Below are 72,089 nucleotides of genomic sequence, written 5' to 3' on the forward strand. Positions count from 1 at the left end.
ATACGTGATAATGCAATAAAGTGCCCCTTATTATTATCAAATGTTGGAAGATAAAATGTTGTGTACGATCTCAATCGCCGACTGGGACATTCAGGGGTACATACTCTAAACAAAATGTAGAATCAACATAACAATGAATTATTTTATAATGATATATCAAGTCTAAAACCTGTCTCCAAAATTCCGATTTAGCTAGATCAAAATGTTATTGACGCTGATCATAAGAATGAAGTGTTACTGCCCAGTTTACATTTAAATATTAGGGCACAGATTATATTACATTAATGTGAGTTATGTAGGTGACTAGATCTGTAATCTAAATTCCAAATTACTACGAACTAATGAATTGTATAAACAAATTACCGATGATCCAGATTTAAAAAGTTTACATATTCTGTATATGAATGAATCAATTTAATTACCAACACAATTATTAATAAAAGCTGCCAACATTACTCAAACCCTGAACTAGGAACTGTGTCAATGTTGGCTCAACGGTTTGGCTACATTTAGTTTGTAGATGATATTGACAATCAAAGGCCATGGCATTGATAAAGAACTGTTATTATATTTATTCGTAATTTTGTACGGTCAAATGTATCATTTGAACAAAAAACATTTATTAAAAAAAAATAATACCACATCATATTTTAAGATGTTAATTAAATATTTTTATTCAACATTTCTGATTGTTAAAAAAAAAACTTTCTCTTAAACAATAATGGTGAGTAACGTTTTAAAATGAGGAAGTTCAGTATTTTGTATTTGTTTATAGACAATCAAGCTCAAACAATAAATAAATATATACCTTTTATTTTTATTTATATCCCTACAGAGATGAGGTAGATTTTTTTTCAAATTCAGGATTATGGATATTCGAGCGTTTACAGGGCTTATGACCTGTCATTGGCTGAGTTAAGTGGCCACTTTAAGTAGGTACTACAACATTCCCCATTCCGCTTATTAGCGAATATCCACACCGGTAACATTTTTGATTTTTGTATATATGTTACGAATCGAGAAACCATGATTGGGAGAAAATTCAGATTTGTGTGTGTACAAGTACACGTACCAACAATAATGTTATATACCTTTTATGTATCGCATTATCATTGCTATGATTTTTCAAAGGTTTGTAATTTTGAAAATTGCCATCGAAATTTCTAAATTACACCGCCCGCGATGCCACAAGTTCTGGTCGGTAAATGATCAAAACACACATCTGAACAGTGAAACAAAACTGACAAGAAGAAAAGAAAACATGAGCTTAACTGAAGTTTATTATACGAACCGTTGACTTGCAGGCCGCCACATTTTATTATTTTCAATTTCAATTTATTTATTTAATACGTTTATGTACAATACAAATATATTTACAAGACATACATAACACGAGAAAGCAAAATTAGCTATACAATCAAAATAAACTACCTAATGAGCTAAGACACGAAAAACTGAATAAAAAATCCAGAAGTGTCGCAATTAAAAAATATTTCTTAAATCTTTTTGATATTGATAATTATTAATGTAGTTTATATAATATGGTGTTTTATGTTTATTATATAAGAATGTTTTCTTTTTATTTCGGATGTATTAATTTGTATGATATTATGTATCGTCAAAAAAATGATGCACGGTCCCAAATGAGTTTCTTATAACTCCTGGGAGTAAAATATGTAATTTTTGTATCATATGCTTTATTAATAATTAAAAAAAAAAAAAAAAAAAAAATGTGATAAAATTTTGAAATAAAAATAGCTCATTTTAATAAATTAGCTATTTTTATTTTATAGCCAATTGATTCAAATTAATTGGCATAATTAGAAGAAAAGGAAACTATCCTCTCTGAACTTTTTTCCAGTGACACGAAAGATGTCGATATCTGAAGAGACATCGTTTGACATGGTTGTATTAGTTTGTAGTAACAACAAAGATTATGTTTTTATTTCTAAAATTTAATATTTGAACCTCGAACAATTATAAATTTGTGTCTTAGACACGTAAAACGTCAAATAACATAGCTACCCCGGAAACCAGATGTGTATTACCGGTTGCAGTCATTTTTGCCCAAGGTTGGCGCAATAACATAACAACATTATGATTTATTTGCTATTGCAAACGCGTGGTCTCATACGCCCGTAACTTTGCGAAGCAATTCATTTTTATTAAATTTTATTTTATTTTTCATGCATTTTCGAGACACTTTGCCGTATAATCAAATGCTTCAATTTTTACTGCAAGAAACATTTTTTATATCCAATTTCCAGCAGCACTCAACTTCCTCGTTATGATTTTTACTTTCTTTAAATTAAATGTTCATACTGCCAAACATCGACGATTTTATCCATGTTTGAACATCCATATAATATAAGAATTCAATACATGATAAATAACTATTAGTACTTTTATATTCAACCCGGAATTCGTAAAAAATCAAACAATTTTAGCGCAAGTATTCATCACTATTTATTTTATCCGATTCAAATTAATCTCCATTAAAGGCAATACACATATGCTTACGTTTTTTCCAATATTCATAGGACTTCTCGGAGGCCGATTTCAGAATGGCCGTTAGATGCCTAGACTCCCATAATCCCTTCTCGAAAAATGTTTTCCCTCTTTGTTGCAACTAATTTCAATATGAACAACTCCCTAGGGAGAAAATCCAGCCAATCTGCAAGTATTTGGACATACTCAAAACATTGCTGAAAACTTAAAACTACGTCCTTTCCTTTTTTTAACCAGTGTTCAGATATGTAAAGTATGTCCACATGATATTAATTTAAAACATGTTATATGGTTAATGTTTTATTTCTAACGCACTGGACATTCTGGTTTTTTAGATAAGGTACCTAGTTTTTTATTTGTAAATTACGTATGAATATTATTAAATGTAACAATAACAAAAGAAATGGAGAACATTTTAGTTAAATAACCTTAAAAGTTTGGAATTGTGATCTTTTATTGGCTGATATACTTGACCACTTTACACTGAATCTATTTTTTAATTTATCATTTGTTTTTTCATTATTTTTTCTTAAATTCTTCCATATTTTATATTGACTTCATTTTCCCTCTCTGAGTTGGCAACGCCAGGCATATGGCGTATAGCATAATATATTTGGTTGTAATGTTGCAAAAGTACCTCGGCTACTAATTTACTCTAACGTTTTTCGTCCCTGACCCTCTCAACAGACGATTTACTAGGAAAATAATATTCTGACTCACAAACTCTTGGCACGATGCACATATTAAACTGAAGTGTACATACGTCGTCCCTTATACTATATAAATTAATGATATATTAATTTCCCGGTGGGTATAATAACCAACATGCGTTAATTACTCTATAAGAGAGACGTATGTCATACGAGTATTTGTAGAAACTTTGTCTTAATTAAAATGAATGTTACTTCATAAGAATAATTGTTTTATTTTTATTTATAAATAGTATTTTTCACCGCTCTTCCTTGCATTTTTCCATTTTAAATCAGACTTTTCATAATTAATACAAATAAAATATTTTCTTCTTATAAAATTAAATTTGCTGTATTTGAAATTATTATAAATGAAATTATTTATTTAAACTTTTTATAATGACCTGTTTCTGTATTTTATTTACTCGCACTTTGAAATTGCGGATAATATACTACAGCTTTATTTGATTAACCTGAAATTTATTTTTTCATTAATTAATATAGTTACAAAAATGATACATGGATTTTTTTCAATTACAATCTACTTGTAAATATTTTTTTAATGTTAAAACCTTAGAGTATAGATTATATGTATATACTCTAAGGTTATAACTGTAACTTTCCAAAAAAGAGACTAGCTCTTGTGCTTGAACTGTTAAAGTTAAGTAATTTGAAGTTATATAATTTTGAATTAAGGCATATGAGAAAATGAAAATTACACAAAAAGGAAATTAGAAAATAATAATACATAATTACTTATTAAAAAAAAACGCTGATTTTTATGATTATTTTTTTTTTTCAAATTTATTTTGAATTTATTTACTTATTTTTGATTGAATTAAAATTTGGACACAGACATCTTCAAAAATGTTATAAGGTTCTTGAATAGCTTTGACATTTAAAGTATAACTTTTAATAGCTAAGACACGAAAGGTTTTGAGTTCGATTCTCGATAACACCGTTAAAGTGATTTGTAGTGCGGTAAAAATTAGAGCATTAAATTGAACGGTAAAATTTACTGAAAATGTACGAAAAAAGATTTTTTTAAAAATAAATATTAACTGCTTTGAATGACGTCACTGGTTCATACGAATCAATCAATGATATGAGAGATATGGAAGATTTTCAGATTGCTTGCCATGGATGGACCAATGTAAAGAACCGAATGAGAATAAGCGAAAAAGAACCTCTGACGTCACACGCGGAGTAATTTCAGAAATACAAAACATTAAAAAATCGTAGCGCTGATAAAACGACATTAAAAATATTTTTGAAAAATGGCTTAGTTTTATAGTCTATAAACAAAACTTCCTCATTAGGCTTTCTTACCAGTAGTGGTACAAAAAAAAACTAGTGTCACTCACTCACTCGATTATTCAGAATGGTAAAAAGGTAACAACGCATTACCTGTAGTACATAATTATTCTGAGGTAAAATCGTAGTTTCAGAATGTAATCGTACTTAGGTATGCTAAATAATTCATCGTGAATTTTTGAAAACTAAATTGGTCGCCGACAGAAGGAAATCACTTTTGAGAAGGGATATGGAAGTCTAGGCATTTACAGGGCTTACGACCTGTCGTTGGCTGGTTTAAGTAGCCCCTTTACACACTGTGTAACCTTCACCAGTCTGCCTGTGTTTAAACATCCACATTTTGTCAACTCTTACATCTGATGGCTTTTGTGAAGGAAAAAGCTGAAACCTTTATCATGTGGGACATACTCAAAACATTGTTGAATCACCAAACTGGTAAAAGAAGAAGTGTGAGAATTTGAAAATTGTCTTCGGGCGTTGCCCTAGTATATGAAATAATTTAATCAGATGAATCTCTTCACAACGATAAAGGTTTCAGCTCTGAACACTTAAATCAACAGGTGGAAAAGTTGAGGAAATGGGGATGTATAAACATGGGCAGAATGGTGACTGTTGCACAGTGTGTAAAGTGGCTACTTAAACCAGCCAACGACTCGTCATAAGCCCTAGACAAATTTAGATCTTAATAACTCCCTAAGGAGGAAATCTAGCCGGTCTGCAAACATTTGCACATGCTCAAAATATTGTTGAATTAATTATTTTTTTTATATTTATTTACGGGCAAAGCCGATTCGTACGAAATGTATTTTTTTTTATTTTAAGGGAAAAGGGTTTATCTTCTACTACAATAACGCATATAATTATAATATACAGATTTGAAGGAGCGTAGAATCATATTTGAATATATCGAACTGTGTCCAAAAAACTGTCAATCGCTCCCCATTTTGCCCCAATATAACTGCAAACATCCGTGAAGTCACCGCATAATGTTACCAGATCGCGAACAATATTATCATAACACAAATGTTGGATAATTATATTTAAAAAAAAGGAATTTGTTAACTTCTCTAAAATTTTATTGTACACGCGGAAACATTGATTAACACAACAGAGTAGATAAGTAAAGGGTCATTTAATCAGAGAAGTTGAATTTTGAACTTAAAGAATCAAACAAATTTCATTTGACATAAAGCGGATATTTTTATTTTATGTTAAATAAAATTTGATTCCATTATGTTTCAAAGATAATTTCGGTCAAAAGTCTACCACGGCGCGGCGTCGTTTAATCCGAGAGGTCCAATTTTCGTTAGTTCTCTCATTAGATGAGCAAAGTAGCGTAAAAAATTCGACTACCCTGGCAACACTTACAAAATGTCCATTTTGTTGTTTTTGACAATCTGTCAGATGGCAAAATAATTAAATTCTTAAGTAATATGATTTGTGAATTTGCCACTAACAATTGAAATGTGATCCCATCATATATCTTTTTATCCTAGCAGTATTTTTACACTTTAAAACAGAACAATACGGCATTGTTGAATTTAAATCGGAAGTTGCGTACTGAGCGACGTCTACAAAAGAACTAATGGTCTAAACGTAAAACTACTCACTTATGAATAGTTTAATCGCCTTCAGTTTGATGCGCGTATGCCGTTTCTGGATCATTCTAATTCTATGGACTAACGAGCAGGACTGGGAGGCGCGTACCGGTCGCGGGTTGGGCTGAATTGATCCTTCACTGCCGTGGTCTGTAATTGAGGGATGGCGCATATTGAGCCACTGGTGGCGGCCACTAGACGCGACCACTAGTGGCTCAGTCAAACCACTAGATACCACTTGATTAGGACTAGGATGATGCCAGGTTTTGAATAGGTTCAAGCTAGGTTTTCTTCTTGAACACGGTGGCGCTAGAAAAAATACGATTTTACGAAAAATAATTTTATTTTGTTTTTTTTATTTTTTAATTCATAAATTTTAAAATTCCTGAAACGAAATATACGTTTTAATACAAAATGTCTCTTCATACATTCCAAGTTTGAATAGGATATCATTCAACATTAGACTTTAAAAAATTACCGAAATTCCTTTGACAGATAATCAAATTATTTTTAATTTTATAATCACTAATTAATTGAGTGATTCTTTACAATTAAGTACCCTAATATGTTCAATACATAATGATGCAACACACATCAAAGCTTTATGAGGGCTGTCTGTTTCCTGCAAAATTCATATCTTAGGTTGTGTGATCACTCTGAGTTTAAAAATCATTTGCACTCGTCGAATACGTAATTAAATTATTTTTTGTATCATAGAAAAAATGAATGTATATATTAATTATCATTTTTCAAAGTTAAAAATATTCCGACTATAGTATTTGATCATTTACTCTTTTAACAAAAGTGCTATTATCTAAGTTTCACTTTTCTATGGCTGACTGCTTTCTGCATAACTAAGTTCAGGTCATACGCTTCAGGTGCCAGTCTCTGAAATACAAACATTGCAGTGTTAAACCATCATTATCCCTGACAAGAATCAAACCTCGGACCTCAAGCATGGTAAGCAAACGCACCCACCATTTACGAGGCGGACTTATTTCTACTCGATTTCCATTTTCAAGATTTTTACCTATGAATACCCTTCGAGTCGAAAGCACCCGCCCAGAGTTCTGTTTATATTTCACACTCCCAACTTTATTCTTAATCCGCCCGGACACGGAAAATTAATTGTATAAATGAGTTGTACATGCATTAAAACCTATTGATAGGTATAACGTTTAAAGACAAAAATTATATTACTTATCAAACTACCCAAAAACAGACATAAACATACATTTTAGTTTGGAAAATTGTCAACAGATGTCACAAATGTAAAGATACAAGTTAATAAAAGTTTTCTAAAACTTCTTAACAACAAACCTGTAATATAATATTTTGAGTTTGTCCAAATGTTTGTAGACAAAATATTCAGTTTCACCCCCTACGGAGGGAGTTATCAAAATTAAACAAATAACAACAGTTTTTTTTTTTTTTTTTAATTATTTGCTAAATAAGTATACATATTTAATAACAGTAAATATCTAAAATAGCTTAGTATGTTCTAAGATGGAGATTTTTTATGATTTAAAGTAAACTCGTAAGTAGTTGTATGCTAATACATCAATAACAACAAAAAACTAAAACTACTTTATTATAAATGCATAGCTAATTAAATAAAATAATAAAATAATATTTATTATATTTATTTTTTATTTATAAATCATAAAACACAAAGTATTTCACATGTATAATACATTGAAATACATTCCCAGGAGTTACAACAACTCAATTCGGGACATAAATAATATTAACAATAAAAAATACACACATATTGAGAACAACAAAGAAACAAAGCAAGTTTAGTACCTTTATAATTAAATGTAGTACAATATATACGCCAAAAACCCTGTCTTACACAAGCAGAATAAATATATAAAAAACACGCTTTTAAAAATGTAGAAAGTGGTGAAACTACTAAGGGAAATAAGGTCATTAACATCACATGCCACGCAGACGATGCAACCATAGTGATGATGAGAACATATCCATCTTAAATAATGAATATCTGGATGCCTAAGAAATGTCGTATGGTACGTAATCATTATAATACAAATATAAAGTATATATATATATATATATATGTGCTAAGAGTACATGATATTATTTAAGCATAATTTTAAACAAAATGTTATTTAAACAGAAAACATATTGCTAAAAATAAAAATAAAAATATTGAATAATATAATACGTAAGAATGTAAAGATAATGTATACCAATTATACAAGGAATACGTTTATTAGTTCAACAGTGATGGAGAACATTGGGCTTTTTTACTTCACTAAAATCAACAGATGAATGAGTTGAAGAAATGGATGTTAAAACATAGGCAAAATAGTGAATATTACGCAATGTGTAAACTGACCACTTAATCCAGCCAATGACAGGTCGATAGTCTAGAGTCCATATTTCATTAAATTTTAAATTTGAAATAAATTTATAGCAGTTTTGTTAAATGAAATGTGACACTCCTCTCATGTGGGTATGTACCTACTTGTTGATGCTGATTCCGTTTGCTGCTTCAGTGTATTGTTACATTTGCCTTTAAAAAAATTAATTAAAAAAAAAACAAATATATCTGATTTATTTAATAGGTTATTCGACACCAAGTAAATCATATACGAACATATTATTTGAAGATTTTAGAAAAGGCTTAAACTTGCAAAATATAACATCTAAAAGGAATTAAAAATATTTTTTTCGAGTAGTTTTAATTTCAATATTGTCGGCCTCGTAGTGTAAGGGTCAGTGCGTTAGCTTGCCATGCAAGAGGTCTCGGGTTCGATTCCCGACATGGTTGATATTACATATTTATTTAAAAGGGTGTTTTCACACTAGAATATTTCTTAGTCCCTGGACTAGTACCTGAAGCGTAAGACTGATCATCTTACCTTCATATAAATAAAAAAAACAAGATACGCTGCGATTGGTGTACCAATGTAGTGCCCTATGCACCATTAGGTGCGGAAAGGGAATGATGATGATGAGTTTTAAAAACTCCGCCATGTCAATTTATTCAATCCCATTTTTTGTACGCATACTTTATGACACGTCATTAATCTGAACCCTTAATTTGTCACAATTTCGTTTCGTAAGTTTGTTCGTTTTTCATGCATCCATCTCACTTTAACGTGATTAAAATCGTATTTCGCTCTTGTTCCCGCTCATATAATACGAATTAATTTACGAAACGAAGTAGTTACAGAATAAGGGATCTGAGCTTCCTCGTGTATGAAAAAGCTTTTGCGCATGCTCGAAATCCGCCATTTTGTTTATTCCCCAGAAACGTTAGACATTACTGATACGATACGAAAACCTCGGATACTGTACGCTCTTCCCATCGCACGATCTCTTACGTCACGTTTTACATATAAACACATTTGGATTACAACCGCATGACGTTGTTGGTGTTTTCTCGATTACATTCTTATGTTTTAAACATCAAACTAAAATTTTAATTTGTCGGGAAAGTGGAAAATAGTTTAACGTTCCGTTAAATCGGAATATTTTCGTGTTTTAATAATCTTGTATCTCGACACCAGACTTAACCAGTTGTGAAAGACTGATATCGTAAAATCGATATCCCCGAGTGTTATTGTCTCTTTCCAGCGTGGGAGGTAGCGCGCGCGTTCGAGGGAGATACGTATACTCTGGCTTATAACTAGAACGGTATCGACTGAGACCTATATTGTGAACAAATCACTGGAAAACTCAAATAAATTACTAAGGTAGGTGAAATCTTCTTTCATTGTGAACATATAATATAATTATTCATTTTTAACGTTAAGTGAGCATTTAAACTATTTAAAGAATATGCAGAATAGCGTCGACAATTTTAACGATTAATCAGTACAGTTGCTGACAATTCTCCTGTCAGAATCGCATTATAATACTGTTTCATTCATTTCATTCAAGGGTAGGTGAATAAATTATCATATTCTATTTTTAAATTACCCGTTTATAAACATTTGAACTGTTTGATTATTCTCAATCACAACACAAAACATAATAAAATAATAAAATTGTTATCAAATCAAATAATTTAAAAAGTGTTATATTGAACTACTTAAAGATTCAAAATAATAAACCTTTTTTAAAAATAATTTTTACTTTTTTACATATATTTATTATTATTACATCGTTACATGTTAATGAATTTATTTAATTCTAGCTTGGTTATATTAAAAAATCAACGTAGGTATAAACAAAATTATATTTTACTTTTAACCTAAAACCTCGAATAAAAAACATTTTTGAAAAAAGTACTACGAAATAATTGTCGTACAGAAATTTCAAAAAAATATATTTTTCGTGTAGATGACACACTATATGCACACGTTACTTAAGGTATATATTTTATTTGAAATAAATAAAAAAAGCGTTTTCTTTGTTTGTTTTTTTGAAATGTGACAATTTATTTATTTTTTCCTTTTTTTTAATTTTTCATACAAATATAATAAACTATGAGCTAGCATCTGCTACAGTATTTGTAAAGTAACTAAAAACCCACAATTACATTATCCGCATTCTCATATTGCAACGACACGGTGCATAAATCTTATGATTTAATAAAAATTATGTGATTTGAGACCAAAATTTACTGCGAGCTTTTGCCCGCATGCCAATTGCTAGCGAACAGCTGCCGGCAGATACATGGCGTAAGGTCACGTGGGTCGAAACAAGTTACAGATTACATATGAAATTACTGACACGGGAATATTTTTAATTTAATCATAAAAAACAATTAGTTAACAATTTTCAAAATATCTTAACCTATTCGGTTCTAGAATCTTTTACAACATGAATTAAAATATACTACTTAAATAAAATAGGATGTTAACTTTAGAACTTGAATTTAAACAATGAAACAAAAAATTCGAGAGAACGCTAAGGCAATTTAATGAAAATCGTGCTTTCTAGTTTTGAGTTATGAAGAAATTCCTTCTCGTGTTGTTGTCATTTTCCCTGGAAAATATAGTACCAGATCATTCAGGATAAATCGCTCCCTGAAAGCTCCAATTCCGATGTTGAGAGGTTTCACACCGTCGAGGTTATCCAAATGGCTACGATGGAAATGCCACATGTAAGGGTTGAGACTCATTAGATATTCAGATTTCAACTTCTCATTCTTATAAAAAAACAGATGAAATAGTTCCAGGATAAATTTTAATATTACAAAACAATGAAATATTCGATACACATTTATTAAGGTTTTGTTATGAACTACACAATTATTTAGAAAAAAGGATTCAGTGGAAATTCAACTGAATTAATAGGATGCCCTAAGATAATGAATTAAATGATCTTAAATAATTGCAATATTCTTACTCAATATCGTTTCCCCTACGATTGTCGGCCCTGTCCCATTTTTAAGCCCTTTCGTAAAATAATCAAGACAAACAATTTAGAAGCTCAGCAAAATGTACTTTAAAGATGCGTTTGACATAGAAAATATAAAAAAATGTGGTTTCATTGATTATATTAAAATGTGGAACGTTCGACTAGAAAAAGTGACACGTTACAATGTAAATAATATACATATATGATGTTTGTTGAGTTTATAATTGACTAAAAAACTGAACTGACTGAAAAAAGGGGTCTGAATCATTCTATAATTTTTTTTTTTTTGTTTTAAACTAAGAGTAACAATAAATCACAGAATTTCAAATGAACACATATTTCATCGTTATCGACGACGAGTGTGCGAAAAACTCTACATTGTTTTTTTTGTTTTTAATATTTGGTCTTGAAAAGGGTCCAAATTCTAGGTTTGAAAAAATATATAAACGTAACTTACTCAAGTATCAAAGGATATAAATATATATTTTTGCACTTATCAATTTATGACAAAGATTAAAAATATAACTAAAAATCTCTCATGTTAATTTGAAAAAAAAAACATTCGTCTTTGTTCTACGGTCATAACAATTTATTCTAAATAAACAGTGAAGTGTATATCTTTTTTATCAACTCAAACCACTTTCCTTTTTGTGATTGGATACAGTATGGTCGGAAAATGCGTCATAAACAGGCCGACAAATTTCGCCAAAAAAAGATTAAATAAAAGTTTTGCTATTTCGTAAGTTTCGGGTAAACGCAGCTGCAGGATGATCATGACCTTAAATAGATTTATCGAATATACCTCTTTAAAAAAAAGCGTAGTACTCAGGCGATCATTTATAGTTTTATTTAAAGCATTTTTTAATGTTTTGAGTATGTTGAAATCTTTGTTAACATTAGTTCACACATTAGACATTAGTTTACAAAGATTTGGACATACTCTAAACATAAAATATGCTTTACATAACAATACTATAAATGATCAACAGATTAGCACTCATTTTTCAAATAAAGGTTTATTTGATAAATCTGTCTGAGGTTAACCCTTTCAAAATTTCATCTAAAGAGATAGATATCTCTACAGAGACGAAGGGATTAACTTTGGTAGATATGTAACCAATCCAGTATTGGTTGGTTGAAGTGGTCAATTTACCAAACAATATCGGATCGTAACCCCTGTAATGCTTAGGTTTTAACATTCCCCAATAATTCTGTTACATCGGTTGTGACATTTATATCATTGTTATTTCCTTCGTTTCTGTTGAGATATTAGCAATTTTTTAATAATTAAGCATTATACTAAAACTATAAAGCATTTGTAGGCCTCATGATGTTATGGTCAGCGCGTTTGCCTACCGTACAAGAGGTCTCGAGTTTGATTGCCGATAGATATGAAATATTTATTTAAAAGGGTGTTTTTACACTAGAATATTTCAACGTCCCTGGACTGGTACCTAAAACGTACGATTGTTTGTCTTACTTTATAATGAGTATCCCACATTTCATCTTCGGTAACAATAATGTTCAAACCGTTACCCTGATTGTCCCGACAGAAGTCCGAAAAATTCACGGGAAATCTCGACTTGCTGCAGCTTTTAACCCTCTAATGGTTGCAATATGTCTATTATACAAAAAGTATATTTTTTTTGCTCTCGCTCATTCAGCTTTCACGTGACAGCATCGCCCCCCCCATACCTTCCTAAGTCTATATAATACTCCTGTTAATCAGAAATTTGGAATCATACAGCGAGCGCACGACGACCTTTTTAGTGAAATAGTCTGTGAGACACTTTGCGAATATTTTGTGAATTATACCCGTATGCAGAGACAAAACTTAAGGTGAGGAAAGTACATTCTAATTTCAAATGCAGAGAATAACCCAAAAGTGAAGACAATAGAATGTACTCTCCTCACCTTAAGGTTTGTCTCTGCATACGGGTATTAGGGTTTCGATATATTTTTTAATAAAAAAGTATTTTTCATAGAGTGCGTATTTGTGTTTAAAAGTTTTAATTCATATTAAAATAAAAAAAAGGAAGATACATGTAATTTGGTTCTGTAAGACACATGACGATAATTTACATCTTATATATCACCTTGATTACTATATTATTTTTAGGATAGCTAACAAAAAATACCAGACGAAAACATAGAAAGTTTTTGGCAAAAGGTGTCAATTTTGTCACTTCTTCTCTTAGTGCCCTGGCAGGTATCCCCATTGTTGCACGTTGGCAATTACTCAGGCAAAAGTCTCTCTGTCCTGTGCTGCTCGGAAAATCTGCTCCACAGTCCTGAAGCCAGTCCAGTCTCGTATATTTCGCAGTCAGGACATTTGTCTTCTTCCAGCCCCTCTGTAACCCTCAATATTGCCTTTCAGAATTAAATGAAGCAAGTGGTACTTTTTTCCACGCATTATATGCCCCAGATATGAAATTTTACAAACTTTTATGGTGGTTAAGAGTTCTCTGTTTGTTCTAGCTTGACTTAAGACTTCTGAATTTGTTATCAGGTCTGTCCAAGATGTCTTAAGCATTCTGCAATGCAAATACATCCTTAAAGCCTCCAGTCTATTCATAATTCCGTCACTCCCAAACCCAATAAATATGGTATTGAAATATGCTTCCTAGTCGATGTCAAATTATTTTACACTTATAATTTGGAGACAAATCCAAGAATTCAACCAGATAGGCTATAGATTCTTTGAGTAATAAGCCTTTTCATGAAATAGGGAGACTAGTTCCTAGATTAAAAATTAAGGCAAAATATTACAGCAGAAATTTGGTCTTCAGATGTTAATCTGAGAAAAGCTACAAAAATATTATCTTTTACAATAATACAAAATCTGAAGTCGAAATAGTCGATACAATGTGTGCGGCACATAATGCTGTTCAAAATAGTGAGCATTGGCAAGTGGTGACTTTGTTTTCAATATCAATTATGAGCGCTGTAAATTCTGAAATTATTTATATCAGAAATAATAATCAAACAAAAAGCAGGAGGAGTTTTTTTGATAAATATATCGGATAAGAAATTGCTAGAAAATTTACAACGAAGGAGCAATTTAACGAGAAAAATCTCAAAGAGCCTTCAATTGAGATAACGAAATTTTCAACCGATTAAACAAACAAATAATAACGAAAATGATGGTAGTGCTTTAAACGTTTCTTATATTGCGCGTGAAACTAAAAATAAATATTAACGAAAATTAAATAGCATCACTTATTGTGTTTGGGACACTCTATATTTGTTAGCGAAAAGCATTACGGTTAGTTCGAGGTCCCCCTCGAAGTAAAATCGTCGACAAAATACAACTTTTTTTTTCTCTTTTCCTAAAATTACTTTACTTTAGACAGTGTTACTTAAGCTTAAAAATATGATTTAAAAACTGGTGTTAGATATAATAAAATTTTCTGTATTTTCATAAATTTATTTTTAATTTATTTTCTAAAATTATACATTTAACCATAGTAAACAATAACTGTTTGTATTTTTTTTAAATAAATTTATTTCAAGTAAGATGAGAACCGGAATAAAGAGTGTCTCTGAGACCGTTCTCGTCTCGTTTGGTATTGCGACCATCGCCGGGTTAAAGCGGCGCGGCGCGGGCGTAAGCATTATCGGCTCCCAACTTACAAAGACTTTTTACATACTAATATGACGATGTAGAATTCTCAAAATAGACGTAGTTGATATAAACATCATTTTTGCAAGCCGTTTTTTTTTCAACTGGGCGTCCTTCAATACAAGTTTTTCAATTTTTCAAATAAAGTTTAATAAAATGGCCTTAACAGCTTATCCAGGGTGGGAATCGTCTTCAATTGATTTTCTGCCATCTTTGGAAATATAATACCATTTCGAAATAATAAATGCATGAGGACAAACGTCCTCATATTATAGTGCTGACTTTTAAAATGATACGCTGTGTTTTATTCAGTTTAGTGAGAAATTTGATGAGGGTTCGAAACTCAATATCGGTATTTCTTCCGGATTGACTTGGAAACTTATAATTTATTTATGTCAATATGTATATTAGTTATCACTCAAACTATTTATTTACATTCATGTACCTCTTACTCTCCTGGAAACCCTTTAATTACCTACCCTCATATTCGCTATAAGCAATATCTTCCAACTATCCAGACCAACAGACTGGTGTAAGTTCGTCAATATTTGTACTGGCCAATGTTTAAAGATTTTTACTAAATTCAAGTAAATAGGCAGATAAACCATTTGCATTTAAGACGTTTTACTGTGAAATATAAAATTCTTATTTTACATTAGGTAAAGAATGCATCTAATATGAAATCAGAAATTTGGAAGGAAATAGGAAAAAGGATTCAGAACGTAAGAGAAATAAGATGAAATTGGGGTTCAAAAGATAGTCAGTAATGTTTCAGTCATTATTGAAAATGATCAGAGAAAGTACATTTTTTACACATGAAGATTGCTCATTTCAAAATCTCGCACCTTGAAGTAAAAATGAATTACTAAAAAACTATGTGGTTTGTCGAAAAATGGAAAGTGTTAAACGAAATTTTTAACAAGACCTTTTTGTGCACAAAGGTTTTAAAGAATGTCATAAAGTAATAAGCTAGATTTCAGATTTATGCACTAGTAAAAATGAATCCACTTGAGTTCGGCGCAACAGGGTGATACATGGACATATTGATTTAGACTGAAAATAAATCGAATGCTTTGGTTCTGCAGATACTCCAGATAAACATTAGGAGTGTACATGTGTTTATATTTTTTTAACAACTTCGGTTTATAGTCAGATTTCTAAGAATTTAATGGTGAATTATCTCACAAAAGTGTAAGAACCATATTTAAGTAAGGAATCAACGGGGCTTCTGACATGTCTTTGGCTGTTTGTGATTAATCAACGCCTAAACAACTATTCTGTTTAAATATCAGTTATATTACTTCACATAGATCGACAAATAATATAATTGAAAACTGGCGTTTGTTCGAACATAAGGGATAATGTAATCAGAAAATAAAAAATCATATGCCTAGCTTTAAAAAAAATCTCCCTCTTTATTATTATTTTTTAGTCTACAAACATTTAGACGTACTCCAAACATTGTTGATTCCTTCGCTGTTGAAAAAGATATTTCGAACATTTTATTTCGAACAATCTAAATTGATAATGAACGATATTCATATTTCGAGTCATAGGGAGATGAAAGCATTTAGGTATATAGAGACATAATTTATTGCGAGCACAATTCAAAGAATTATTTCCAGATATTATTTTAGACTGATAAAATTATTTACTGTTTGTATCAATTTAAATGCCTTGGCATTAAAGGATGTATTTGCACTTGCTGTTCAAAACTGACTCGGGAGCAATCCATATAATAACAGCAATCAGAAAAACGCGGATTTTCGCTTTACGAAATATTTTTTTCTAAATTGATAATTGATGCATATGAACACTATATTATAACAAGGAATTTACAAGTTAAACAATAGAAAAAGGGCGTGTGGTAAAGAAAATCTATTCTGAGAAAATGCAGCGAGTCGCGAGTGTAAGGAACGTTCTCCCAAATAAGCGTCGGGGATGTAAAGCCGGTGTTGCTAACCGAGCCACGCATCTGTTGTTGCCAGTCGACAGCATTTGCTGATTCTGATCTTCCACAGCATCATCAGCATACAGTCATATAGATTATTTATATTATGTATCTTTTTTGGGTGATACCGTGTATGTTGGATTTGATCCGACGTTTCGGCTACCATTGCAGGAGCCATCTTCAGGGAAAACTGTGTGTTTTATAAAGAAATGTGTGTGTTTAAGTACTAGTAATTTGTACCGTGTCACAGTCAGCAGTAGGCACATTTCTAGTTTTGTAGGAAAGAATAATTATGTTTATGTACTAGTAATTTGTACTGTGTCGCAGCCGGCAGTAGGCACATATCTATTCGTTTTTGTCATATGTAGTGCTGGGAACCATGTTGAATTTAATTTAAGCCCGTCGTCATTGTTTATATTATCTGGATGTCTGTGTATTTCAATTGCCTCTTTTATTATTCGTGCACTATAATTACTAGGTTTGTGTAGAATTTTTGGTTCAATGGCGAAAAAATGTCCTGTGTCTATAAAGTGTTCCGCTATTGCGGATTTGTCTGGATGCCCAAGTTTACACGCTCTTTTGTGTTCGTCAATTCTCTTTTTTGCTGTGCGCCCTGTTTGTCCAATATACACTTTATCACATCCTTGGCAACTTAGTTTGTACACGGCTTCAGTTACACAGTGACCGTGAAAACCTTCGCACCTATATAGATTATTTGTTTAACTCCTTAAATATGTCATTACTATTTAACCAAAAAATATTGGACGACGATGAGACTCTTGTTGGATACCTAATGGAGTTGGTCTATGGAAACCTATTATATTAGTATCCATATGTAATTCATCTTGAAAATAAAAAGGTCACTTCTTGCTCCATAATTCCCATGTTTTAGTTTGTGCGTCAATTTTATCAAATGCCTTTGAAAAATCTGTATATATGACATCGACTTCAATACGTTTATCTATCGAGACATTTAAAGCCTCCGTGAAGCAAGCTAAGTTCGTTTCAACGGTGAGTGCAACAAAGCCGGTTTACTTCACTAAAAATGTTTTGAGATAACGGATTAGTTCATATTAATTATCTTATTTATAACTTTACTTAATATCGACAGCTTGGATATGGGGTATTAATTTTTAACAGAAACTCTATCACCTTTTTCCAGAATAGCAATAATATACGCTTTTTTCCAGATTTCCGTAGCTGTGTCAATAAATTAAATAGGAGGTAATATAAAAGATACGTTTTTATTTATTTAATTTTTCGTACATGGTGTTAATTATACATTGGCAGGCTTATAACCAAAGGCAGTTTCTTCCAACCAACCAATAAAATAAAAGTTTCATTTTCGTAATTTAAGTTTCAATAAAAATATAAAAGCTATAGATTTACAAAAATTGAAATAATTGTATTTACATATAAATTACCTTAAATCAATACTATTATTCAATGGCAAAAAGAATAAAGGAGGAAAGATCGAGGAAGAGAAAGAAGTTTCTTCAGACGTGATTTAAACGGAGATACTGTAGTAACATCTCTGATAGTGGATGGAGATGATTCCACAGTCAAAGTGCGTGGGCACTTGAGTTTGAGAAGAAAGAGGAATTGTGGATGTGTATTAAGAGGGTGCCTTGAGAGTTAGAACGAAGAAGTAAACCATGAACTGATGAGCGTTTATTTTTTTTACGGAGGTATTTACGAGCGTTGTGACTATGAAATACTGTGAGCAGAAGTGAGAGGAAGTGATAGTCTCTCCGCTGTCTAATTTTAAGCCATTTCAGTAGCCTACGACAGTCAAAAATGTGGTCATATTTCCTAAAAATAAAAATAGGCTTAAGCAATAGCACATTCATTTTGAAAGTTAGCTGAGAGTCTGCCAAAGTCTGCACCTTGATCAGTATCTATGTAGATGAAATATTAGTTTATAGTGTCTACAGAAAAGCTGGCAAAGGATAACTTATAATTAATTTTCGGTCCTAGACTAAAATGTCATTGTGGTAAGAATGAAGGCTCATCAGACTCATAAACGCAGTTAAAATATTTTGAAAACAATCCACAAATATCAGATCTATTATAATTTGATTCCTTATTTTTAAAATACGAAGTTATTGATATGTTTAGTTATATTTATTCTTTTTCATACGTACATGTACACTATGTTTGAGATGCAATAAAATATTTTGGAACAATATGATTACGTGTTTATCATATATTATGTATTTAGGTACTAATATACCTGTAAAAAAACATATTCGGGCGAATTTGTGGCCTACACACTTTGTACGTAAACAATTTTTCATTTAGGTAAACCTTTATTGTACAAATACATGCGTTTATTATTATTTTGCTCAATTAATTTTAGTCCATATAAACAATAAATTGTTTCATTTATTGATTAAAAATAACATATAAATACAGAATTACGAATATTATATTCTCAGGAGTTATACAACTTATTTCCGGACAAAAATCTGTGCTGACACGGAAAAAGAGCGTTAGTCTGTGTGGTGTAATTTTACAATATGGCTGTTTTACTCATTGACAGCTAAGGCCTCGGTGATTTTTTATTAATTAAAAATGTATAATTTAAAGTTTCAACTTCAATGCTTGAATATATATAAATATAGGATTTTCTACAAGACGTCATTTTTATTTTTTTTAAATCGCGTATTTATATTTATTTACGACTTGTGTCCTTTTTTCTTGTTTTTTTTCTCCACACTACAATCGATTTGGCACTATGTGCACTTAGGCCTTAATTCAGAGATACATTTTAACTTCGCTATTGCTCAAATAAGTTATATTTCCACTAAACAATCTTAATTTTTTTCAAATTCTACTTATCTTTTCTTTCTCAAGCTCACCTTCAACTATGTAGGAGGTTTAAAGGATATTGATACTTTTTCCTGAGGGTTCTACTATTTGCTGTCTTACTGATATTACTACAACTACAATCACGCCATTTTCCGTAGAGTTAGGCAGAGAGAATAGACCGCCACACACGTCTTTTCTGGCATACATTTCTAGCTTTTTCCACATTGATACATATTGTCATACACGCCCTTCGATTCTGCCTGCTTTTGACATGATAAGACATAAGATTTTGGTTTATCTAAGTCCCACGTTTCCGTTCATTCTCGCAATATATACCTGTTTTACCATTATTTCGTCATCCATTCGTTTTATATGACCAAACCATCTCAGAGATTCTTTCAATTTTATAAATTATACCTGACTCAGATTTACATTCTCCCCTGATTTCATCATTCGTAACCCTGTCATACATTAATTGCTCACACATTCGTCTAAGAGATCGCATTTCGACCGCGTTCACTCCGCTTTCATCATTCCTCTACTCTTACTGATACACTTAAAGATATCATGTATCATTTCTCAATCTCACTGAACATTTACATTTTTTCCTCATGACTTTATTAGGGGGATAATTTTTTTGGCTCTAGACATCTTCGACACGACGTTATCTGGGACTTTTTCTTCTTATAACAGGAAATATGCGGCAACTATCACACTTAGCAGGCGGGCAGTTTAGGTTTGACGTTGACTTTTGATATTGGAAGGACGCCAATAGACCAAAGATAAAATGAGTGCCCTTCTACAGTATTATAGATTAATACTATTGCTTAGCACTGCGCGCGCAAGTCGACTTGTGCCCGTATTTCATGTAACAATTTACAAATATCGACTTGCCCAAATGTACAATTGCCTTTTTATCGCTATGATGAGGAATTTTTTCATTTTCTTTATTTTAATTGTGTATTTGTAAATGGAGAATCAAATTATATAATTAACTCAATTTGGCAAAAAAACCCTACTGTTAAGTAAATAACAGCATTTATCGATACTATTCCTGGCCGATTACCTTTCGTTCCCATCCTTCCTTTGACCCATCCTTATGGTACCTACCTAACATCAAGATAGATATATTTAAAATTAGAAGATTTGGATTTGGAACAAAGACAAAACAACATTTTTGACTTGACATAAAATTGGAAAAAAGGTGGTTGGAATCGTCGCGCGTCGTTGAAAACAATGTTATATTTAAGTTCATTTGTGATCCAGTGCTAGAAATTGAAGAAAATTCAGATTATATTAAAGGTAGGTATTCACTACATGTATCAATTCCTTTCTCAAATATTTCCCAATAACAAAACTGAATGAAATTCGTCTTCCATTTACAGTCCGCCTTCTCGTTAACACCTACTTATGCCCATTTTCCGTGTCAGCACAGATATATTCGTTCAAAATTGTAAAATAAAAAAAGTGTAGGTACCGGAGTACTAAACGAGTACTTTCACATCATAATTATAACATAATTACTCATATTGATATGAAACTAATTTTGAAATTAAAGGGGTTTTTTTGTTATTTCAAAGGAAAGTGTAGTATGCAGGAACCGGGCAATATTATTCAGCGACTTTTAACAAAACTTGTTAAAATGTAATTTTTTGGAGTTTTGTAGTGATTTGTCAGAAAAATCATTGAAGTTAATACTAAGTGTTTATAGGTTTAAAGGAATAAAAAACCGTTTTCTCTTATGCACGTCCCTTATTTATGGTTCCTTAATTATAAATAACTCAATTATATATAAGTTCCAAGGAACTGGAAATGATTTATTGCCCTATTACGTCCGAATAATGTAATCAAACTGCCTCGCACCCTTGAATTGGAGCACCATTTTGTCTTATTCTATATCAACACGTTGAAACATATATTTGTTTATTTATTTATCTACTTTTATACAAAAGCTTAAACAATACAAAATATTGTCATGAAAACGATAAAATTAAAAATTATGGAGTGTCATGATTTTGCTAATGAAATCGTATTATAAATAAATATAATATTATAATAAAATATGTAAATATAACAACTTTGTTTTTAACCACTAATTTTTATTTTTCACCGACCGGTTTCAAAGCAAACAAGCTTCTTTGTCAAGGTTTACGTAACTAATGAATTGGTTCCTTTTTATTTTATTTCTATCATGTTCACAATCATGTTCAAAATAAAAAGGAATCAATTCATTAGTTACGTAAACCTTGACAAAGAAGCTTGTTTGCTTTGAAACCGGTCGGTGAAAAATAAAAATTAGTGGTTAAAAACAAAGTTGTTATATTTATTTTATTATAATGAATAACCACAAAGTTAGTGTTTCAAATATAAACTTTATAAAATAAAACATTATTTAATGGAATAAAATAAGAACTTTAAAATATTGTTATACTCAGATTGAAATAATTCTGGTTTGTTCGCTTTAAAGTCCATCACTGAGCACTTAAAAATGTGCTACTTATACTTGCAGTGTGTTTTATGCTTTTTTTAAAGTTATTTATTTTAGAATTTTTGTTTGAAACTTTGCACTAGATATTTGTTGTCAAATTTACAATATGCTTAGAATAAGTCTTCTTTTCTGTTTATATCCGCTCCCTACGTGGAGCAAATGGAGTCCACAATCTACCTCCAAGCTATTCGATCGACTGCCAGCTCTAGTGCATCTTCTCAAATAATTGGTGGTCCCATAGTTCAATTCCCAACAACATATCTCAGATATCTTTTTCGCAATCGTCAATTATAAATACGTTATATTATAATTACACAAATATAATACTCAGTATGTACGTACTGGAATGTACGTTCAATCAGAAATAAAATTGATGATATCCCCAACATAATTAACGATAATAATCTAGACGTTCTTGCATTAACGGAAACTTGGCATGAAGACCATAATTCTGTTACCATTAATCTACTTCGTAGTAAGGGTTTCAATGTTATTGAAGAGGCACGGAAACCATCCATTGAAACCGTTCATAAGAAAAATAATATAACATGGACGAACCACGGTGGAATTATTGTACTAACAAAAAATCAGCTTAAATTAACAAAAATTAAAATACCACTCTACACAACTTTTGAATGCATTGGCTGTAGGGTTAGCGCAGGCAGCAACCATTTTACCTTAATCACAATTTATAGACCAGGTTCTAAAGCACCACCTCGGAAATTTTATTCGGAAATAAAATCTTTACTTGAATGGGCCATCACTCGTACAGAAGTAACATACGTAACTGGAGATCTGAACATTCGTTTCGACCGCAAGACGGATTCAGAATCGGTTCGTTTTAATGCACTTTTAAGTGATTTCGATTGTTCACAAGAAGTAAATACCCCTACACATGATGCGGGAGGTACACTTGATGTTATAATACGACGGAATTGTGATAAAAAAATCACAGTTTTTGTAACAGACATCGGACTTTCAGACCACAGATTAGTGCACTGTAAAATTAATATCCAAAAACCAACACCAACTTACAAAACACTCGCATCAAGGCCATGGAGAAAATTAAATTTAGAACATTTTAAATCCGAACTTCTGACATCGTTGATTGGTCCGGACATTGACCGTCGCTCAAACGACGTCGATCAATTGGTTGGGTTGTACAATAAGGTACTATCTAACCTGATAGACAAACATGCACCATTTACTACGAAAACTATTCGAAAAAGGAAATCTGATGCATGGTTTGACGAAAATTGTCGACTCAAAAAGAAAGAGCTAAGACGTCTAGAACGCAAATACAGAAACACACTGTCAACTTTGGACCGATCAATATGGTTAGATATGCAAGCCTCTTATAGGACATTTATAAAAGAAATAAAATCTAGTTTCTGGTGTACAAAAATCACTGAACAGAAAAAGTCTCCAAAACAACTCTGGCGAAGCCTTCAATCTGTTCGTGGTGACTGTATAGCAGAGACATCTAACACAAGCGCTACTGCCACTGATTTTGCCGACTTTTTTACAAATAAAGTCGAAAAAATCAGACTGGCGTGTAGTTCAGCGAAAAAACCTGTAATTTTAGATAATGCCCTTCAAAAATTCAGTAAATTTGAACCAACGTCTATAAATGAGGTTAAAAAAATTGTTGCAGCATTACCCAACAAACAATGTATATTAGATCCGATGCCAACATGGCTTTTGAAAAAATGCATTAACGTATTAGCTCCATTTTTAACAGATTTATTTAATACATCCATGGAGCGCAGCATTGTTCCGAGAGCCATAAAAAAAGCAAATGTAACTCCACTTTTAAAAAATTCCCAACTAGATGTGGAAGATCTTTCCAGTTTTCGCCCTATTTCAAATCTTCCCATCGTATCAAAAATACTAGAAAAAATAGTTTCTCACAGGCTCGTTAACTATATCGAGCGGAATTCTTTATTTTCGGTAAGGCAATCGGCATACCGACGTTTTCATTCCACGGAGACGGGAGTAATAAGAGTACTGTCTGACATTATAACGTCGGTGGACTCTGGTAATCTGGTGTTGATGGCTCTTCTGGACATGAGTGCTGCATTTGATACTGTAGACCATAATATTTTGCTTGAACGTCTGGAGAAAACTTATGGTATCCGTGATCAGGCACATATGTGGTTCAGTTCATATCTTAATAAAAGAGAATATGCAGTCGTGTTCCAGGGTAAAAGCTCAACCAACTTTCGGGTGTCTACAGGAGTGCCTCAAGGGTCAGTACTCGGACCACTTCTCTATCTCCTTTACACTAAAGATATAGAGAACATTATCAAAGAATGTGGATTGTGGTCGCACTGCTATGCAGATGATACGCAGATTTATTTTTATTGCAAACCAGGCGAGAGAAGTGTGCTTGTCAATTTAATTGATGGATGCATCAAGAAAATAGGAAACTGGATGGCTGAAAACAGACTAACATTAAACCCATCAAAAACTGAACAACTGTGGGTGGCTTCAGCCAGACGACAGAATTTGATCCAGGATACGGCTCTACCCAATGTAGGGAGTGCCGTTCTACCCACCGTTAAACTACTGGGAGTTTTACTCAATTCTGACCTATCTCTTGACGCTCAAATTAGTAGAACGATAAGTTCATGCTTCTACCAGCTGAGACAAATTAAATGCATACGCAAAAATTTGCCGGTTGATGCCGCCCGTCAATTAATAAATGCGTTTGTAGTGTCTAGAGTCGATTATTGTAATGGTATCTATGCAGGTCTACCAATGAACAAAATGACTCGCCTACAATCTGTATTGAATGCCGCAGCGAGACTTATTTTCGGAATCTCTAAGTTCAGTCATATCACTCCACTACTTCGGGAACTACACTGGCTACGTTTTCCACAGAGGGTCGAATACAAACTCTGTTGGCTTATGTATAAGTCACTGCACAACTCGGCTCCGGAATATCTAAGGGAACTATGCATTCCAGATGAACTAGCTGACAGGCGTCTCACGCTTAGATCAGCTACGTCTACGGCGAGAGGAAAAGTTATTATACCTCTACGCAAACAGCGCACTAAATTTGGTGAGCGCGCATTTGCGGTCGCAGGCCCTATGGCATGGAATGCTCTCCCAGCAGAGGTGCGAGGCTGTGAAAGTGAAGTGATGTTTCGGAAAAAACTTTAAACCCACTTGTTCTCTAAATCATTTGAATAAATCCGTAGCACGTGACAGCAAAATAAATTATTTTAATCAAATTACAAATTTAAAGCTTCAATTAAATTAACTTAACAGTAGAATCACCATGTAAAGCGCCCTTGAGGTATTTTATTACGAAAATGGCGCTATATAAGTTATCCACAATAAATACTCAGATTCACGAAATCTGGCTGCTGACAACCCTTAACTTATTACAGTTCTTCCTTGAACTCGGTACAAATTGAATCGGTCATTTGAGAAACCCCATGAGTTAGGATTTTAACAGAAGTGGATGACTTGAAACGCACATCATCCTGTTCATAAACCAATGTTTTATAAAAGATAAAAGTTAATTATAAAAAATTACATTTCTACCGATTTTTTATTTCTTAAAGAAGATATAAATATTTCATAAATTTTTATTTTTTTTAAAGTTTTTCTTTTTCTTAAAAGTTTAGACTGGCTAACTAAACGAGTTTCTCAAACAGCTTATTAAAAAGAGAAATATCTAAAAATGGATTGAGAATAATTTATTGTATTTTCAAAATATATATGGATATTGTGTTTTTATATATAACTTTTAAACAGAAATTACAAAAAAAATATGCCACTGGAAAACACTACATGTTTGGCATTGATAATTGTGACGTCAAGATTCGTGACGATGACATAAAAATTTGAACGGTTAGGAATAAAGTTGAAAATTAACATTAATCGCGACGTATTAGGGGCGTGGCCAATGCAACGGGCTTTTTGTGGGAATTATTTACTAGCTACTAATAAGAAGCAAAAAAAAAATTTTTTTACTCGAAAGTATTTCATAGATCCTAAATACTTTAAAAATGTAATTTAAAAAAAGGTGATATTTCTCTGTTATGTAGTTGAACTGTATTCTTGAGGCTGAAAAGGAAAATATTTTTTTTTTCTTGTAACCAGAAGACTCCGGTCGTGGTTTTTGCGACATGGTGATGTGGTGTGAGTCCTTGGGAGACATTAAAATGGCAAAAAGTTATTATAAATTGGATAAGGATTGATCGGTTATTCGAGTATATTATATCGGTGTATATGAAGCTGTAAAATCACCAGGGTAATTTACCGTTATTTACAATTTTTCCGTAAAATAAAGATATGCGTATGCATGTGCATGGATAATTCAGAGTATGCATTCCAAATGCCTAATTAGAAACGATTATTATATTCTCACTTAGGTTTTTTTTTTTTATTTATCTTTTGTCACATTTAATGTTTACATCTTTTACTTAATTTATTAAAACGTAATTGGTATTCTTATGTTAGAAAATCTATGTTTTTAATTCGTTTTATGTATAACTATATGTTTTTTTAAATATAATAAAATACCGATAGGGCCGCATCAAGAGATCCAGGGCCCCTTGGTTCCTGAAATCAGGGGCCCCCTTTGGTGACTGCAAAAAACAAACAAAAAATCTTATGTATGTATTAATGTATATTTTTTAAAGTAGCAAGAAATATTAACGTTTTTATAATTTACCCAAATATTCAAATTTTGGTTATTATTTTTAACGAGTTGTAAATAACTCACCATAGTTAGGGTAGAGTGGGGTTTGAACCTCAGACCTCTGGCACCTCAGACCTCTGGTCCGCAACACTAACCACGGGACCACAACCCGATTCAAACGGTACGTTGAAACATTAACATTATAAAATAGAAAAGGAAAGAAAGAAACATAGTGAACCTAGCCCAAGCGAGAGAACTGGGTGTTGTAACGTCTAGAGTAACAAAGGAAACTGCGCTTTTGAAAATGTCATTTCCTGTAGTGATTTTACCACACGTACTTATTTAAGTGAGAAACATAGATCCATGCATCTTTATTTGTGGCATTGGTTCACGAAAAATTTATAATAATAAACCAATAAATGGTTCGGAACATTAGATTATCACGTATTTAAAACACAAGATAAAGCGATTGCTAATAATAATAAGTAAAATGAGAACTTAATTAATAAAGTATTAAATCATAAACAGAAATGCAAACTTATAAATAAATATGTATATTCTACTCATATAGTAAATTAAGAGAAGGCAACGGGAAACCACTCTAGTCCCCTCTTCCCAGGAATCACTACGGTGAGTACATCAATAAGCAGTCGTCCTGGCTGCAAAATACAAAAGTAGTTCAGGACAGATACATGATATGCTTTCGCTGTAATGATCGCCAACGTCAGGAAGACCCGGCAAAACACCGGAAGAAGAAGAAGTAAATAAAGCAAACCCACCGTAACAATGGAGGCGGATATTTTTTATTAATGACATTTTTTCTAAAACTATCTAATTGCCAACCATCAAACATTAAACCTGCATTTTACACAACTAATAATATAGGAACATTGTTAAAAAATCCCAAAAACAAAGTTCATAAATCTAATAATCAGGCATATACAAATTAAATTGTAACGATTGCGATTCAATCAACATTGGAAAAACTAAAAGAAACTTTAATATTTGAATAAAACTACACTTAAAGTGTCTAAATAATATTTTTTTTTTTTAATTCCAAACCATCTGATACAAAATAATTATAATTTCAATAAAGACACTGGATTAAAAGTACTTCGTGTAAAAAATAAAATATTAAAATTAGACAACTTGAAAAACTTAAAAATTAATTAAGGGATTCATAATAATAAAAAACAATTAAAAACCAAATAAACAATATTTCTTTTAGTCAACTGTCTTGTTTTGAAAATATGCATCTCAAATTACCACCCTTTTAAGAAAAAAAACACTTGATTTATTAGCTCCACGTGTAGGTCCTACAGATAAAATTAAATAGGAAAAAAAATATTAGTTACGTAAACCTTGAAGAAAAAGCTTGTTTGCTTTGAAATCGGTAGGTAGAAAAAAAAATGTGGTTAAAAACGAAGTAGTTTTATTTATTTTATTAAAATGAATAACCATAAAGTAAGTGCTTCAAATATACAATTTATGTTAGAAGTTTTAATTCCTTATAGGCACTTTGTTGATGCAAATGCTGAACCCACTTTGCCATTTAAGATACTGTTATCAGTGAAGATCCTCAATTTATCCCGTTTCATGTCAGGCAGCATGGTCATCCAACTTGTAGTACTAGGATGTACTGGGTATACAACTGATAATACTCGGTATATCTGGGCCGGTATTCCAAACGCTCTCGCGGCCGTACTATCTTTTGTATTTACATACAAAATACACGAGAAAAACTGTTTTCTCGTGCCGCAAGAGAACTTCAGAATAGCACCCCTAGTGTATCTGAAATTATTATTCTAGAAATATTGTGTACACCACGAATTATAAAACTGGATATACCGGATATTCCAGGATTTACAATACTAGGTATACCGAGTATGTCAAGACTAAAAAATCCAATTATACCGGGTTTACTATGACTATTAACCCTTAGGCTACTAAACAACCATATGCATAAGACATCGTCGTTGTTAATCCAGGAAATTAAATTCTTACCAGATTTTTACAGACGCCATATCTCTTATAATGTCAATTTATTTCGGGTTCTGCTGTAACACTCGCTCGTCAGTGGGATAAAATATATTTTTTAAATACATATTAAAATCAAATTAAACAAATGAAAACGGAAAGCGTTTCGTCAACTAGGGTCTTACAAAAAAAAATATAATTAAATAGATTTATATTGAGGAAAAATATAATACAAAGTAGAATATAAAACGTCAGAACCGAACTACGAAATAAAAAATAAAAAAATGAAACGCTTATAGTCAACAAACTTTCGTAAACGTTTGTAAAGTTGAATTATAATAGTTTCTTGTAATTATTAAGATTCTAGCATTTTTATCAACGCTCAACGGCAGGGGGTTCTAGCTAAATATCTCATTAAATTGCTTTTTGGTTATTTAAATGATTTATTTTGATACTTTTGGTCATATAGAAATCAAATAACTACCTTGGTCCTAGATTGCATATAATAGTGGGAAAATACAAGAAACTAGAAAAAGAAACGACTAAAATGTTCATTAATCAATGATGAACTACTGTGTATCCCTTGCTACTATACCTAACCCAGTAGTTATTGTTAACACTTAATTAACGGTAATAAGTACAATAATATAATCATTAAAGATTTGAAAAATCCTTCAAAAAATATAATTAAACCCGTAAATAACAAAACAAAAAATACAAAAGCAACATTTTTTCGTTTTTAAAATATATATATATGTTAAAAAATTATGCTATTTCTTTTAATAAAAATAATTACTTTTTAAAATTAATTTTACCTAGCAATGAAAAACCTAAAGAATCACAAGTCCCTTGGTATAGATTATATATTAAAGGACATGATAAAATATGCTGAAATAATTTTACCAGAGAAATACACACTATGTTCAATAACATTCTAAAAAAATCCAAACACCGCAAGAGTGGCTCACGAGTATCACAATACCTTGACAGCCTCAAAAAAGTCCATAAAAACATATAAAATAAAAAAAAGGGAAAATAAAAATTTAATAATTAAAAAATAAATAAAATAAGGATGAGAGTGAGAGAGATGTCGGTGTATTTTTCGGACGCCAGCTATTCGTAGAGAATAACAATTATTTATGTTGGCATTCAGTATAATTATATCAATGTGGAGGGGTGAGAATGGAATAAAAATAAGTTGCGTGTATTTGATAATGTATTTAAGAGAAATTATTATATTAAAGTTTGACTAACCTAACTTAAACTAGCCTTAAATCTACTAAAACAATAAACTTAAAATTAACCTTACGCCCCGATGCGCAGTGTGGTGTCGCAAAAGCGACGTGGGTCCTTGGAGTGGCACGTGGGCTAATGGAGACTAATGTCCTGTCAAACAGATTACAAGATCTTTGGAAAAAAGAAAAAGAAGGTATTTTACCTGTGTTCAAATGTAAATCTTCTTCTCTTAGTGCTCTGTCAGGTATCCTAAACGTTAGCATTCACTCTGGTAAAAGTCTCTCTGTCCTGTGCTGCCCAGAAAATCTGCTCCACAGTCTTGAACCCAGTCCAGTCTCGTTTATTTCGCACCCAGAACATCTGTTTTTTTCCAGCCTCTCTGTGACCCTCAATCTTGCCTTTCAAAATTAAATGAAGCAAGTGGTATTTTTCTCCACGCATTATATGCCCCAGATACGAAATTTTACGAACTTTTATGGTGGTTAAGAGTTCTCTGTTCGTTGAAGCTCGACTTAAGACTTCTGAGTTTGTTATCAGGTCTGTCCAAGATATCTTAAGCATTCTGCAATGCAACCACATCTCAAAAGCCTCCAGCCTGTTCATAGTGTTCACCTTTGGAGTCCAAGTCACACAACCATACAACAATACAGACCACACATAACATTTTACCAATCTTTGCCTTATTTTCAAGTTTAGATTAGCATTGCAGAATAGGGATTTTATTTTATTATAAGCATCTCTTGCTGTCTTAATTCTGCATTTAATTTCTATATTTGGGTCAAGAGTCTCTGTTAGAATGCTGCCGAGGTACTTAAACTTGTTACCTTTTCATGTCACTACCCTTTTATTTGAGAGGAAATGCGGATAAGAGTACATAAATGTAAATAAAAATAAAAATGTAAAAAAGAGGAAATAAATGTATCATTAAAAACTTCAAAAAGTAAAAAGGTTAAAAAGGACTCAAAAGAAAGCTGAGAAATATGTCTCGTGCGTCAGAGTATGATTATATGCATTTAAAATCTTTTCTTTTTTCTCCATTTCGTTTTATGTACATATATTTTTCCTTCTTACTTCTTATTTAAATAGTATCATATTAAACTAAAATAGAATTTATGTGAGTTAAAAAAAACAAATATCACTTGGCACACCTAGATGTGCCGTGCCGTGCCTATGGGCTACATGAACGAAAAGGTAAATTGTGAAATATTTAAATGTACACACATTATTTATGAAAAATGTAAAATTTGTAACCTTTGTTTAACAAAATAATGCACCCCGCTGTGAGATAATTAAATCATTTTAAAAGCCAAAGATAAAAAATGGATGTAGCTGGTACACGATCTCAAAGATCAACTGTTACAATGGGTGTACCACAAGGTTTCATATTAGGGCCTTTTATATTCCTCTTACCTTATATTATATTAATGACTTACCTCATCTTATGAATAATAATCAGAAGATTGTATTATTTGCAGATGATACATCGATTATATCCAAAGTAAAATGACACCAATCGGTTATTGACGACATAAACCATAGTTTTTCCATGGTGTTAAATCGGTTTGATTCCTAAAATTCATTATTAAAATTAAAAAAAAAACAATGTACGAGATTTGCAATACGTAACGTCAAACAAATTATGTTTAATTTAAATCTTAAAGACAAGGAACTGGATCTTGTTGTTACAATTGTATTGCATACGATTTTATAATAAATTACCCCTTGAAATTCAGGCCTTGTCAGCAAAGACATTTAAGAATGTTGTCAAACAAAGGCTGTTTAAAGGGGGTTATTTTATGTTTGAAAGACAATACTGCTTGGCAGTTAGTTTATGGTTTCATATTTGGGTTATTTTAATTCAATGTTTTATATTGCTAATTTTAATTTGGATCAGATTACATTTCAGTACAAATTATAAAGAGAATCGAAAAAATCTACCTTTAGGGTAAATTGTGAATGTTACACAGTGTGATCACTTTATCCAGTTGAAGCTCTGTATATGCCGAGACTTCCTTATTTGTTGAAAAAATATGTTGCATTCATTCTTATAAATTTGTGTCAGATTAAATTATACATACCTACCTAATTACAATTTTTCGTATCATTATATATTAATATACATACATTAAAATCGTTAGAAATAAAATTCTGAAAAACACTATTAAATTTTAAGAAACGTCTTGAAATAAAACGTGGTTGGTAAAAAATAGTTTTTTACAGTTACAAATCCAATAAAAAGATAATTAAAAACACCACATAAATATAAACTTTGATATGTTTGTATGAAAGAACAGTGTGTGTTTATATGTGTGCGTGAGTGTGTGTAGAAAATCAGTAAAATAGAGGGAGAGGAATGCATTTAATTATATTTTTTATGATGTAATAACTTATGTTTACATATAAGTTACAGTTACATACAGCTCTTTAACTTCACTTAAATCAACAAATGGTTGAATTTAAGAAATATGTATTTAAGAATGATAATGTTACACAGTGTGTAAAGTGGCCACTTAAACCAGCCAATGACAGGTCATAAGCCCTGTAAATACCTAGACTTCCATTTTCTCTTCATTAAGGTATTCTCCATCCCTGTTGTAATTTGATAATCTTAATGACTCCCGAGGGGGTGAAATCCAGTCTTTTGTCTACAAACATTTGGACAAATTCAAATATTGTAATAAAACAATAAATGTTTTTCATATAATAGAACCTTTTCTAAAAGTACGCCGCCAACACATGTTTCAATAATTTGTCTCACTCTGTTCCATTTAAATATTGGGTATTGTATATTTTTCAACTGATTTTTAAACGTACCTACACTTAAGATAATATTGAGTTTTTTATAAATTATCCTCACACTGTATAATATTTACCAGTCTGAAGATGCAAATTAAAGGGTGAAAGCGCTATTTGGTCAAATATATAAGTGGAATTGTAAAGAGTATTTTTTAATTAATAACTTAAATGTAAATATAAGTTATTACATCGTAACAATGGAATTCCATCAAGAATTGTCAATAAATAATTTAAACAAAATATATTTTTTATGTAATTTGTTCACACAGTAATGAATGAGAAGGCATTAAAAATTACTGTACACATATTGCCAAAAAGTATACAAAAAAAACCGCCGGCTTCCTACCTCGATTTTGGAAATGCTTCGTTTCCCTACCTAAACGGCGCGGCGGGCGATACACAGTATGAAATCATGTAAGGCAGCGCACGAGAGTATCTCGCGGATACGGAGTCCGGATATAATCTAACACCCCACAGTATCCGGAGTAAGGCGGCACACAAAGCACGCGCGGACACTATAACATTTCTTACCTGTTGCTTGCTGGGATATTTCTCCACCGCCGGTTATAATGATGGTCAGCAGCGACTCTGATTCAGAGACCGAATGTCATTTAAATTGCACTCCTCCCATACGATTTATTAATCCGTATACTCGTTATTGGTTGGAAAATAACAAGGTGATTTACTGTGCCCTGGGCGGTACGTACCCTAGTTCGTATAAATAGACGGGATTGTGTGTATTTATCACCAAATTATATTTTAAAATGAAAATGAGATCGCTGTGCCATAATCATATTAGATTATTGTTTAATTTTAACTGTGCGCATTAAATTTAAGGAAAAATAAAGCCTTGTTTTTCTTAAAACACACAATTTTCTTCGCTTCGAAAGTTGAAAAAAAAAATCCAAAATTTGTTAAAATTGTTATTCATGCTGTAAAATATTATTTGTTTTTGAGTTTGTCACAATTTAATTTATTATTGGTTCCTAATATCAGCATGTTTTACGAAAAGGCAAAAAGATGAAGAAAAAAAAATACTACTATTTAAAAATTGAAGTTTCCTCCGATTAATTAATCAATTTATTTTCCTTAAATTTTTAGATATGAGTCATTTAGTAAATACATTAAAAATATTTACTGTCAAAGTTTGCTAGTAGTTTAGAATTATAAGAGGTGGAAATTTAATAATTAAAATAATAATAATAAACGAAACACGAGTAGCATAAAAAAAAAACCGTTTTTATATTTTCTTAATATTTCATTTGAGATTTCAGAATTTTTTCTGATATGATTAAATTATAAAATAAATTATACAATTACTTCTCTTCAATGCCTAGTGAAAGATTGACAGTTTTACTCTAATGAATATTAAATGTCAATCGATGCAACTGATATCGAAATCAATGCACCGCAACATATGTTTCAGTTCGAGAAAGAACAAACATAAATAGTATGAACGTGTATTTTTATAATGATGTAACAAGCTGCCTTATAATTTATTTTACATACAGTTTGATTAGGTTAATTTTTTTAACTCTTTCGGTAAAAACCCATGCTGAGCGGAAATGTTTTAAATAAGATTATTCTTAAATTAATTAATTATTTAAACATGACGTTGGACTTGTTTATCACATATTTGAAATAACAATGACAAATAATAATAATGAATATAAAAATGTATTTTGTTACGCACACCTGAGAATCAAATAATAGTTAATAAAAACGTTGTTGAATTCCAATATTTTTTTAAGCAAAACTGTGAATTTAACGTTTTTAATAATGTAAAAAGTAATCTGAAACAAAATGAAGTTGAAAATAGTGAAAAAAAAAAACATAATAAAAAAGGTAACTCCATTTTAAACTTTTATTAAAAATGGACAAATTCGTAAGATTCGGTGTTTTTTTTTTGTTTTTTAATACACAACAAATTCAAAATACCAACATTCGTGTTATATAAGTATCTACTGATTAGCACGAATGGGTTGTGGTAATATGTTAATTAATTCTTATCAGTTAATTTGTAGCAAAGGGCGTTTTAATATAAATGACTTTTAAATTTTAGTATGATTAGTTGAAATCTAGTATTTAAGTGTTTTTTTTGTAAATATTAATGTTAAAATAATGAATAATAAGTTTAAATACAATTTGTAAAAAATCATTATAGTAGCGGAAACACGATTAGGAAGAAAACGACATACCTTAAAGAAAGTAGGTATTTTTGTAGTTCATTAGGTATGACTTAATTAAATTTGATATCCAAAACAGTTTATGCAATAAAATTTAAAGAAAAATAAGAACAAAAAAACAGATGATAAATAAATAATATAAATTTAGTAACTTCAAGTAAAAACAAAACTCTATTTATAAATAATAAAAAAAACAATCAATAACAACTTTTATCTTTATAGTGAAAATTGAAATAAAACACAAAAATACCATTGTAGGAATAAGGCCCCATAGCGTTTTTTTTTGGTAATTATGAAAACTCGAATCTTATTTATTTTTTTAAACACTAAAATTACAAATGCTTTTATAACGTATAACTCTCGTTGGGTTTTTATTATAAATATATATTTAAATGGGCATGAACTTTAATAAAATGTCCCTACGCCTCTGATAGGGGAAACGCATTAGTAAGATAACGTAAAATATTCACTGTGTTCCCTTTATAGGTCGACCGATAAAAATCCCGTTTAAAATTAGTTGCGATTACTTCCAAAGCATTACTGACTAACTCTACTAACCATTTGGCTAACGTTCCTAGAAAATGTAGCATGTGTCACTTGTTGCATCTATAACAATTTTTTTGTCTAAAATTGAGACAAAAAAAATTGCAGTCTGGTAATAGAAAAATTTAAATACGTATGATTTTTTTAATATAACCTTTACCTTTGTGATATTAATACTAATTGGGTTTATTTTGTGACAAAATAAGTTTTAAAATCAGTTAATTATTTTCTGATTATGGGCTGATAAACCCTAACAGGTAGACGTAAAAATATATTTGAATCTCCTACAAAAAATAAAAATTATTATTATATTGTTTTTTAAAATATTTACCATAAAATGTTCTAAGTGATTCAAAATTCGTAATTAAATTGACTGAATTGTCGTCCTGTAGTAGTGATGCGGACTCACGGGCTGGGGTCGCTTTACTACAACTTGATCTCTCCTTTCAAACAAAGTTCTTTACGACTTTGAAATCTCCCCAAAATCAAAATATTTAAAAAGTCCCATTAATATTATACATTTCCACATAAAGATTCTTACAAATTAATGAATAAATCAGTATAAACGAGTAGGACGTAAGATGAATTAATTAGGGAAAACAAACATTAATTTATTCGGTGTAAAACTATGATCGCTTATGTTATACGTTATCTTAATCACGTATGTTACCTATCTACGGAACCAGTTTAAGCACAAAAATGCACCTAGATGTAACCATATTATGCATACCAAAAAATAAGTTTTAATCGGTATTTCACTCTCATGTCTTCGGGAATATTCAAAATCCATTATTAATTGTTTTAGATGGCGGGAGGAGCAGACCCCAAATGGCAAAAGGATGCGGCGGACCAAAATTTCGACTACATGTTTAAACTACTCATTATTGGCAACAGTTCAGTAGGAAAGACTAGGTAAGCATTTAATCACGCTTTCATTGTTTTAACATTGGTAGTAGATAGGACTAATAAGAGGTTATTTGTTGTGAAAGCAGATACTTATTAGAATTCCGTATTAAAACTTGATAAGGTATCCCCAAGGTCACACATGTTTTTGAAAAATAAAAGTATCGTTAAATCCATTATTCCATTTTCCACAGAGGGTCGAATACAAACTCTGTTGGCTTATGTATAAGTCACTGCACAACTCTGCTCCGGAATATCTAAGGGAACTATGCATTCCAAATGAACTAGCTGACAGGCGTCTCACGCTTAGATCAGCTACGTCTACGACGAGAAGAAAAGTTATTATACCTCTGCGCAAACAGCGCACTAAATTTAGTGAACGCGCATTTGCGGTCGCAGGCCCTATGGCATGGAATGCTCTCCCAGCAGAGGTGCGAGGCTGTGAAAGTGAACTGATGTTTCGGAAAAAACTTAAACCCACTTGTTCTCTAAATCATTTGAATAAATCCGTAGCACGTGACAACAAAATAAATTGTTTTAATTAAATTACAAATTTAAAAGCTTCAATCAAATTAATTAACAATAGAATCACTATGTAAAGCGCCCTTGAGGTATTTTATTACGAAAATGGCGCTATATAAGTTATCCATAATAATAATAATAATTAAAACTGTTTTATTTTGGATACCTTACCAAATTTCAGTAAGAGGTCATTCAGCGTTTTTTAATAGCAAATAAAATATAAACATTTGTCAAGATTTTTTTTAATCCATTGACAACTATGACGCAATTATGATTTTATAAAAACTAAGATTTTTTTTAATACCGGTTAAAAGTTTATTTATGAGGACATTGTTTCTACCGGTTGCTCTCCGAAATATGTGAATTTTTATGTTATGGTCAAACGGGTCCTTGTCACCAATTTAGGAACTAAATTGTGAATTGAGATGACATGCTTTCATACACGTGTATATAAAGGATTATAAAAAAAATACATTTAATTTTACTTTTTCTTAGATTTAAAAAAAGTTTCACCGGACAGTTCAATATTTGCATTGTCCAAGAAATCCAAGAAAATATCAGGTAGTAGGTACTAATTTTCCACAACCTTTCTTATAAATCCATGCACAGAGTGTCTAGTGGCAGATTTCAAAGTTTAAAAATTAAAGCGATATAAATAGGCATGTTATTAAAATAATTCTTAATTTGATTTTATGTACATAAATGCGGATTTGGTTTTTAAAGACAAAATAATTCCGTTTATCACTTTGTTTTACAAAAATAATACTTTATTCAACTGAAATATAATTGGAATCGTCAAATACAATTCACTTAAGTAGTTTGCTTTTTCATTTTAAATTCAGAACTTGATTTTTTCTTACTCCGGAATCTTATCAACTTTAAAACACAGAATAGAGTTACTAAAAGTACTAAGCTGTTTGTTACATATGTAGGTTCTAACTTTGTACGACTCTCTCTGATTTCGCTTTTATATTCTTTGGCCAATAAATTTACCTATAGGCAAAACAAAGTTCGCAATTACCTGCTTTCACTAACTCCCAGTTTGCCTGACTACCCTCATTCTTAGAAATAATTTCATTATTTTACAATTGCTTCTGTGTATTTTTTAGAATTGTGTTGGGTATCCACTTAAAGTTATTACATTTTAAAAAACTACATCAGTTTTTTTATGAGCTATGTCTCTTTAGATGTTCTTCAAACATCGCTAAAAAAATATAAAGAGACCGGGTCAAATGTCTATCGCGATAATATCAACAAAAAAAAAACCAATAAAATATTTCACATCGTGAAATTTTTCGTAGAATCGGCTTTTCGGAGTGTTCTGGGAGAGTTTTATTTTGAAAAAAACCTTCAAACCGGCTCTCTGGAGAGAAAAAAGGGATGTGGTCGGCAGCACATGACAATTCCAAGAGAAGGTCGGCTGGTTGCCAAGCTTATTGTAACCGAGCCGTTACAGGGGAGGGTGGTTGCTTCGTCTCCATGGTCCCTTCGAATCGGCCCACCCGGCGTAAACGGAAGGCCCAGGAGCCTGGCGTACCAAGAAATCTCTGACCGCTAAATCAACCTCGATAGCTCTGAAAAGAACTTTCTAACGGGCCATGTTGATACAGAGAGGCGATCGCAGTCAAGACAATCAAGAGAGGATACCTAGAGAAAGAGAAACACACAACTCAAGTGTCTGGAGCGAACTGGCTGACAAAACGTACATATTATAAAGCGTTGCGGATCCACTGTCTGTAGCTTAAGTACGCGGCCGGTTAAGTTTTCCCCGGTATAGCCAAGGCCGAACCTAAAAGTGAAACAAATCATCTTTATTTTGAATTCAGCACTTGGCTTTGACAGATACCGGAGTCCTATACCATTTGGTATTCATGTTAAATTAACTATAAACGCGCACGAGACAATAATAATATAGATGGTGGTTTTTAATTCATCTCCAGCGCGTCCGGAACACTTATCAACCAAAATCGTTTTCTTACTACTGCAGAAATACAAAGAGATATTAGATCTACGTGTCAAATCAAGTTTTCGGTGTGGACAGTTTCCAGGAAATTATTGTAATATGGATTTCAAGCAAGGGGTACCACAAAAAACGTCTTCTAACGGATATAATAAAGAAGACTCGCCTAGATTGGCCATAAATGCACCATGTACATAGGGGTATTTCGCCGATCTAGCCGGACAAAACTTTTTTTTTCTATTGTATCAGTCTTAATAGATTACATAGTTGACATGACCTTTATAAAGTATTTTGCATTATTTATAACAATATTAGAAAAAATCAAAACTATAAATGAAACTATTTATTTTTGTAAAATTACGATATAAAAATTAGGATTTGAATTTCAAACTTTTGCTTTCGTTAAAACTAAACTAGAACATAATTAATTAATCTATTATGATTATGACTATGTCGATAAGTACCTTAATTTTTTTATCATCCTGGGCATTCTCTTCGTTTCCTGAAATCTCTGAATCGGAGTCATTGTTGTCAGAGTGAGGTTCAGCTTGTATTAATAACTCATTTGCAACTTCTGTGAAAGGCATTATATTGTGCGTGTAGGCGTGCATTTACACATTAAAATCAACTATAGAACGAAGAATACGCTCTGCCGTTTTTCTTCACTTACTTCTTTTGCTCAAGTCATCGAATAATTTCAATGGTCGACCCGATCTTCACTGCTCACCTCTCGGTCTTTCAAATGTTTTCTGCAGCCATTTATCGTTAATTTGAAGGAATTTTTATTTAATTTTATTTACTTTCTTAGAAGATGTGAACCTCTGTTAGGATTCATATTTTATGTACGAAAACTTTTGTTTTAATTTATTTATTTGGTCAAAAGAGTAGCCTTTGCAAGACAAAGTATAAATTTCTCAATATTTTTACCTTTCTTCAAAATTGGGTGAGTTTTGCTTTTGCATTTTATTTTACAATATTATTTGGGTCACTACTCTTACTCTTGACCCACCAGAGGATCCTGAAACAGAACCAGTACCATATCACACATGTTAAATTTTCGTTATAATATCTTTTGTTTATATTTTTATGTTTATTGACCCAAAAATCAAGAAAATGTAATTAAGAACATCTAAATTGCTAAAGGTTATTACAATATTTGAGTTCGTCCAAATGTTCGTATTCTCCATCCCTCTTGTAATTAGTTAATGATAAAGGTTATATTGTACAGACTCTTATCTATTAATAAAAAAAAAAGCCTGGACGCACCCTGAAGTACAACTAATATCTTTCAATGCCATAAAATGCGGTTTACATTTTATAAAAAAAGAGTGAAACAAACAAAAACGTTGTTTTTTTTTAATGCAGCGGATAACTTAGTAAACCAAGAAAAATACGTGCGTTTCTTGATACGGTCAAGTTTAGAATAAACCTACCACATCGATCATAGCCGATAAAAAGCAGAATAAGGGGGGGGGGTTACCTTTTTTCTCTGTTCATTTAATTTCGTTAATCACATGTTATTTTCTACATGCTTTTGTTCCTTTTAAATTCACTTCTGTCTTGCTAGATGCGGTTAAAACTCGTTTGTGCGACTGATGATTGGAAACAAGTAATATTCTCCGATAAATCTAAATTTGAAATGTTTGGTCCACATAGAAAGACGATTATCCGGCGAAATTTTGTCGAAAAATTTAACCCTTAACCCATAACTTAAACCGCAAAGCATTTACCCTATGTCATGATATGGGAGTGCATGACAGCTCATGGTTTGGGTACACTAAAAATAGTTCAAGGTACCATGAATGTTATACAAGATAAAACAGTTTTGGAAAATTATGCGAATACATATTATTTAAGAAACAGACAACAAAACTGTTTTTAAAACATTTTTGTTTGTAAGTGTAACTTCTTGATGGAAGTTCATTGTAATTTATTATAGAAATAAAAGATGAGTGATACTTTAATCCAAAAATATGGAATAAAAAAATAGTTAATGATCCTTAATATAAAAATAATTTTATTTATTTTACTTTCATGCAACTTTGAATTCTCTATCCTTACCCTTGTTTTGTATAAATACAATGAACTCCTCAATAAAGATACCAGTCTCGAAGATATCTCAAAAGCGATGAAACCGGTCATTGGATATTCTAAATATGTGGATTAAAGTATCACTCGTCTTTTACTTCGATAATAAAAAACTGTTTTTGCAAACCAGTTGTAATTATATTTTTGTAGTCTGTCTCTTAATAAAATACTCATTTATGTAATTTTTTTTATGATCGAACCTTGAAACAAATATAATAAAAGTTCAAAATGTTGTAAATAATTTACCGTTCCTTAAGACGCTTTTGGTCAAAATTAAATCAAAATGAAACTTAAATAAGGAGTATAAATATGTACTTTTAATTCAGGTATTATTTTCATTAAAAAATTAAAACCTTATTAAATGCATTTTTTAAAGCTCAATGAAAGTCAATACCGTAAAAAAAATCTTTTTTACAATCTTTTCTCTTTATAGACAGGTCTGTTTTTATTTATGATTTTGTACCTACTTCTTTTAAATACATGTATCACGTTTTTTTTTTTTTTTAAATATTACTTACCATGATCAAAATGATAAAAATACGTTTATAGTTTCATTTCATTTTTATTTATATTTTTTACTTATTCACATCGACTGTTAAAATTTATTAAAAAAATTATAATGAAACCATGTATGTATTTTTATTATTAAAATTTAAATTCAGTTCCAGCAAGAAATGTCACAACAAAAACTATTATTTTTTTTACTTACTATGTTTGTACTAATGTTATGGGTATTTGTAAATTAACGATCCTTGGGCGTATACGTGTAAATATATTAACATTATTTTTTAATAAAATATCTGAAGACGATTATGGTATAATAACAAATTTCATAACATGTGTTTGTATTTTGTTTAAATTTACTTAAACTTGTTGAAATCAATTTTGTAAATAAAATTTTAACTCGTAAATTTATTCTGTTACATAAATTAATTTACTCGTATAACCGAACATTAATAATCAAAATAAATATAACTAACTTAAATTTATCTATAATTCTACGTAATATGATTTATCTCTAAAGGTTGTTTCGATTGAGTACAATTAAGATAATATTTTGAAATGCCTAAAAGTTGTTAGTACTTGTAAACTCGAATTAAATATTGCAAAAACTAAATGCAAAACTGTGTAAGAAATATATAACAGAATACAATAAAATATTGATATATAAATTAAAAAATCAGTGTAAACATAGATGTGAAATTTAATTTTTAAAGACGTTCCCAATAGGTACATAAGATTCGTCAAATCTAAACTTTAGGTAGAAATACAAGTTTATGTTCAAATTTATAAATAGTATGTTTTAGTAGTTTATTTTTAGAAATTGAGTTGATAAATATCAAACGCCAGTATGTCCACCCAATTTTTTATTTTCTCATTATTTCACAAAACACTGTCAAAAAACTGTATTTGAAATCATAAACTAGTAGGTCCACATGGACACTGTGGTAGATCGTTGTGGACATACCTGCGTTTGATATTTATCGACTTAATTGCCGTTTTGAATAGATTAAAAATAAACATATATATAGGTATTAAATTGTCAAAATATTTTCTTGTATTATCCATAAAGTTTAGGTATTTTGATAGTAATCGGTTTAATGCCTTTGCGACAAAAATCCTATGGGCGAGAGCCGACCAATCCAGTCAACATTTTTTTATCGACTCTTCGGAGTCGAAGATCAGTTGAAGCAAGTATAGTGAGTGACAGAGGGTCTCCAACTGTAGTTCTTGCTCTCGCTATCTGACGTGAAGTGTGCAGCTGGGGGGGGTTGCTGTGAAGCAGCAGCGGTGAGCGATTGAACAGTGTGAACATCTCCATAATTGTCTGCAATTCTTCACAATATATGTGTACAGTTGCAATTCAGCCTGATCAAGCTGAAATCGATGACCGCCGACACAGGACTACCATGCACCATACCGCTACCGCGTGCTTCTTTTGGGTGATCTTTAATTTTGTTTGTCTGAAGCCCCTTTATCCAATCAATGCAAATGCTTTCGGTTGTCCTCCAAGATCCATTACTTATCGCAAGCAACGATCTGACTTAGAATAGGAAAATATCACATGCTACGAATACTGATAAAAATGGTTATAGAATAATAAATTGAATTATCAAATGATATGGTGGAGAAATATTTATATACACATATGTATATTTTTTTTTTAATACGTCAGTAGAAAAACGCAACATGTTTGGCCTTGATAGTTGTGATGTCAAGATTTGTGATAATGTTCTAAACAAACTTGAATGGTCAGGAACAAATAAACGTGAATCGTTGCGTATTAGGGGCGTGGCCAATGGAATGGCCGTTTTTGCGGGAATCCAAAATTACAAATTTAAAAATATTTTTAATGCTACTAATATGAGTGAATAACTTTTTTTTTTACTTGACAGTATTTCATAGACTTTTATTTCTTTTAAAATGTAAAAAAAACCGTGATATTTCCCTATTCCCTCGTTATTGTGTTGGCTCACCAGGTTGCCGGTGGCGTAGATTCAGTTCATAGAGTATCCACTTCTCAAACTTCTTTACTTTGCTGATTTTATGTAAATCACTTAATACAGTATGTTCACCTTCCTTAAAAGCTGTTGCTTGCTCAGTCATTGTTAAAGAGGCTCATCTCAAACAAGACTGTATTCCGTGAATCCGATTTCCCTATCGCTTTAAATTCCTTACATTCGACCTTAGTTTCCAATCTTCCACATGGTCTATTGTTCATCATCAGGCGATCTGGCGTTTAATCCGTATATATTATGAATAATTTTGCCTGCCGCTTGCGTCCCGTCACTAACACGACAGAACCATTCAAAAAAAAAAACAATTTTTCATCTCCGTCTCTAAATTCATGAAAATATCTGAGCAATGATAAAATACGAAAAATCAAATGACTCACCATGTTTGTAATAAAATACATAGAAATAATACAAAAAAATATTTAATTATGAATTTCTACGCAAAAAAATATAGCCATGTTTGAATTGGTTAGTTTTTAGAAAATAAAAATGGCAATTTTATAGGTCGTATCTTCATCAAAAAGTATTTTTTCTCGTGTGAATTATTAACGTTTATCGATACTTTTTTAGACATTCAAAAACATTCACATTTCACAGAATAAGGGTTGTACATGTGAATAAATAAATTGGCTTCCTTTCAATAAATCGACAAAAAAATAAATTAGCGGTTTAATCCCAAAAATAAATCTAAAGGTGAAATCAAATACATTTCAACAAATAACACCGCAAATATGAATTAGATATTGTTGAAAAATTAAAAAAATATTTATAATAATAATAATGTTTATGTTACTTTTACATTTATATCATTTCTCTAACGTTTTTCTTTGTTAAGGAAAAATAAGAAATCTGCTGACAAGCCGGTTTTGCGGTTTAGTGGGTTCCATTATTTTTCCTTTTATATTTTTCTGTTCATGTTTACCTTCTTAAATAAAAATAAATAAATACAAAAGAGAAAAACTAAATCTCATATTTCACTTTACAAGGGTTTTGCAACGGACAATGGGATATCGAAATAAATAATATTTTGGCTTTAAAATATTTCAAATCAATTATTGAAAAAACGTTCGTGATATTTTTTTATATAGTAGTTTGTTGTATTAATCAAATAATACGTACGTGTTCCGAGGAAATTTTGAACTTAATAAACGTTTTGTCTACTAAAATACATATTTAACAATATATTTACAAAATTACAAAGTTTTTTGATACCTTAAAGAGACCGTTTTGATATTTCATTTCAGGTATTATTTCATTGCCTTCAATGATAACATAATGTTGACGAAACGGCGGACTGTAAATGAAAATAGAATTTCATTCAGTTTTGTGAATTGGGAAAAAATTGAGAAAGGAATAGGAACATGGAATGGATACTTACCTTTAATATGGTCTGAATGTTCTTCAATTTCTGGCACTGGATGACAAAATGAACTATAAAATGAGACAATGTTTTCCAAGACTCGCGACAATTCCAACCACTTTTTTATCCGATTTTATGTCAAGTCAAAAATGTTGTTTGGTTTTTGTTCTAAATCCGAATCTTCTAATTTTGAATATCTTCTATCTTTATGTTAGGTAGGTACCATTAAGATGGGTCAGAGGAAGAATGAGAACGAAAGGTAATCGGCTAGGAATAGTATCGATAAATGCTGTTATTTACTTAACACATAATTATTGTAAAATATTTAAATGTGTGTAATCCACTTCGAGATAGTTTGCGCAAAATAAACCGGCTAACTGATGGTTGAGAATATGGAGTGAATAACCGTTTAGTTTTCAATAAAATGCATGAAAAAACTTCAACTTATATAAATAAATATATTATTATGTATTTTCTAAATGACAAAATCTTTGTTTGACAGCTTCCTTTTCCGGTACGCTGACGATTCCTTTACTTCCGCCTTCGTGTCAACTGTCGGGATAGACTTCAAGGTCAAGACCGTTTTCCGTCACGACAAAAGAGTTAAACTTCAAATATGGGTAAGCAAAATTGTTTTCATCCAAACTGCGAGCACCGATATTTTTTTTTTCAGAACAAAATCTACGTTTCACAATACAAGCTAAAGCAACTTGACATATTTTTTAAAACGTAAGAACCACATTTTATTGTCTTTTAAAAAAGATAAGCATATGTTCGGGTTATTAATTTACTCCATGATTTAAATTTTAGTGGTATTTCAATATAAGCCCCTGCCGTTTCAAGAAACTGTTCACGAAGACATGCGTCTTATTTCAGATTCTCACATTCAATATCATTTTTTTACAAAATGTTTACTGATTTATCAACAATTTATGTAAACTTTACAATCAAACCGCAAAAAATAATAACGATATGTGGTTATAAAATAATAGTTTATAACCGCACAACGTCTTTTCGATGTCGTCGTCAGGGCTCTCGCCACATTATTATAGGTGTCAAGAAACTACCAGCCTGTCAATCCTTTACTAATTACAGTCCTTTCTAGAACTGAGTAGAAATATTTTTTTTCAACCAAACTTCAATTGGTTCACATAACTATTAGAAAAATAATTTTAAATGAATTAACATGTTAATAAGTAGCAATACGTATATTTAATTATTCAATTTATTTCATTCATCATCAGCATTCCTCTTCCACACGTAATGGTGCATAAGACACTGCATAAGACACTAATCTCAGATAATCTTAACCATTTTTGTTACATGAAGGTAAGATGATCAATCTTACGCTTAAGGTAACAGTCCAGGGACTTGAAATATTCTAGAATGAAAACACCCTTTAAAATAGACTTCTGGCATGGTAGGCAAACACGCTGAGTATTACACCACGATAATTGATTTTAATATCTACTTATATATTTTTTCTTTTTAATTAGTTCCAAGATGGTTTGATTTAATTCACAAAAGCACAATAATTTTTGATAATTATTATATTATATTTTTAATTTACATTAATGAACATTTTTACACTTTTGACTGTTGAATCATTTTTTAAATATATTTTTACAGTTACTCAAATCCCATCAACCCACTCTCTGAGGTTTGTTAGTGGAGAATTACAACAATAATAACTTATAAAATATTACTAAAATTAATAAAAACAATGAATTTGCAGATATAATTGAACGTAGTTATGCGGAAAGCAGCCAGTCCACAATTTTGAAAAAATAAGATATCGATGTTATCGGGTGCTGTAAGGTCAATTCTATGTCCTGCTAAAAACAGCAAGACCGCTTACATACAAAAATTGTTTTAATCACTTTTTGAAAATGGTGTCTATAACAAAAACGGCATTTCTTAATTTACAGAAAACATTTACAGCACTAGGAAAATCTAGAATTTTTAAAAATTTTAAAACTGGTCAAACACATGATTAGATTCTTGTTGGTAATATAATAAAAAAAAACTAATATATTCATTGTTTATCATTTGTTAAAGTCAAAAACATTCAAACTGTTGGGTAGATTTGTTTATTCACTCATTTCACAAAGGTGCTATTATCTCAGTTTCACTTTTTTATGGCTGGCTGCTTTCTGCATAACTACGTTCAATTAACAATTAAAATTGCCCGATTCCATTGCATATAGCATAGTCCACCCCTCTTCATCTGCACGTGAATGTGTAGAGGATAAAAGCATAACAAAGCTTCCCATCCTATTGTTGGGGTGGAACACATTGCTCCAATCAATTAAAATTTTTGTTTTGCTCGATATTTTATGTTGTTAACCACACCACACACCACACACTACATGTAATGTATCTTGCCTCTAAGTGTTATGTTATTCATGTTCAATATGTGGCACAATCCACAAACTCATCCATTAGTGTTTCTGTTTTGCATGTAATGTTGTGATATTTTGTTTTCACAACTGTTGATCGTAGTTTTGTGCTGGGATCTTTAATTAATACGATTTGATTAATTGCAAAAAAAAAATAGAGATAGAGGTTACCAAAAAAAACAACCGTTATAATGATGCATTTTTAATCTTAATAAAGTAACTGAATCGATTCATGTTAAAGAAGCACAAGACTCAAACGTAGAAAAAATCAATAAAATCTGTCTCTCAATTTTTTTCAAAGAATTTGTTATATTTTATCTTATTAATTTCGTAAAAATAAGTAATACTGATATAAAACTTTAATGAAATTTTTATTCTTTTGGTAATTTTTTTATTGCAATTTTTTTTAATCCGCGGAATTGTTCCCTTGTAGCATCTAAATATTTTTTTAATAAAACAAAAAAAATAAATCATGTTTTATTTTTTTTTCCGTAAAAAGGTATTTCAATTCGGTATTTATAATGTTAAATCTATTTCTTCAGTAAGAATGATTTATAGTTCTTATTTATTTTCTACCATCTCGTCAACGTCGTGATCACATTTGATGGTCAGGTTAGCAGAATTTTGTTTCCGCTTTCTCGTCGGATTCTTCTGTTTATCCGTGTTGAAATGACTTAAATGCAGCTCACTTACTGCACTTACTGCAGCGTGTCATTTTGGATTTTAGAGGTAAAACTACTTAATTCACATCTGTCCTATTGCCTGGACACTCATAAAGTATTGCCAATAAATAAAATGTGTTTTTCTAATTCCACGTTAAAAGGGAAATTGTCAATGGATTAGTGTTCTTATAACATAGAAAAAAAATTGCTGCAACAATTTATTTGTTAGATTAGAGCCTTTTTGGTAGATGTTAAATGAGGAGTTGAAGATGCGTATTTTTAAAATAATCTTCCATAAAAATGTCGAAATCACCAAAAGTGTGACTTGTTCCATTTTAACATGGATCGATTCAAATATAGTGTCAATAATTTTGTCAAACATGTTTAGTTGTTATCTTCGGTGGAAGAGAGTTAAAGTCTACTCAATTCAATTTCAAGATTATATCAATATTCGATAAAACTTTGCATATAGTAAAGCAAGGTATAAATATTTTGTAACTCAAAAAAAAAACATTACTGCGAGTTATCTTTTGTAATCTGAATAATGTACCGCTACATATTATACCTTGTGTAGATCCAACCATAGTTGTATAATCCACAGTGCAGCATTTAATTTAATGCCCTTCTTTTTACTCACCATGTGTCAGCCACTGCCCAGTTTGATTTTAAGCTTTTAGATCACATATCACAAGTGTAAATTTCAAGTTTGTATCTAAGATTGTTTTTAGATAATTATTATATAAGTACATATTTATAATAATTGATAAAAAACTTCTATATAAATGTTTATATTCTACTCCCACAATAAATAACACTAACCCACTTACACAATGGAGGCGGATTCTTTTTATAAATGATCATTTTTGTAAACAATTATCATCTAATTCTATACCATCAAACATTCAACCTGCTTTCTAAACAACGAATAATATACATTGTCAAAAAATCACAAAGGCAAAGTCCTTAAATATAATAAATATGGCATATAAAAACGCAATTTACAATTAAACTATAATGATTGCGACTCAATCTACATTGAAAATACTAAATGAAACTTTAATATTAGATTAATATTAAATAATTATAATAATTTAAATAAATCAGTAAATTATCTGATAGAATATGATTAAAATTTAAATAATGACATTGAATTTATGTTGAAGATACAATATTTAAATTAGACCGCTTGGAAATCTTAGAAACTACAAGAGCAATTGATAATAAGGAAATAAAAAAGCAAATAAATTCCTTTAGTTTACTCCTGTCTAGTTTTGAGCGTACCTGTCTCCCATTACCGTCCTTACAAGACAAACCGATTTGATTTATTAGTTCCATACACAGCATAACACTGATAAAATAAAAAAAGATGGAATTAATTAGTTAAGTATACCTTGTTAAAAAAGCTTGTATAGCTTTGAAACCGGTAGGTAGAAGAAACAGGTTAAAAACAAAGTTGTTTTTATTTATTTTTTAAACAACATTTCATTTAGTCCATTCCTGTCTAGTTTTAAAGATCGTATTAATCTCACTTCACACTTCCCATATTTACAAGAACAACATGAAATAAAGACTTGGTTTATTAGCTCCATATGTTTCTGTGTAATATTTAGTAATCACTGTTGAAATTAAATATGATTGGATTCGTTAGTTAATTATACCTCGATAAAGAAGCGCGTTTAGCTTTGAAACCAGTCAGTAGAAAAAAAGTGGTTGAAAACAAAGTCGTTTTATATTTATTTTTTAAAATAATCAATAACCACAAAGTAAGTACTTTAATTTTAAATTTTTCATCGTATTGTAATTCAATAATGGTGTCCAAAATAAGTCTCAAATATATTGTTTGTTTCAAGACTCACCAAGCTAATTCAGATGGCTTGTCAGTAAAAATCCGTGTTGACAAAGTGGTATATATTAATTACTACTTTGCCAAAAAAAGTGATTTAATTAATATTGAATTAAGAGATTTAATCGGTTTAATATCGGATAATACTCATTTATAGTTAGCATTAAAAACATGGTTCAAATTATCTAACATAAATGACTTTATGTTTATGAAACAACCTGTTTTCAATATCATTGTTCAACTAGGTAGAACATGGGGTAGGTATTTATCTTCTTCATATATGAGGTTTCTATTTAATTTGAAATTCTCTTGGTTCAAATAACACGTAATATAGAAGCTCTTCTGTTTATTAGAAATTGAGAACCTGCTCTGTCTTTTCAATTTTCAAAGAGAAGCTCTAGGACTAATCGTTGTAAAAAACGAAAGAAAAATCTTTCAAATGTAATATAGAATACTCGTTACTAATTTATATTACCTTCAGCTTATTTTTTTCTACAGAACAATATCGTATTCTACAAGAAATGAATTCATTGAATTATATTTTTAAAATTCTTAGAACAAATAAAGGCTTTTTCCTACTTATTTAGTATGTACCTAATTTTTTTTATTTCAATGGCTTTTTTATTTAGTCGTAAATATCTGTGTAAGAACATAATAAACAAGTTGAACTTTAAATGATATAAATGATTTAGCGTTAATATCTACAGGACGATAAAATCATATTTGTGAATATTTTTTTGTAGAATAGGAAGGTATAAAAAGGTACCTACCCTGCCTTTTAAAATCCTTACCTTGATTTGTATATCTTTTTTGACATGATAAATAATATAACGTAAACATCTCTGCATTTAAGCTCGCCTATGCTCACAAGGGAAACTCATATCAGTTTATGTGTGAGCCGTAGGCAAGGTTAAGTGCCGAAATGCTTAAGTACCTCTAAAATATTTCATTTACATAAGCATACATTTTTAGGAATATTGTACTCATACTAATAACACAGACGTGTATGTACATCAAATATTTTTTATTTCAAAGTGGGTATTTTTGTAAATTAACTTAGAACATTTTTCATAATTTTATTTATAATTGAACCGTTTAGTAAAAAAAAAAGTTTTTATCCGTGTCCTAGCGGTTGAATAATACAATTCTGCGTGTGAAATAGAACCAGAATACTGGACGAGTGTTTTCAACTCGACGGCTACTTTCAGGTAAAATCCTGTGAAAAAATCGAGCGGAGAAGAGTCCGTCTCATAGTTAAGTGATTAGCGTGTCATCTACTATGCTTGAGATCCTAGGTTGGATTTCTGTGAGGGTCAACGTAAAACATTTGTATACCAGAATTTTTTATACCGCAATATTTCAGTGTCGTTGGATTGGTGCCGGAAGCGTAAGACTAATCACCTTATCTTCCTCGCATTATATGACCGAGTTACAATGCATGTACTTTCCCATTGCAGTTCCCTATGCAACGCCAGGTGCGGATGAGGGTTTGATGATGATGATCGTGATCGATTTAGACTGAAAATTGGATGCACATACCTAATATAAACCTACCTACCTAACATCACGCATAATACAATCAGTCAATTTACATAAATATATTGAGTTAGGTACTTAGGGATATTATGTTATGCGTTAAGTTGAGGAGACGTACGTGCAGTTAGCATATTAATATCATCTTTCATTTCGCGCAACTGGCTCTTGATCGAAATTTATAAAATCTTGGTAGTAAATGAATAAAGCATTGTTATATTACCAAAGTAACGTATTAAGAAACGAGGCGGATATTGGTTCTGTACTTGTAATTAATGACACGCTATTAATATAAAATGTCTTCGTTCACAGGAAATTACTAGTTTGTCGTAAAGTTGTAAAACGTTTATTGGAGAGAATGCCCCTCACCAGTATATCTTCCGATATCAATTTTCAATTCTTAAGAACCCGGCAATGATTTCAATTATTTTCTGAGAGTAGAAAATCAAATCACATTGTTTTGTATCCATGTAAATAAATATTATGCAAGACATAAAATATGCGATACCATATAATATCATTAAAGATATTATCGAAATTTTAAAATAATAAAACTTGTTTTTTTTATTATATTTAGTTACAATTTTTTTTTTCAATACCTATGACAAAATAAAGGTTTTGTGATATATTATAGGTCTTTTTGTATACCGATTTACGTTTTTGTAAGCAGTTTTACATCACGATATAGAAAAAGTTTAAACATTAATTCCAGAAAAACAGTTGCTCGCGAATATCAAAAGAATCCTTTTTTCTATCACTGATTTATTAAAAAAATGACATTATGATTTTCAGGATACAGCGGGACAGGAGCGCTACCGAACTATCACTACAGCATATTACAGAGGCGCTATGGGATTTATTCTTATGTATGACATTACCAATGAAGAAAGCTTCAACAGTGTTCAAGACTGGTAAGTACAATGTAAACTTTCATTATTTAATAGGTTTTATTTATTTATATATACGCCCAATTGGCATTTTTATGGACACATTTATGCATAGAAAATTACTATAACAAAATAAGAAAGACTCAATGGTTTATAGTAGACTTTGTGGGAGTGGAAGCGGGAGAGAGGTGTTTATAATTGAATTTGATTCAGTGATCATTTGAAGGAAGACAACTTGTTATCAAAGAAATCAAAACTGGTATGTTTGTTGGCAGACCTAAGAATTCTGGGCATAGGGGAATGAAAACCACACTTAGTTCTATGGTTATCGGTATGAAAGAGTAAGTTTTGTCTAAGGTTTCTAGTTGGGATATTTAATTTTATTAAGCTCAGCAGTTCAGGCGCATCAAAGAGTGAGTTGAGAATTTTAAATAGGACTATAAGGTCGGATTTATTTCGACGGTCTTGAAGAGAAGATATGTTCAAGGTAGATTCTAACTCATTTTACGTATATAGGTCTCTGGATAAGCCCAACCTCCAGCCTATCTTTCTTAAAAATCGATGTTGAACTGATTCAATATTCTTGATGTGAACATCATAATATGGAGACCAGATAACAGAGGAATACTCTAGGTGCGGGTGAACTAGAGAACAGAAGAGAGTTTTAAGGGTATTGATATTTTTTAAGCCAGCTGTGCTTCTGTTAATAAACCCAAGAAGTTTTAAGGATTTATTGATAACAGGTTCCATATTAATTGTAAAAGAAAGTTCAGTGTCAATTATAATACCCAAATCTCGTATACTAGACACAGATGATAATATTTCATCGTTTAGTGAGTAGTCATATATGATTGGATTTTCCAGACGAAAAAATCTCATAATCTTGCACTTAATTTGAGATGTAGATTATTGAATGAGCACCAGGTGCTAAAAGACAATAAGTCAGATTGTAATAGTGAACAATCGGAAGGGCTGTCAATCTGTTTGAGAATAACAAAACATTAACAAAATTAAGAAATGAATTCGTCCTGATCATGTTTTTCCAACTCTTAATTTAATTTTCATCTAAAAAATACATAAAACGAATGCATTTATTATCTTTTTTCTCATATAAGCACCTACCTACATAGTTATATCAAACGATAAAAATTAACCCTCTATGGTTTAAATATATATATAAAACTCTTTAATATTAAAAAAATAATAGTTAAAAAATACATGACATTTATTCGTCGTATAGTAACAATTTATGTAATCGTATAGTTACAATACTTACGTGTTATCAAAATTTTTTTAGGGTGACCCAAATCAAAACATACTCTTGGGATAATGCTCAGGTAATTCTTGTGGGTAACAAGTGCGATATGGAAGAAGAACGTGTTATCAGCTTTGAAAGAGGAAAACAATTGGCTGATCAGCTCGGAGTGGAATTCTTCGAGACTAGTGCCAAGGAAAATGTCAACGTTAAGGTAGTTTTGTGGTTATTTTATTCTTAATGTTTGAAAGAAAAAAACATATTTATTTATTTACATACCATAAAATAACTCAAAATTAATAATATTGAAACATTGCTCAAGGGTTTCTGTTTTGTATTGTCCCAATGTAACTACTTAAATATTTTGTTTTTTCCTGTATGTTATTTTGGTAAAATAAATTCATTTCAATTTGAAATCCGAACACTTTTAAAACGTGCGACAGCATTTCCATATATTTGCAGTTTAAATATAAATTATTCTCTTGTTTGTACGTAAATATGTGTATGTACGAATGTTCATGTATGTATATTATCTTGTTCTGTAGTTGTCATAAATTATTAAAAATTTAATGATTTACATGAGTAAATAATCAAAGTTTATTTTTATGAATAAATAAATAAAACATGTTAAAACGGTTTACGTTTGACGCATATATAAACTAATTTGAAATCAAATTTATAATTTGTAATTTTAAGTTGAAATTTACGCTTAATTTATGTAATATGAAGGTAAGATGATCAGTCTTACGATTCAGGTACCAGTCCAGGGACTATAAAATATGTCAGTGACAAACGCGCTGACTACTACACCACGAGGCTGACAAAAAATCACTCGCCTCGTATACAAATAATACATCAAGAAACTTTTACTATGGTAATAAACTTTTTTACGAGATTGATTTAAAAATCCTCCATTCAACGATAACCTATTCCGAGGAAGAAGACCGACCGTACACTGTATTTTGTTTTTCTTACTTCAAATGTCACTTAATAGTTTCGTTTCTTCCCAGAAATAAAAAAAAAGTTCAATTTCTAATTTACTCGTGTACATCATTCGGGCAGTAAATAAAACCATTATGTGTGTAAAAAAAAACCCAGGATCTTGGAGGAGTGTTTTCGACTCGATGGATACTCTCAGGTAAAAATCCTGAAAAAGGAAATTGACGGGAGATAAGTTCACCTCGCAGTGTAGTGATTGCTGAGTTTGCCTATCATGCTTGAGGCACCGGGTTCGATTGACTTAAAATAATTGTTTAAAAAAATATGTTTGTTTGCAATATTTCACCGGCTTTGACAAGCGCCTAAGCGTAAGACTGATCAGATCACCTAACCTTCATGTGAAAGATAATGCTGCATGTAAGAAGCAATGAAGTTCCCTAAGCACCATCGGGTGCGGATAAGGCCAAAGTGATGAATACGTTTTACTCAAATTGTGATTTGTTTTCCCCTGATTACTCGTTTTTATCAAATTAATTCTTTGGGAAAGCGTGATCCTATCAATTATTGTTTTCCACGGTAATAATTTTTTTTTTCAAAGGAAATAACCCGCTAGGCCTCTATTTTTGAGGCTTTTTTCAGGTAAGGGAGAGAATATGGAATGAGGCTATGAAAAACATACTACATCACTTTCACAGTTGGCCATCTTACCAGTTGCGCTTTGCACCTAAGATTGAATTTAATACATTTTTCCTTTTCAGGCTGTGTTTGAAAGGCTGGTAGATATAATATGCGACAAGATGTCCGAGAGCTTGGACTCCGATCCCAATCTGATGGCCGGAGGGGCCAAGGGGCAGCGCCTCTCGGAGCCCCCGCAGGGACCCCAGAACGCCAACTGCAACTGCTAGTCCCCCTACACCCACACTTACCCACCTTAACCCACACCCCCGATCGTGGCCAAATGCTTCTCCAGTACATGCACATGTATGAGTTGATAACAAGCAAAGCGTTTCTCTTCTCCCCACTTACGCTAAATGATTCACAAACAAAATTATTTATTTAAACACTTTGTTGCGTGCATTTGCTTATACAAGTGGCCCAATTACGGTGGGGAACGAGGAACTTCAGCCTTACGGGAAATTAGATACAACAAATGTTTTCTTCCGCGCGGTAAAAATTGAAGCATTAAATTGTTAGGCAAAGTTTCTTGAAACTGTACAATTTTTTTTTTTTAAGATGTCCGAGAAAAAAACTTACTTCTTTGAACGACGTCACTGGTTCGTAAGAACCAACTAATGATATAAGAGCTGTGAAAGATATCCGGTTCGCTAACCGTAAATGAACCAATCGGGAGATCTGACAGAGAAGAATTTCTGACGTCATATGCGGAGTTATTTCAGAAATTCAAAACCTTAAAAAATCATAGAATTGATAATACGAAATATAATAAACGATACGATATATTTTTTGGCTCAGTTTAATAGTCTCTTAACAAGTGAAAACCAAAAAAAATACTGAACTTCCTCATTTACAATTCAAACCACCGAGGCTTGAGAAAGTAAACCCTTTTTCAAACCGTGTTATATGAGACTCCATAACCAGTACAAAAATTGGAGTTGCGAACAATTCGAAAGCCGTTTTTTTGTGATCAAAATTTTGAAAAATATTATCACATGTATGTTGCAAACCGTAAAAATGTACTTTTTCAGTTTGGTAAATCTTGATTTACCGATTTTCTTCAACATCGCTGCTCAATACAAGTAAACGTAAACATTTATTTGGTTAAAGTATAATAATTTCATCTTCACTCCCTAAACCATTTACACTTAGCGCCATCTTTAAACAGTATGTGATTTTAGTTTGCTTGCTGTTTTTTAAAATGTCATAGTAGTAGCTTTGGTACGGAAATAGTCAATTTTCCAGACCCCTCATGTATTTCCGGTTTCATTCAGCACACGGGTCTACATTAAAAAAAAAATGCGTTCTTACTAATACAAAATGTACTCGTTTAAACACCTAGGTACACAACCGTGTTGTGAGAAGCTGTGTTGTAGAAGGGTTTGCGCAAAATTTAATAGTTGAGCGAAACCGTGTTGTTGGAGACCGTGTTATTGGAGGGTTACCTTTATTTTATATTATCTGAAATCGAACCTGAAACCACTGTGCCTGATACAAAGGTCTTAATTGCATCACGCGAGCCGCTCGCATTTATAATTGCAAATAAAAATATTTTTTGGTTTTTATAAAAAAAAAAACTTTTTTTTATTATTTTCTATTTCAACACAGTTCTATAATACAATATTTTTTTTTAATAGTATTTTTTCAAACTGCGGAATTCAATTTTCCTGTTCAATCTGTTTTAAGGCAGTCATTTTTTTGCGGGAATAAATAATTTACAAACAAATTATTTATCTGCGTCTTCATTACGTGTTGGTCATTTAAATATTACTGATGTAGGTACTCAAGTGAAATATTTTCTTAACTCACTAAGAGCCATATACAATAAACAGGTAATTCAACAAAAAAACGTTTATATGTTGAAATATTATTTGAATCATTTTTTATTAAGTCCTCTCTCACTTACGATGTAGAAGTTTTTATGTTAAAATAAAATCCTCGAACTAAAGTTTTTTTTAAATCATAAAAAATGGGAAAAAAAACGTGGTTTTGTGGTATGGTAACGTGTCATGAAATTTCAGTATATGTAATGCTCTAAAAAGGAAATTAAAAATTTCATAAACGATTATTAGTTCCATTTATTGCACATTTTATTACAATATACATTGTTTAAAATTCATACTCAAACATTTGACGAAAACAGTACCCATTAACGATCTGCTTTTGTTCTTTTTAATATAAATATCAATTTTTGTTTTTAAACATTTATTTTGTAAAGGAGTTTTTTATACTGCGGTTGACGTTCATTATTCACTACCTCGATAATTTACTATCATAAATTACTCTAAATCTAACTAATTAGAAATATAAAATTAAGCTTGCATACACGTGTATTAGATGTATGCTATTATACTTCCGCACAATAAAATATAAATCCGTATTATCTACGTTAATTCAACTCAACATAAACGAACGAGTAACATAAATGTATATTTTCAAAGTATGTAGTAAAGAATCACAAATCATCAATCCATTTCTCCTACTGCAATCGTAATGTTAATCAATCTATTTTCAAACCGGATTGATTGTTTATTAAATTAAAATAATTGAAAATGTATGAAGAGTTCTAAATATACATTATACCTTATGTGTGTAGGATGAATAATATTTGTTAGCATTCTATATCTATCAGTTATGTTTAATGCACGGCATTTTTATTTAAAGGTGCTTATTGTAATTATTAATAATGTTTCATAAGTATTATCATTGTTCGATTTAAATTAAACGTTAAGTGTGTGTATACTTTCCAAATCAATGTGACGTAAACATATTTAGATCACATTTATTGTTCCGTAGATAAATACTGCTGCATTTGTTAATGTTTGAGATCACAGTGAAATGAGAAAGGATTTTTAAATTTTAATTACAATAATTTAAATATTGTATTTCCAATAAAATATAGTCTCGATAAAAAAAACTGAATTTGCTGGAGAACCTAGAAAACTTAAATAATTTGTTGTCTTGAAACCATGTTTTTTTTTTATTGAATTTCGTTGTTTCTTATTTTTTTATGTCATTCATATTTTTTAAAATGTATTATACTTTTCAATCTTGATTTTCATAAAGAAAATATGATTTGAGAATGGAAAGTGTTAATGGAAGTGTGACGTAATGCCATTAAATTATGAAAACGTCAAGCTAGAATTTTTTTATATTTTTTTATGTACATATGTACTCAATGTCAGAATTTATCGATTTGAGACTCTATTTTATCAGAAGTGCGTTATTCTCTAAATAAATTATTGCTTTTTATTGAATTATATTGTTTAATTTTTTTTGGTTAAAATTATTTTGTTTTTATACAATTTGGATTTTTCGCGTTTGTTTTATATTACTCAAATGAAATACTACAAGCGTATTTTATGATTGTTTTCTATGGATTATTAGAAAAGGAGATGAATGTGAATATTATGTAAATAAAAAATATTACATATTACGTTAAGTTTTAAGATAAGTAGAATATCTTTCAAGAAAATGTATTTGCTTGCATGTTGAGTAAGGTAGAACCTTCACTTATGGTATTAGACAATATAATATTTGGAACTTTGATCGTGTCTTCTAAGTTAAAAGACTTTAAATAAACCTGTTAACTCTTTTTTCCTATAGCGACACTATCTATGAAAATGAAAATTTTCAGTTACTGTGCTAGCTTCTCCAGTACTTTTCATCATATTTAACCATTCTTAAAAACTCAGAAAGTCATCATCTAATTTCTTAATACGTGTGAACCTTAGTTTGTGGAATAGTTAACAAAAATGTGAATATACCTAATGTTAAAATTCATCAAGTGCTGTGACAAAAATCATTACAGTGGCTCGTAGGTAGCCTTCTTAACACATAAAATTTGATTATTTTTTAACGTGACGTAAATTAGATGGATCTGTTTTCTAAGAATTTAAAATGTTTTAATTGTACCTCATCAACAATACAAAAAATATATATACAGCAACGGTCTTTTTAAAATTTTCTAGAATAATTTATTTTAGAAAAAAATATTAGGTGACGACCAAAAATCTGTTGATATATTAGAACTCAATTTTTACTAAAAATGACACAGAAAAATATAAGTAAACCTATAAATGAGCTTCAAAATATATGAAGACAATGTTTTGACGCTAAAATTTATCTATATGTAATATAGAGCACAGTAGATACGATAATATTGATCAGATATGTGTATAAGCTTTCAAATTCAGGAAAAATAATTACCAAAATACGGTAAATATTTTTATCATTTTCTATTGTTCCCGAAATGCTAAAAATAAATCAATTTTAAATAAACTCAACTTCTATAAAATTGTAAATTCTCATTTTACACTATGGAAAAAGTTTTAACCTATATGTTATGTATGTACATGTCGATTATAAATATTAAATATTATTTATCTGCGATTAGTTGATTCTAAAAATACAATGATTTCTGTGAATGGCATATCGATTAGATAAGAATTGTTCAATTTAGTTGGCAAATAGGTAAGCATTAGTGTGAAGAATCATGTTATTGTCATGTTATATACAAGATGTTTTATCCTAAATACTTCGCTGAGATGGTCTTTAGTTTCATGTCATTAAATGTACAAGCACCTTAACAAAGATTCTATTATTCAAATTTAATAATATTTTGAGTCTTTGTCATTTATTTGATATATTAATTTAGTATTTATAAAAACCAATGTGAAGGTTCAAAATTGAAAAAAAAACTTTGAGATGAAATGATATTTAATTCATATTTCAAATATTGCTATCAGAAATTTACAGAATTGTACTATTATGTGTGTGTGCATTGAATACATTTCGTCACAAATCTTTTAAACGGTCAATTATTTCACTATTCATCGGTCTTCAATATGTGTATATTTAAAATATAATTTTCATTATGGTTTGTAAAAATATTATTGTCTGATTTACTGATTGAAAAAAAACATATTTTCTGAAACAGTGTTAATCCCTTATTTATTCATTTAAATAGTATCTGTGTAAGTGTTGCATTGTTTTAAATAAGTAATATGTTAATATATTTCTTGTATTTCACAGAACTTATTTGTTTAATAAATTAGTAAATATATTATGTCCTTATTATTGAATGTAATAAAATAAATAAAACTTAAAACATCTCTTTATACCATTAGTCAATCCCAATTACTGATATTTTAAATATGTTTTTTTTTTGTATTCTCATATTCTCTCATGGCTGCTGTAAACTGCTACATACTACTACTTTTTTCTTCTTCTTTTCCACATCCGTTACTAAGTGAAGATTGTGGACATCACCAGACGCCCACAAAATACCCTATCGCTAGCCAGCACTCTCGCCTCCTGCCTAGTAAAACCCTTACTTAGGAGGATGCGAGAAACCAAGAAGCGTCCCTTAGTTCAGCCGAATAAAGTCAAAAGATCGTCATTGGCGGTCTTCCAGGACGGCGGGAGCCCGAAGATGTAAAGAATAGGCAACGCGGGTTTAAGTTCTCCTAAAACATGCGCATCACGTATCCAATCCAGATCCACCGCCCCATTTTCAAGACGCTCGTTATAGGAAGCTGCTGCGTCCGTTCTTAAACTTCAATGTCAGTTATGAAATCTAACCACCTTATGCACCTCAGAAGTTTGGTGTTTTGAGATTTGACTTACCAAAGCTCAAAACCAAGTGGTAAGATTTGCACCCATATATATGAGTATTGGCATTACAAATGAGTTGAATAGTCGGAATTTTATTTTAACCAAGTATAGACTTATGTTCTAGACAGCATGCGTTATGGTAAAATATGCTCCAGCAATTCATGGGCAGGTTACGAGCTCTTTGCGCATGCTCTCAACCTCAGTTATGTGACAATATAACAATACAATACAATACCTTCTTAACAGTATTTAATTTTTCATACAGAAAATTCTATTTTATTTTACAGACTATTGAACAAAGTCCGTATTACTTCCTGTTGTAATGCGGACCCAGGGACAATAAAATGACTTAATTGGTGTTATATACTTATTTTTTTATGGCTTACTTAATAAACCTGGCATAAAGTTACGCCTAGGCATGGTGATAAAATAAGGATGGGTATAGTATCTTTATTCTATCGATATAATAAGGGTGGTATTCTCATCAAGTTTATGAGTAGCGCGCTTAATTTTTTTTAAATTACATATCAGTGCCAATGTACGTAACTCATAACGAAGATAAATGTTCACTTCCCATTAGAATACGAACCCTAGACTGTGGTGCGGATAACGAGAGAAGTGGTTCGGGCGAACGCGTGGTGCCTGACGCCCAGGGGGCCTCTAGCACGCGGTGAAGGCCTCGATCACAAGTCCGGAAGCGCGCGGGGTAATCCTATCTCGGCTGGCAGGCCAGAGTCTCCAGAAGCTTATTGCCCCAAAACTATACTTTCAAGATAGAATGACGAGGAAGTCTAAGAGTCATGTAATTTATAGCTGCAATAAACGTTAGGGTGGAACTAATTATGTTGTCTAAATGTTGATGGTTAAAACAAGATTATTCAATCAGTTTAGTATAATATTAATTTCAAACAAGGATCAGATTTAACATGGAATATTGATGATTTTGATAAAATTATAAATAAAGTTATCAATGAAACTAGTTTAGTTTTACTTTTTTATTATTTTGACCAACAAGCGCAAGTAGATATAAAAAGTAAAATTATTGTTCAAGTTTGGGAATAGTTCGCGATAGAAAGTACTTCGTGGAATAAATAATAAATATTAACATATTAAGGATATTTTGTGGAATCTTTCTCTTTCATTTTTATTTATTTAAAAAAAAGATATACATATATTCTACATGTTTTTCCAGGGATGCGCCGCATCCACCGTATCTATGGACAGAGCGCGCCTGATAGGTATGTAAACTTCCCTGTCAAAAAATCAAAGCATTGTGCTACTGTTAAAATATGTATTTCCCGCTCTGTTGTATTTCGACATGTGTTATTTTCCCAGCCTTTAAATAATAAATGCTTAATCCCAATTTCGGTCCAAAAACTTCCGAAAATAAACTGTTTTGCAAACTAGTTGTAAATATTTATGTTTTCTGTCCCTGTTAAAATACTTATTTGATTTTATCTCTAAGATATGATAAAAATTATATAAAAGCTATAAACGTAGTAAACAATTCACCAGTCTTGAAGCTGCCTACTTAGTCAAATTAATAAAAAAGTAAAACTTAACCAAGAAGTGATAACTTTATTGATAATTTTATCAAAACCATTAGTTACAACTGTTCCTACTAATTTGGTCATGTTTACTTCCGGTTTCGTTAACCCCCAATTAACGTAAAAATTAGGTAGGTTTTAAAGGTAGTTTTTCAACGGAACATTTCTCTGAATTTTAGCGCCTGAAGCGTAAGACTAATTGCTTTTATATTTATGACGAATAATCTACGTTACGCTAATTTCAATCAGGAGTTATTATTACTGTTATTTATTTATGTTTATTGTTTTCCACATAGTACTGCGGCATAGTGATTTTACAAAAAAACAAAAACCTAACACGGCACCAATTACGTACTAAACGCAATAAATAATATAATTTCTGAACAGGACAACAAAATGTGACGAGAATACGTATGACACGTGACTCTGTTTATGTTGGTATCCCCATTGTTGTGAATAAGGAGTGTGGCTTATGGAGTGATGTGAGTAAAATGTGGTGTTTGTTTTATATGTATACGGTTTTAGTGTTTTTCATCTTGGTTTTTTATCTTCATTTTATTATAAGAAGCTAAATATTAGTCACTAGAAGTACGGAATCACTAGAAGTACGGAGTTGTTTGCAACTACGAGTAGATACGTAGCTACTAACTATGCACGACACTTTCCGATTCCGCGTTTACATTCCTTAGCCAACAAATTTACTTGTGAAATAGACATTTTTAATACGACAATTATCAATTTTATTTATTTATTTTATTAGGTAAACAAACAGTATGTACACATATATTGCCAATTTCTTTGTAAATTAGTGTATGAAACTCATGCACACACCAAAAAAATTGTGTACACTTAATACAATAATTTAAATTATGTTCAATATAATAAATGTAAAAGAAACGAAATGAAAAAATATTTATATAATAATAATAATAAAGTTAAATGTCTGCTTCTCTCAAAATTTCTATTATTTTTAACCTAAATTTACATACATTGTCACAAAAAATATCAGACTCGGTAAATATATTGTTATATTGGTCGTATATTCTAGGTATTGTAGATTGTTTAAAATAGTTTGTTGACGCGTTTTCAATGTAAAACAAAAGATTTTGTCTTGTCGGTCTAGATGACACACGGAATGGAAGTATTTTTAGTGAGTTTGGAGAATCAGTTTTATTATTTATTAATTTGAATAAAAGTAAATAAATAAATTTTAAAACGTTCTTAAATGCACTGTTTGAAACTAATTATTAATGTCGTAATAAAACTTTCTTTTCCACACAATTCTTTCTCTGCTTTTGATGTGTATTATTATTTATTATTATCTTTTTCTGAAATTGATGTATCAAATAGTTTTGTGTACCAGATATTATGTTATTATCTTATATTTATTATTTGTTTTTAACAATAATTTGTTGATACCATTTTTTTTATACTTATAAGTATATGTAAATGTATTTATTTTTTTGTTTGAATTCTTTACAAGTTATTTACAATTTGCTTTTTAATTCAATTACTTTTCTTATACCCATTTATTTCTTTTTTCTTTTTTACTTTGTAAAGTTTCACTTTTATTTTGCATGGCAGTATGCTTTTTATTGTTTCTACATGTATACAAAAAAGCGTTGTTTATCTTTCAAATTTTTACTCACTATGTTTGTACTTACCTGTATATTTTTTGTAAATGTCCCTTGGGCGTATTGTATAATTAAATGAATAAAAATAAATAAATAAATATTATTATTGTCAATGAGACTCGGCTTCCATTTATGGCAATGAGCTGAGTCGTTAAATAATTCAAGATCGTACAACTTCTAAAATTTAAAAAAATTACTAATTGGTCCTCCTAATAGAGAATTCTGAGCTGCTCTGGTGTTGCATTTGTCGTTGCTAGTAATGCAGTATGTCTAGTGCGATGAAGGTCAATACTGAAATGTATTTATGAGTAACATAAATAGAAGATTACAGTTATGGAGTTAACTATGGGGTTTTATCAAGAAATATCAACAAAAACATCAATATAATCGAATATTGGTAATCGGATATTGAAAACGCGTGGTTTATTAACGGATTTGTCTAAGTCATGATTCACTGTTCATATAACCAGATAGGTGATTATTGACCATTTAATTTATAAACAATGTATTCATAGATGAGTCCTGGTTTATTTGCTTTATTCATAGTTCGGTGAGAGAAATAAATCTTATGAAAGTTTCACTGATTCACGTATTCGTAAAGTTATCACTCTGAATTCTAGGAGAGATTCAGTCCTAAATTTTTGCATCAGAAAGAGAAAACGTATTCGAGGTGGGAATATAGAAGTCTAGGCAATTTCAGGGCTTACGACCTGCCATTGGCTAGTTCAAGAGGCCACTTTAAACACTGTGTAACATTGACCATTCTGCCTGTGAACATCCACATTTCCTCAACACTTCCATCCGTTGTCTTTTGTGAAGTAAAAAAGCTGAAACGTATAAACAATAATATGTGAGTGAGATTGTGTGAGAGTGTGAGAACAATAATAATATGTGAGTGAGATTAGTCTGTTGATGGTCTGTTTATTGCTTAAAACGCTGTGTTAAGTGATAATGATAATGTGTTATTTCCGATTTACCCCATACACCCATATCCTCGAAAATATCAAGTTGGTCTTAACTGCAGACGAGAAACTGCCACTGAAACGTTACTGTTTATTGCACATTCGCACACAAATATTATCTTGTTGGAATATTTTTTTAACGAATTATCTGCCATGCACCGCTGCTGTTATTTCGTATAAATAATTACATCATTGAGTCCTAAATACATCATTGATTCATTTTAATTTGATCGTCAGCAATTTTCATCTTACAATACTTCCTTCGTCAGCCCAAGAAATCGACATGTCCTTTTCATTTTTCAAACATAAAAATATTTATCAAACATGTAATACAAAATGTAATGTAAAACACGAATAATTTCTATTGCTTTTATTTTCTTCATAGTTTCAATTTAACAAACACATATATTTTTTTACAATATATTATAATATATAATATGCCGAGTACATGTAATTTGAAATATCTATATTGTCTACTGTTAAAATTTTATCCTCGTATATTTTAAAAATTACTTTTCAATATGTTCTTCCAATAAATGGGCTTCCATTAATTTAAAGGTATTATTCAACAAAATAACAATAGTTATGTTTTTAAAATTATTATCATTTAACATTAATAGCATGTGCTGTAAATATACATACGTAAACATTAATAGATAAATTAATACAGACACACTTTTGGTGAATTTAATTTTAATAGTGGTAGGTATAAGAAATTACTACATGTCATGGCGTTATAAAGAAAGTACATTGTTTCTAAAGAGAATACGGCAGTAATGCAATATACCATTGAATATGCCATTCTCAACTCCCAAATATATATTATTCGATCTTATACGAATTCACGTAACTCAGTAATTATATAATTTGTCATTTAAAAACGTATGTCGGAAGAAAAAAACTTAAGTCGATGCATAAAAGAGATTTAAGTTATTTGAAATAAATGAATCCCGACTAATATATATATTTTTTAAATTAAAAAAAGAGTTACTAACGGAATGAAATAGACAAATGTTTAAAGTAATTCATGATCTCTAACTATCTTTACTCAATGCTTTTTTTATATGGAATGAATGGAAATACAAGTTTATTCTTTTTAAATAAAAGGAAAATGTCTTTCTAAATACTAAACCACCAACGTTTTCGTAAATCTGAGTTGTAATGTGGGTAAAGTCTCCATATCAAAGCCAAATTGCGTGCACATTCATGATTTTTGACAATAATCCGAATAATATTATAATTTAAACTTATAGATTTACAAACAAACATTTGTATAAGCGGAGCGCTAAAGCAAGTGAATGCGCGAAAAAACAGGCACAGCATAATATACATTTACAATAAAATCATGCAATCAAGTAAAAATCAATTAACATTTAAAATGGAAAAGGTGTTTTTTAATCGGCCTATTCCATTATTCAAAATGAAACGGGTAGAATTTTTGATATGAAATCTGACATCATATAGTTTTTGTGTTTGTCATCAATATTTTTTTTCAAATGAACAGCAATCGTGATATAATATAATATTGTAACGATTTGAAATCGTGCTATTTTTGTTAATTGTAGCATTTTAGTGAATTATTAACAACGCTGACAATTATCACATTAAAGGATTTTTTTGAGACCCGCTCATGTGAATTAATATATAATAAGAGCACCTTATTATAGAATAATATATAATAAGGTGCTCTTATTATATATTATTCTATGCATGTATAGTAATAATATATAATAAGAGCACCATCAAGCCTTATAGAAACTAACACATTTTAGTTTGTAAGTGAAAATTCTTGATGGAAGTTCATTGTAATTTATTATATAAATAAAAGACGAGTGATACTTTAATCCACAAATCAACTGGATTTTCCAAATTTGTGTATATAAGTATAACTCGTCTTTTATTTATATAATAAAAAGAAACTAACGCAAATTAAATTGTAAATAAATATAAAGTTAAAATAAAAGTTATAGATAAAAAGTTCATATGCAATAGCCGCTTAGTATTGTCACATAAAATAAAATGTTTTGTTCACTTGAAAAAAATCTAAAAGTTTTTTTTATATTTGACCATTTACGTGATTTTTTTTATCTGTAGAAAGTATTGACACGTTGACATTTTGATTGATTTATTTTGAGTATCTACAGTAGTAGGTATATCGAGTTAATAATATTTTAATATGTTTTAAAAAATAAATCTTTCTGTTGTCATCACCATATCAAACAACCTTCCTGAACTGAACCTTTAAAGAAACTTCCTGAAACGGACTCTAAAAAGTCTGGCTGTGGAAAATTGCATAATTCAAGGAAAGAGCGTAGGCTCGGGTGGACAAGTTAAGCTTCCATCCTCTCTTGAGCTCAGTTGCACAACGAAAAGTTAATTTTAAGAAGCATAAAATTCAATTATTGTCGCGTTTTCGTGAAAATTAACATAATGATTGTTTTATCTACCCCTTTTCGTGCAACTTATTTAGTCAATTTTCACAAAAACGCAATAATTGTTTAATATTAAACTATTTTTCAAATAAGTTTTTTTTAGTGCATCGGGCCCTCAGTAGTAGGTTTAATAATTAAATAGTAGTAAATAAAAAATATGGTAAAAGGAAGTAACAAAGTAAATGGAGGAATTCCACTTCGTTTTTTAATCATTTAAGTCGAATCTTGTCATTTTCCCTTAAAACTCCTAATAGAAGAGATGTATATGAATAACATCATTTAATAAAACGTGATCGGACAAAAGTCTATCCAAATACTACGTATACCTATAACAAGCATTGCAAAAATTAGTTTTACTTTATTTCAGAAGCAGATTTGTCAGTGAATTATTAATCAAGAAAACAAATATTACTTTTGCAGTAAATGTGTCGCTAGTTTTTATGCAAATTCAATATTTATGGTTACGCGACGCTATAATATTGATAGTGGTTACTTAACACAAATGGTAAATAATATTCAAACCAAGCATTATGGAGAATCGAAAAATGCTAAACGTAAATGTAGAAGTAAACTACATATAGGCAGAATGGTGAATAATACACAGTGTGTAAAGTGATCAATTAACCTTGCCAATGACAAAGCATAAGCAAAGTACTTTTATATGGCCAACAGTTTAATCTCTGTTAAAAAAATAAGTATTGTTTAACACGAGATTTATTTTTTAATCAGGTTTTTATTATTTAATTATAAATTTATCCACATCTGTAAATGTTTTCCCGTCTAAACTTAATGTTTTTTTTTTTTAATTATCCACATAATATATGTTTATATTTATATATAATTACATATTTATCTACTCAATATAATATTTAAAACACATAAATTAATAAAAGTTATCCATGTGGTTTTAAAGATTAAATCTCTGAATTTTTCCTGAATACATCATTTTTTATTCGTTATTTATTAAAATACCTTATCTTCGGACGATTGTGATGTCTTGCTAAATATACGATGCGCATACTAGTTTGAATATTCAATACAAGATCACATAAAGAAACAAAATTACTGGTTGCGTTTTAATAAATTATAAAATTACCGTTGTTTAAACTTTTCATACGAGCATAACTAAATAAATTTTACTCTATAACATTGTTACATAGTTTGTATTTCTATAAAGCACTTTCATCTAAATATATATTCATATTACGTAATTGATACATTTCTCTATAATTTCGTTAAAAATAAAAGTTTGTATAGTTTTTAATATTATAATATGGTGCTACTCTGCAATAAAAATAAAATTACATACTAAGAATTGACAGGTAGAATAAATTATGAAAAATGATAGAGTATTTTGACTCCGTGAAGATCACAAAGTATTATTTAAAATAAACCCATGAAAAAATACTGAATTTTTCAAAAATTGCTTACACAGGTAGACAATATAATTTATTTTGGGAATTCAATGAATTGATAATTAATATTGAATCCATATAAATTTGTACCAATTGCATTTCAGGAACTTTCATTTTCAAGTTTCAAAAGATTCCAGTAAAGAGTTGTAAAATATCATATCGATACATGAATATTATTAAACTATTCGTATGAAAAAAATAATAATCTACGACCGTTAATTAAATTTGGCGTACAGTACCCGGCAATATATAGTGTACGTCGGCATTTAGAAAGAGACCTTCGACTATATTTAGCTTTGTAGAGCTTCGTCTTTGTCATACACGTGTCACGTGTAATTTCCGCCAAGCGTTCTTAAGGATGGTTGGGACAATTTCAAATTAACTATCAATAAACTATCAGACTTAAATAAAAACTATCAAACTAAAAAATAAAATGAACCATCAAAAGATTCGATAATTAAGTAACTGGAAGCACTTTGATAATTGATGATTTATGAAATGTCAAACGTTAGAGAAGAAGTAATCGTTTATTTTTGTTCGATTTACAAATAAATACAGTATTTTTAGATTAACAAATTGTTAGGAACAAAAAAAACCTAATTAGAGGGTCATAGTGGAGAGTTACGGAAAACACCTCGCAATTTAAAGAGGTAGGTACATTAGTTTTCAGCCAATTTTCAATTTATTCGAAATCCCAAATAAGCAACTATTTTTAAAAAAATCCCGTTAAAGTAATTAAAATTTTATCAATTTCAACTCATGAGTCATGAGTCATTACTGAGACCCAGACGATTCGTCTTATTTACACATAAAATATTGTATCTTATTTAATTACTTCGAAATTGAATTTACGCAAATAAGTGGCGGCGTATTATAAAAATAATTTGAAAAATGAACTTACTTTAAATGCTTTAAAGGGATTTTTTTAACCAATTTCTTTTTTGGGATTTCCAAAATCGATTGAATTTTAATTGTTTTAAATATTTAATAGATTTTCAAAATCCCAAATAAGTAATTCTTTTTTTAAAAAAACCCGTTAAAGCAATTAAAATAAATTGTACCCACCTCTTTTTATTGTGAGGTGTTTCTCGTAACTCTCCATTATTACCCTAAAATTAGTTTTTTTTTTTCCGAAAATTTGTACATCTAAAAATACCGTATTCATTTGTAAATAGAACAAAAATAACTTATTCTCTAACGTTTGACATATCATTAGTCATCAGTTATAAAAATGCTTACAGTTATAAGTATAAAATCTTTAACAGCCCTGCTCTGATTCGAATAAGAATCGTGCAACAGAGACGACGCTCTACAATATCAAGTTTGATGAAATAGCCGACAGACTCTTTCTAAGTGCCGATGGACGAAATAATATAATGCCAGGAACAGTACATTATTTTTATGTATCGATACAATAATATATGTTTAATATATAAGGATAAAATGTTGATATTTTAAAATAAATAATAAAATTTTCTATACACGAGAGGCTGTTTATCTGTATTCCATATTTTTCAAAACAAAGTTAATGCAAATACTTCATGCATTTTTGAAAATGCAAACCTCATCAGCCCCTTGAGTATTACATAAGGAACAAATGCCTACTTGCCTTTCGAAGTAGGACGATGGATTACCTATGAATATGTTAGCTTTCAGCTATTCTACAGATTAAGGTAATAAGACATTCTAACTACATTAAGAGAGAGAAAGGGTGCATAAGACTTCAAGTATCACTAGACAATTTATCATTAATCTTCTCAATAACGCGATAGGTTTATACGAGTAGGTACTTAGGGCTTAACGCACATTTTTCATCTTGGTCCAGTAAACGCGTTTTTTTGGAAGTTAAATTGTCTACATAAATATTTTACAATAGATAAATTTAGATCATACACATTCATATAATATGTGTTTGACGAGACTGGAGACACTAAAATAAAAGCATTGAAGTGCCAATTTTTACGTACAAGAATATTAAACCAGAAATTATAGTAATACTTTGTTAGGAGGTATTGATACATTTATTTTATGGATTGAGATATTAGCATATCATATTAGTTATTTTCAGCTACTATAGTATGGAACAACTATAATATATAATCAAACATTAAAAACATTAAAGTGTTAAAATCACATAAATATTTTTGCTGATTAACAAATCGCTAAATGAACAAATCTCATCTAAAAATATAGTATATAAAACAATTGTTTTGAACCTGACATACGAGTAGTTTACTAAGAAAATATTGATTTATTTTGTGATTGATTACTTAATATGCAGTTTATATCAATATATTGTTCTTTTATCGTCACGCACGTGATCAAAGCATTAACAAAAATCGTGGCCGAAATTATTAATGATGTATAATTTGCTGGCGCAGATAATCATTACAAATATCCCCAAATCATGAGGTCAGAAAACGAACATTATTCTTCCAACAGTCTCTTTTTAACCCTCAAGGGGGTTCAGAATTTTCTTTTTCCCTTAGTGCTGTTAAAAGGTGACTTCTAAGCTCCGATTCTGAACTTCTCCAGAGCAACACGAGTTCGTCTTTTGTCAGTCTTTCTAAAGGTGATTTGCCATCAGAGTTTCTCGGGGCTATATTAGGATAGGGGGGTGCAGGAGGTAAGTTATCGTCACAACCAGATCGGTAACTTTGTTCTGCGCTGGAACCACTTCTTGATCTGTTTCCGGGAATATTCAAATCTTTTCTGAATTCAGAATGCTCTTCGATTGACTTTTCTGAACTTCTTCGTGAGTTATCTTTACGGAAGTTCTCGGGACTACGAGACCTTTGATTTTTTTCATCCTTTTCATCAGACTCTAAGCTTTTGTGTCTTTGTCTAGAGTGCTTATCTTTGACTGACGGAGAAGAATGATCTTCAATTTGAATTTTGATTTGATGATGAGTTTGACTGGAGTTTCCTTCAGTCTGTTGACTGAAACACCGCCTTACTGGAGCTTTTCCATGTTTTTTATCGCTTTTCTTATTGAGATGCTCTTGCAATTCTTCGAACGTTTTTTTATGTTTCCTCTGCAATTCAGACTGAGGAAACTCTGGTTTTATACGCAAATCATCTACACTGTTACAAGTTTCTTCTTCTTCAGTTTTTTCGTTTTGTTCAGACACATTTTGAAAAGACCTGGCTTCCAAAGCATAGCCTCCATCTGCGGTTAGACCGAAAACGCCACCGAGTCCAGGTCTACTGCGATTGTGTTTCCCTAGGGAA

At 30.6% G+C, this 72,089-nt stretch overlaps 2 protein-coding genes across 3 annotated transcripts in view; one reads left to right on the forward strand and one right to left on the reverse strand.

Annotated features, from left to right (window-relative positions):
• The first annotated feature begins 9,376 nt into the window (after positions 1–9,376).
• Positions 9,377–57,293, forward strand: Rab3 (RAS oncogene family member Rab3). 2 transcript variants are annotated; one of them, XM_088240703.1, is made up of 6 exons: positions 9,377–9,834; positions 36,516–36,622; positions 45,562–45,679; positions 52,289–52,407; positions 53,681–53,852; positions 55,336–57,293. In XM_088240703.1, the coding sequence occupies exons 2-6, from the start codon at positions 36,516–36,518 to the stop codon at positions 55,480–55,482; spliced, it is 663 nt and encodes a 220-aa protein (XP_088096829.1). In that variant the 5' UTR covers positions 9,377–9,834; the 3' UTR covers positions 55,483–57,293. The 2 variants fall into 2 exon arrangements, with proteins under 2 accessions (XP_088096829.1, XP_088096830.1); XM_088240704.1 differs by lacking the exon at positions 9,377–9,834 and adding an exon at positions 35,699–35,822.
• Positions 57,294–68,806: 11,513 nt separating this feature from the next.
• Positions 68,807–72,089, reverse strand: part of LOC148271959 (uncharacterized) — a 3,506-nt gene continuing 223 nt past the window's right edge. The window contains exon 1 of the mRNA XM_088240702.1: positions 68,807–72,089. This exon is cut by the window's right edge and continues 223 nt beyond it. Coding sequence (XP_088096828.1) covers positions 71,315–72,089 — 775 coding nt within the window. The 3' untranslated portion in view covers positions 68,807–71,314.

The sequence above is a fragment of the Micrasema longulum genome, unplaced genomic scaffold, assembly GCF_059751315.1.
Source record: "Micrasema longulum isolate JH-2025_06_02 unplaced genomic scaffold, ASM5975131v1 h1tg002563l, whole genome shotgun sequence".
NCBI classification, from domain to species: domain Eukaryota; kingdom Metazoa; phylum Arthropoda; class Insecta; order Trichoptera; family Brachycentridae; genus Micrasema; species Micrasema longulum.

Bases quoted from the DNA above. Each gene is read 5' to 3' on its own strand.
- Rab3 (XM_088240703.1), top strand. From the start codon at position 36,516: ATGGCGGGAGGAGCAGACCCCAAATGGCAAAAGGATGCGGCGGACCAA. The intron at 36,623-45,561 runs GTAAGCATTTAA...TTTGTTTGACAG, and splicing joins AGTTCAGTAGGAAAGACTAG to CTTCCTTTTCCGGTACGCTG. The intron at 53,853-55,335 runs GTAGTTTTGTGG...TTTCCTTTTCAG, and splicing joins AGGAAAATGTCAACGTTAAG to GCTGTGTTTGAAAGGCTGGT.